Source organism: Amblyomma americanum, chromosome 6, assembly GCF_052857255.1.
Source record: "Amblyomma americanum isolate KBUSLIRL-KWMA chromosome 6, ASM5285725v1, whole genome shotgun sequence".
In the NCBI taxonomy this organism is placed as follows: domain Eukaryota; kingdom Metazoa; phylum Arthropoda; class Arachnida; order Ixodida; family Ixodidae; genus Amblyomma; species Amblyomma americanum.
In genome coordinates, this window is record NC_135502.1 from 134196552 (window position 1) to 134268640 (window position 72089).

Genomic DNA, 72089 nt, shown 5'->3' on the forward strand with positions numbered 1-72089 from the left:
TTCGCCCGGTGTTACGCTCAGGCACATCGTAATAGGAGCAGAGAGCGGACGCTTCGTTGCTCGGGCCGTCGCTTGAGCTCTTGTTTCCACTGCCGACGAGAAGCTGACTGCCCCCGTCTTAGCTGTCGCAGGCCTTTCCTCCTTTGGATGTTCTTCAACGTCGAGCATCCTCCACTCGGGATCGGGGTCTTCGTCACTTCTTGCACCCGTAATGTTTCCCAAGATGAAATCGTAAATGGGTTGGTCTACGCATTTTGCCACTACCTGTCCAGTATAATATGGCGTGTACACTAGAATCCTTGCTTCAGGAAGGTACCTCACTGTGCTATCTACAAGAGTGACGGCCGACGCTTCCCCTGTAAGATCCTCGTCCTTCACCAGGCTTCTACAAACCAAGACAGTGTTGGCTCCGCTGTCTCTAAGCACCAATATTGGACGGTCTCCTATTTACCCAACCAAAACTGGCATTGCTGCTTTCGACTTGGGTGTTCCACTCACTGCCTCATTTTCCAGCGGCGTTTGCTCTCCTTTCAGCTGTGGAACTTCGGGTGGCGTGATAAGTTCTACCCTAGAGTCAACAACGCATGTAGCTTGGTCCTGCGTTCTGTATCGGCACTAATCCAGAGTATGACCCCTCCTCTTGCAACCTTGACACACAACCTGTGTTTTTTTGGGCAGCACTACTAGTCCGGCAGTCAGCTGCACGGTATCCCGCTCTGCCGCAGAGAAAACACCTTACTGGCGCCTTAGATGCACCGCCATATCATCTTGGTTTTGCCGCATCTGTCTCTAAGGTCTTTTGGTTTCCTCCTTTGCCTTGCCTTGCGTTGCCACGTAGGGTGTATTAAATGTGCGTTTGTTTGGGTACACCCGTCGCCTAGTCCATTCTTTCGGTCCGAGTGTTCTCCGGGGAGATCCGTGACAAAGATAAGTGGCGAGCCTGTGCCAGGATACATTTCCTTTTTCTTTTTTGCTTTGCCTCGGATTTTTCCGAGCTCTCAACGGCAGAAAGTATGGACTTGGCAAAAACGTTAGAGCTGGCGATCAAAGTGAAAAATTTTTTCCCGCCGCTCAGATTCAAACTCAGCACCCTCTTATGACGTCATAGGACGCAGTGATGTGAACGTGACGTAAACACAGACTCCGTCATTTCTCGCGGCCAGCGGTGTGGTCTAGCAGCAGCCGAAATGAAAGCTACCGCCAGCCGCACCTTGAAGGCATCTATCGGGGGTCGCTACCTTCGCTTCGTTTAGGTTTGCACCGACGTCTTGTCAGCGTTACGATAAATCCCGTTCCTGAACCCGACAACAAAGTTCTCGCAAAAACTCTGGCCTGCATTTTAGCGGCCTCAGCCCCACAGATTGTGCGATGCTTTTGAGGGCTGAAGTGGTTGGTGCGGGAGAATACCAAGGTCCAAGCGTCGAGGAGCCCGAATTGTCGGCCGCAAGTGCGCGAGCAGTCATTGCCGAGGCACCGTCGCGACTGATCAGTTGAGTGAGACGGGTACGTGCGGAAATGTGTGAATTCTGTGATAATAATCCTCGTAGATTGTATTCCTGCACAGCGTTCTGGTACGTTTACTAACGCCCCGAGAGGTGAGTTTGCTCATATGGAGGCTCGTGCAACATTATCTAGCCATATTCGTTTTTCTCTTCCTTCTCCGAAGCATATGACTACAAGGTGCACGCTAGCAACGTTTAAAGGCTGGCAGCAGCTATGTTGCCTACCGTCATGAGGAGATCCTCTTACTTATTTACCGGCTGAACGCTCAGTTTTTTTTTTTGCACCGTAACTTCGCGGTTGTTTCGTGAGCAGTGTACAGTGCCAAGTTCTGTCGAACTTCGAGAGCTCTAGTGTCTGTGCTGCCGTGAGGCAGACCGCGTGGTAAGCCGGAGAGCTGCGTCTGGAGCACAGGAAATTCACCCTTCTATACCTCAACATCGCCGTGCTCGCCGTTGCTTACTTCGAGCTACGCGCACAGCGGAAATGAGCAACGATACCCACAACTGAAGTTCTGTTCACTTTTTATACTACTTTACGCTGCGCATGCGGTACAACTTAGCATCCAGGGCATTCATTCGAGAATGTATCTTACGGTACAAATCATAGTGCAGTTGTTTTTATGCTTAAACGTTTAATGCTACACACTCTGTGATCTGCACTGAGTATGAAAAAGTCTTGTGTAGCATATTGTAATTTTTTGGCACTATGTTATTTATTCATCCTTGGGTGTCATCTAACATGCATGCACATGTGTATTGTCATCATAGTGCATGATTCAATCAATGGCTTGTGGTTTTTGTCCGAGAAGGTACTGGTACACAGCCTACCGGCAGTTTGGTGCCTCTGGGGTTACCTGGGAACACATCTCACCTTGCCAGCCTGTGTTGTTGCGAAGATAAGGGCGTCATTCCCGGCAGACACACCGACAGGGTTTCGACATTTCGAATATTAGGAGGCAAGTACAGCCGATTTCTTACCTCCTTGTAGTGTGAGCTAGATTCGGTGCTCCTAAGGCAAGGGCAGAGAAACGTGGTTCTCCTTATATATCTAGAGAGCTTCTTAATGAGTGGGTTGGTAGCTGTTCATTGTAACTATTTCAAGGCACCAAAGCAACTACACATCCCTCGATGGAGGACAACGGGACAGAGCACCACTCACTACTACCAGAAAACACGTGCATGCGTATCCTCAGTCGTCAGTTGCTCAAAGAACACATTCATGCATCTGTTCATCATCATCATCAGCCCGACTAAGTCCACTGCTGGACAAAGACCACTGCCTTAATTCTTCAATTAGACCTGAACTTCGGAGGGAAGTGCAGCCGATTTCTTCTTATTGTGAGGGTTGGTAGCTGTTCATTGTAACTATTTCAAGGCACCAAAGCAACTATACACATTCCTCGATGGAGGACAACGGGACAGAGGACAAAATCACAGCTACTTTATTTTTACAGAAAACACGTGCAAGTGTATCCTCAGTCGTCAGTCGCTCAAAGAACACATTCATGCATCAGTTCATCACCATCATCAGCCCGACTAAGTCCACTGCTGGACAAAGGCCTCTGCAATAATTCTTCAAATAAACTTGGCCTTAGGAGGAAAGTACAGCCGACTTCAGAGGCACAGTTCACTGTCCCAAGAGTTTTGAAAGCTCAACTGCATCTTGTGAGTGCAGGGCTTCCTGGGCAGAGATTCTAGGCAAAACAAAGGAATAACGTTTTTACTAATTTTGCATGTGAGGAGACGAATGGCAGACGCTCCCTTTTTTTACAGGTCGCATAACACCAGCACACCCAATTCATACAGACACTCAATGTTCAGATCTAAAAAGCACCCTGAGAAAGTACACATCCAATTCTTTTTCCCACAGCTATTTCCATGCAGCAGCCATTTCATGGCTTTGCAAAGAGCGCTTTGTGGGCTTCCACCAGGTGTTCCTTAGATAGCCTGGACTGCATATCTTTTGTGTACGCTGGTCCAACTCTCAGTTCAGTGTGCACGTTTTATGGCACCCCTGAAGATAGGATACACAACCACAGCTTGGTAACCTTCTTTTGTAGGTCTTCTGCATACCCTGTAATAGACAAATGCATTGGTCTATCAGCCATGTCAGACCGAACAAAGCTGGTAAACGAGTCGTGAATGCTGATATCTTGCTTTGCAACCAGTTTGAAGTTTGAAGTTTATTTTCATTTCAGTAAGATATTATGGACACGAGGCAAAAAGTGAACGTTAATTTACTTGACGGCGCTCGGGCCCCATACATGGCAAAAACACCGAGGTGTAGGTAGTAACATTTGGTGCACTTAGAATTTAGGCAGTACATCCCATTACATTTACAGACATTTTAGCTCTTATTACGCATAGTTCTGTCTTTTTGTTGTTAAAGGTAAAGGCACAATATGAGTGACAAACATGATCAGCGAATAATAGCAATTGTACATAGCAACAAAGCCGCAAAAAATCCAAGACACAGGAGAAACACACCTCACGAAAAGCAGAAAAATTACATTTGCGAGAGAAAGAATGAATGTATTCTTTTCTTATTTACATTTTCAATATTAACTTTATTCTCGCGAACATAGTTTAACCGAGAGGGCAGAGTGTGTGCAAGCATTTGCTGGCCAAACGTCGTTCTTACGAAAGGTACTGCCCAGTTATGAGCAGAACGCGAAGGATATGTTCGTCTAAGTGTTGTTAGAGTGGCGATCGAAAGCACTCTACTCTCAGAGGTAGTTAAGTGCTGTTTGTAGCGAACTGCTAAGTTATACGAGTAGAGATAGTGTAATGACATTACTTTAAAATTCTGAAAAAGCGGCGCAGTATGAGTGTAGTAGACTTTAACAGCTACATGGCGAATAGCCTTTTTTGTAGTGCATATATTCGAGTTAAATTTTTTTGTGTAGTTGTACCTCATACATGGAAACAGTAGTTTAGTTGAGACAAGAATAATGGGTTATAGATATGTAGCTTAATTTTCGGTGGTAGGAAGAAATGGAGTTTTGCTAAAATACCTACTTTTTTGACAGGCGTGAAATTACTTCATTTATGTCCCTATCTCAGGACATATTTCTGTCGAAATAAACACCAACTGTTTTCATATCATCAACTTCAATAGGAGCATGCTCAAAAATTAGACTATTATTTGAGGGCATGATAGGCATGGGAGACTGCCTTGTGGAAAAAAGCACGGCTTTTGTTTTGGTTACATTTTCTTCGCCAAATGCTCACCATTAATTTAATCTGATAAAAACAGTGATGTGCATTTTTTACAAGATGAAGACTGCTAGTAGTTTTATTAAAGGCTTTGACCCAGCGTTGGTTGCTTTCTATGCACTTTTTTACGCAACCACAAACTACACAGGAATATGATATGCAAAATCACAGCCACTTGCCAAATGTTGGCGCTGCCTTCTGTGAGGTGGGTAATGTGGCACCGGGCCTGGCATTTGCTGTTTTTATATGCCAAATGGGTGTGCCATCGCTTTTTACGGCCTGGTCTGTGTTGCTATCCGCATTAAAATGAAGAGCCACCAGGAGTATGCTACAAAGGTCAAGAAATATGACACGAGACTTTAAGACGTTATTACCAGGTTGAAAAATTTTTTTCCTTTTGCTTTGAAACGAGTTGGTTTGCAGGCGACACCAAGTAGAGGCCTGGCTCTTGTTTAAGGATATATCAGCCGGAGGATATTTATCCCGCCCTAGTCTGTAGTGTTGTGGGATCTCTCTGTAACACACTAAGCGGTCCCGCCCCGTGAAGCCATCGGCTAGCCCACCAGCTCGGAAAGTAAGTCCTCGAGCTAATTCGTGGGCCGCCTCGTTCCCAGCGAGGGAGGCGTGCGCAGGTGCCCAGAATATTTCAATTTTCCTGCTATCTCTCCACGTCTGCGGGATTCTGTTCGCCTCGGGAGAAATTCTGCCTCTGGCAAAGTGCATCACCGCAACCTTAGAGTCACTGACTATAATTTTGGCTGAAGTACTTGCAATTACAAGTGCTATGGCAGATTCTTCTCCAATCTGAGAGGAATCCGTTGGAACTGTGCCACTGGCTAGCAATCTAGTTTCAGCGCCAGCCAGTGTAAGCTATGTAAAGCCAGGGCTGATCTTAATCACATTTTGTGGGAATGCCCACAGGCTCCCTCTGAGGGAAGCATAAAGTCTTTGGAACAATGGGAGACCTTATTACTCAGCTCCGATCCGGAGGTTCAACTGAAGACCGTCCGACTGGCCGAAACCGCCGCTAGGGTCCAAGGACTCCTGGCCGTCGTCTAGGTGGGAAGGCTTAAAGCCTTCTCTATATCTGTTGGACAGATAAAGTTTTACAATCCAATCCTTTTCCTTTATGTTCTGCACTGCTCTGACATCACGGATTGTATTCTGCATGTATCTTTATGCAGAATTACTGAGCCCCCATGCCTTCGTATGTAAATGCGGCACATTTGGGGCGTCCCTAAAGCACCTCGATGGCAGAAATAATTTCGATGAGTAGCACTGAAGTGCTTGGAAAGTGCTTTCTCATCAGGACGTGCGTAACGGATGTTTTCAAAAAATAAACGCCACCTTTGCCTGACTGCATTTCTCGCTGTGATTTGGGAATCACACTTCGTATTAACTTCGGATACAACGAATGTATGGGCTTAAATGTACATAGCAGCTAGAGGAAACCTAGCTGATAAGTCATTGGAGTGCTAGTGTTTTGACACTCGTTATTTTACTTTCGGGAGTAGAAATGGAATACTTACAGAACTGCTGCCGCCACGCTCCAGCGAGGGCTGTTGTACACTTTTTGCCAGAAGTGTTGATGGAACCACGCTTTGGCATAGTTTGAGGCGCCTCCATGGAATCCCAAAAGACGCACTCAAGTTTGGATCTATCATGTAGTATTCAGGACGAAAATGCAGCGAACACAGGTGCTCATACAGCGATACTGCTTTCACCTTTCGTAGCGGCATAGAACGTGTGGCGGTCACCCGGGAAGCTGACCGCGGCCACATTTATTGATTTATTGAGGGCTGCCGGAAAGGAGGCAGCAGCGGAGTGGCGACGGCAGCGCCTGGACCTAGCCATGGTCCGGAGCGTTCTCCTTGGCTCGCGGTTCAGGTTCTTCCTCCTCTTCGCGCGTGCCGCTATGGCCGCTACAAGGTGGTGATACAGTGGCCTCCGCCCAGCGCGAACAAGGAGTTTGCGCGAATTGCGATGCACTTGAAGGAAGAATGTGCAAAGGAGCACAGACACTCAATGAAAAAGAACAGGTGTGAAAGGCCGGTCAAGTTCAGATCACTAGCTCCAGGCGGGGCCGTCCGGCAGGCGGTGCAAGTTCAGGAGGGCGAGCCTGACTACTTTGCAGTGGTCGAAGATTGCCACGGAATGTAAGCGCGGACGGAGCGACCCAGTCCGTGCTGCAGCCCAAGCAAAGCCGGTTGACTCGCCTACAGCCTGACATCGCGGATCCGGATTGGGCAGGCGATCGGCTTCATGCAGACACTTAGGTAGAGGAGGCTGTAATCTCGACTGCGGCGTGGTCGGTAGCGGGGCCTGAACGTACCCATTAGCTGGCGGTTGTGCTGGCGACGCAAAAACGTCGCATGTCGCTGAACTTGCCGCTGATCTGCTGCAAGGAGCTCAGATGGAGCCGGGGTAGGCGACTTATGTGTGCCAGCCGCACTGCAGAGAACGAACGCTGAGCGCCGTGAGGAATGGTGCAGACACGACCAGCTGCGGTGAATGAGATGCCGGGTTGTGCCTTGATGTCGCGCGGAAAACAGAAGCTTCAGTGGTTGTCTCGGCTGTTACGGTGGCACAGGTATGGCTTACGGCGTCAGATGTACAGTAAGCGGCGTGGCGCGATTCAAAGTGAAGAGTGGGCGTGAGGCTGGCGGCAGGAGGCAGAGTGGGCCGCGCCGGAGGCAGGGACGGAAGTGCCGACGACGTAAGCGTGGAATGCGATGGGTATCCACAGGTCAAAGAACCAGTCGAAGAGATGGGGCGCTCGGCGGGTGGTACCTCATCCGGTAATAGCGCGAGAGTACTCATGGCAGTGTGCGAGCAAGCCGAGTGCGCGAATCCGTATTACACATTACGACTCACATCACTGTACAAGGTTCACTTCACCATCTGGGAGGTAAAATAATTTATTACACATGAAGGCAAGTAGAAAAACACAAACAGGATGGTGATTCCTGCCAAGAAGTAGCCTATTACAGAATTTATGCTTGATGAAAGGCTCAGTATGCGAGACCTGTGGTTGTGCTTCTCAGCTTTGATCGTCTATCTCTGGTTGTGGTCATACCTACGAAGTTTTGAGTTAAACATCAAGTATTGATATTGTGACAATTCTTTAGGACGGGCGAAGTGCGTTAAAGATGCGTAAGTCGGTTTCCCGCCTTTATATTTACGCTTAATTAGCGGAGAAATCTGGAATGCTATAGATAATATGGATCACGCTTCGCCTACTTTAAAAATAAAAAAAATCTAATGAGTGATGCACCAACAGAATTTAATAGTTTGATACAGGCTTTCAACGTCCAGGTTGCCTTGCCGACTGAAGAAGGAGATGCCTATTTTTGTTCTTTGAGCTGCGTCGTCGGCGGGTCGCACTCTAAATACGTGTAGAAAAAGAAACGCTCTCCTGAAGTAAGAGGAAGCTGCGTAATGCCAACTATGAACAGATTCAGTATCTTGAGATGGAATATCCAAGCACACGTTCAGCAGTTTTGCATACGTAGGGCTTCTCTGGCTTAAGAAGGTCACACACCGCGCTGAAGAGGTCATGTCTGGCCAATACTTCCAGCGTTTCGTTGTGAACGCCACTGAATTCAACCCATGGCACGTATTCGATGGTCGGGCGGTGTCCCTGCGTCCTCTTGCCCATCTCGTAAAGCAGCTGCTTGACCTCGGGTCCCTGGCTGCAGTTTTCCAGCACTGGCCAGTCGGTGCCCACTTTCAGAGCGCAAGACCTTGGCGGGGTCGTCGTACGAAAGCATGCAGGCGATGAAATGAAGCAGCTGCGTTGAAGGGTGGACGTATTTAACTGCGCACGTCTGGACCTCGTTGACAAGGTCCAGACGTGCCGTTGACGGTGCCGTTGACGACTTTCATGCGCGCATTTCTGAAAAGCAAGAGGTCCAGGGTGATGTAATCTTCCGGCTTGTCTTAAGTGGAACGCAGGTGATTCAGGATGAGCCTCTGACAACCCTCGGAGGCCTTCGCAGAAAAAGAGTTATTTTGACACCAGCGCCTCCTCCTTTTGACCCATTGAGAGGCTTGGGCTGCGAGAATGTTCAAGCGATGACCAAGAGACGCAAGGACTGCATTTCTGCTGTGCTGAGAACCCTGCGGAGCAGGAATGCTGACTTGGTGACAGTACGTTCCGACTGCTGACGGATGGTCTGAAATGCTTTGTTCAGCTTGACTGATATGGACGCTGCCTATCTGTGCTGACGCTGAAGGCGGATACGCTGTCAGGCTGTCTTGTTTGGATAACATGGAGCATTATTCCATTTCAAGAAATCAGGCATTGAACCGCTTATCTCCTTTGCGCTACATGTTGGGTATTTTTGTTACTGCCTATTTATTTTTTCAATTCTATTTTGTTTCTTGCACATTATCACATCATCAAATTCTGCAGTACTTAAGCGCCGTTGCACTTGTATGTGGCTCAGGTGGTCTTTGATGCTTGGCCATAAAAGAGCATCTTGTGACAGAACATCATATACATACACAAAGTATTCTACAAACAGCTCTAGGCTCCTATTACTTGGACAGAAAACATTAATTTAATTTGCATAAAAAGAGAGTGTATGCAAGAAATCTTTCCAACAGAGCTGTCGCCCAGCCCTAAAGAGACAATGAAAATTGTATAAGAACCAGCGTATCCTCATCTATCAATAAGCATAAAAATGAAACAACTGTTGCCATCAATAGGCGAGCGCAAAAGAAAATGACAACATATTTATTTTACAGGTGGCATGTAATCATAAAATTTGAAGGCCCAAAGGCATCAGTAGTTGAACTTGAAGGTTATACAAGTAAAGTAGAGAAAATGAAAAATTTTTCGAACATTTCTTAATGAGCAGAACAATATTTTAGACATTCACAAATGAAATGATCTTAAAAATTTGCTGCCCGTTTGAAAAGATATGCTAAAGTATTCATCCTAAAAATGCGAGGTATTCTGTGCCCGACTGTTTTATGTTTTATCAGCTGTTTTGCGCTTTAACAGTTAAAGTTACTGTCTGTGTAGTGCCTTATATAGAAAATTTAATCTCTTTACTGCTCCAATGACAAGGTAACTAATATTTTAACAAATTCTTTTTTGACGCCACCGTTGGTGTATTGTTTGTTTCCCAAATATTTACCACATTTACAAAATGGACGGTTTAATTGTTTCATTGCTTTGGCGGTACAAAACCGAAATAATGATGTACCATACCTAGCACTGATTCTACTTGTGCACTCTACTCCATTTTCCGTTATGAGGTGCTTATTAACGGCTTTAATTATTGGTTTCATGCTTGAAAAAAATACCAGTGAAAACGATATAACAATAATAATATTAATAATAATAATATAATTGCTAAAACATATTATGATATATGCTGACTCGGGCCTGTAAAGCCAAAAGGAGGATTCGAGGACAAAACCTGGCAACATCGGCGAGGGAAAGTGAACAAAATAAAAAATATCATGATAAATGTACACACACTGAAACACAAATTGTTAAGAAAATACACAGAATAAAAGAAAAAGAACACTTTGGAAATCACGTGTTCTCTGCATCATTTGGCCTTAAATGAAAGCAGGTTTTGACATCCGTATGGGGCGATGGCCTTCACGTAGGGTTCTGGCAGCAAATTAAGCAGTCTTGAAGGCAGGATTCGAAAAGAGTCGTATTATAACTGTTTGCTCATATAAGCTTTGAAAGGACGGAAGAGCACGAAACTTAAACAAGGTTACTTGAAAGGGAAATGGATGTTCATAGGCGGTACTTTTCAACATACCTTTTAGAACAGCTACTACATGATCATGTCACCGTTGCGAATGATAATAATAGAATAATAATGTTTTAATTATGAGGAAAGGAAATGGGCAGTCTCTGTCTTACTCTCGGTGCGACTACGGTTCCTTCGTGAGAGAAGGGATGCAGGAGGTAGTGAAGTGCATTTCCGGTTTCGTTTTGCAAGCAGGCCATCGGCTGTTTCGAGATTACTAGACGGCTTTTGATGCTCTAGATTTGGCTTTCATTTTGTTGGCTATCGTCAGTCGGCGTCCCTTCAACCTCAGTGAAGACGGCCCGCACTAAAGGGGTCATGAGTCGGCAGGGCCGCGAGTAGTCGTAGTCGTTGCTTCCACGTCCCAGATGATGACACCTCCGAGGAACATCTTGTCCACAAGGGACACCGTCTTGCGTACGCTGATCTCGTCCTCGTACCCCATCCAGAGGTTATTTCGTCGCGCGTGGGGCTTCTCGCTCTCGCGGTCTAAGTGCACTGCCCAGCCGGCTTAATGCATCAGGTGACACGTTTCTCCGTAAGATATAAAGCGAACCTCCCGCGCGTTGTTCCAGTTGTGGACCTAGTTTTTCCCGGGAAGCTTGGATACGGTGAAGATGTCACCAGACAGAGGGATGGTGACCAGCAGCCGTCTACGGAGTACGCCGCTAGACATCGCGTGCTCGATGGAGTCCTCGACGCTTCTGCCGCATTTGCGGACATGGTGATGGTAGAAAGGCACAAGGGACGCATTGGCGGGACGCATTGGAGAGCAACAAATTTTTCTGTTCCAATAATATTTAAGGTGCTCATAATCCGCCGATGTTAAAAGTGTGTTGTCTTGCGTGCTTAAAAACGCACGTCGCCGAAACCTAGATGCTGTAACATAGGCTGTAGCCAGGATGATTGGCAACACGGGGCCGCTGAGGGAAACCTTTGAGAAATTGTCAGCAATCTCATTTACTGCCACACTGCTGTGACCGGAAATCTATACTAAATGAACAAGGCTCAAATGCGGAGGAAGTAGGGATAAGAAAGTTGTTAAAATGGGACCGTCAACATGTGCAGCGAGGGACGAACACAAAGATAAAGAATCCGTAATTACTTCAACTGCTGTAATAGAGGGGTCTAGCTTGCGTAGAGCAAGTACAACTGCTAGAAACTCTGCTTGAAAAATAGGGGTGAAATCTGGAAGGCGCAGTGAATAGGACCAGTCTAAATGCGAGCAAAATATTTCCACACCTGCTTTTTCATTGCATTGCGATGCGACAATGGCTATTGCTATATCTGTAGGTAGGGACCTCAGATGATCTTGTAGTAGAGCATTTTGAATACTCGGAGGCAAAAGTTTTCCATTTTTGGGGAATATGTCGTCGAAAACAATGTGGATAGCGGGCCCATTGCGAAGCGCAGGGAGGATATCATAAATGTTTACTTCTAAAGGCTGAAGTAATCTTTGCACAAACACTACCTGAGGGGGAATTGAAACGAGACCAGGGGACACCAAAAAAAGAGGTCGGCTGACAACAGAAAATGGTTTGGGAACGGTGGAAATGGGATTCATAGATCCTGAGGTAAGTTTGCACAGTTAAAAATTGAAGTCGTGATAAGGGAGGCGGAATGCGGGCTTCAAGGTACAGCACATTGGTAGCCACAAATTTTGGAAGGCCGAGGCACATGCGAAGTGTTTCTCTCTCTAAAAGGACGAGAGGACGAAGTTTATATGTAGCAGAGCCTGAAAAAAACACTGATCCACATTTTAAAATTGGCCTGACATACTTTATGTAGATCATTAATAGCGCATCTCTGCGCATGCCGTACTGGTGATGACATAATCTCCGTAACATACCAACGGCACGAGCCCCTTTCGCCACGACATGGTCAATGTGAGGTCGCCAGTTGAGTTTGTTGTCATAAATGATTCCTAGTCATTTTAGGGATTGAACCTGCGGTATTATTTTTAACTGGCAAGTGAGAGAGACCACTACAGGAGTGTATAGAGGGAAAACAAGGATGGCGCACTTGCCAACATTTAACTTCAGGTGTAATGCGCTCAACCAGTGCTCAAATGTATTCAAATATGACTGCAACAGACCATACAGGTAATGAATATCCGGCGCAGCAGCAAAAAACGCAATGTCGTCCGCATAGACCTAAGTTCGTACATGACGGTGGAGAGGTATTGAGCTCAACAGAATATTAAAGAGCACAGGAGAAAGAACAGCTCCTTGTGGTACACCTCGCGTTTGTCTGTACCTCTCTGAATGAACACCATTATGGACGCAAAATAATTCCCTGTTTTAAAGAAATGCAGATATCCATGCAACTATATAATCTGGAAATTGAAGAGACTGTAGCCTATGTACCAGGATGGAGTGTTCTACACTGTCGTAAGATTTGGCGACGTCTAACGTAACCAAAGCCGCGACAAAAGCCTGCTTCTGCGCAGCGCAGCTTATAGCCTTCCTTGTCTTCTTCCGCCACACCACCCCCTGCCATAGCCCTTACCTTCTGAGTCGATTGCTGCAGTTTTCTTCTGTATAGTGCTCAATCGCACATATGGCTACGCCGCTTGCTCTTTGAAGCATTATATGCATCATACATTTTTTGTCACATTTCTTCAGAGTGAATATTGCCGAGCCGTTAATCAAAGATCTTTGAAACATTTCTCTCAGTCCCTAAAGCGACGGCAATAGTGCTCCAGTGTCATAAAAAAATTGGCTGAAGGCTTAGCTTGGTTAAGCCTGGAAGATTGCGAAAGCAATACCCTTGGCTGCGCCTTGGTTCGGCTGATGGTGTGGACGTGGTTGCCCTTTGTTAAACTTATGGCTATACATTGTTTTGCTTGGTTTCTCCTATTGATATCCTTGGCCCTGAACTTGTAGATGCACCCGCATCAAGCGATGTTGATCGGCTTGCTCGCCACGCTGCTGCATACGCACGTTGTTTTGCTCGCCGTTCTTCTCGTTCTTCTTCTGTTTCTTCAGCACGGCGCCGTCGCTTGGACGCAGCAGATCGTTCCAGTCTCGTCTTGTACACATCATCCCACATAGCGCAAGGCAGTGCGCCGACCACTGCGAGGACCTGTCTGTAGCTGCCAGGAGGAAAGAAAGGGAAGTGCACAGGCCTGCTCACTGGCTCAAGCCGAGCCACAATCGCTACCACGTGCAGATAGAAGGAGAGTTGAAAGATGGGATAGAAAGACAGGATAGTAAAGACGCGCTAAAGACATGGCCGATCCCGGAGGTAGTGCAATACCGGGCCGACCGGTGGCGGGAGTGAAGCATCCTTCAAACTCTCCGCCACATTTCCAAAAATAAGTCCAACTTGGACCCGTAACAGACACTCTACGGGTCCGGACAATCGGTAGGAGCCGAGCTGTAGCCCCATTTATACTCCCAGCGTGACGTCACACCAGCGAGCGCCCTCTCTCGGTAGCGCCGCCGCAGCGGCGCGCAAGGCTTCACCCTCGCCATCGATGCCGCGAGCTGGGGCCCCGTCTCTCGGGGTCTTCCGGAACGGGCTGTGCACGGTATTTAGTCCAGTCCGTGATTTTGGCTGTTCCCAGGGTGCGACGAATGCTTGAGGAGGTGATAGACGTGCTTACAATGTAGTGGTCGCTACCTAAGCTTTCTCCGAGATTTGTTCACGTAGCGTAATGGATGTTCTTGACGATTGTAAGGTCATGCACGAATCGCGCGTGACGCTGTTTCCTTCGCGAGTTGGGTATAAAGGATCAGTAAGTATTTCCAGGCCCAGGGCATCCCGAGCTCGTACCACGCTCAGACCACGAAGCGAGTTCGTTTTGTAGCCCCATTCCCTGTGGGGGGCGTTAAAGTCACCGAGTGCGATAAGCTGATGCGAAACAGCTAGCTGATCTGCCTCTTGAAGTATGTCAGAGAAATCAGCCTTGGTGGCTCGGGGGGGGGGGGGGGTGATACACGTTCAGAACGAAGGTGCTCTTCGGCCCCTCTTGTTGGGAATAACCTCGATCATGTTGTAGTTGATCTGTTCCCTCAAAGAGTGTTCGACCACCGTGATGTCCTTAGAAACAAGGGTGGCAACTTTTGGCGAGCGCGCGTTGTGGACTGTTTAATATCCTGGGAGAGTCGGCGCCGGGTCGGCTCCTACCTCTTGCAGGCAGATTATATCGGGTCGAATGGGGGTGACATTGATGTATTGTTTCAAGAGGCTTTGGTTTCTCCTGAAACTTCGGCAATTCCATTGCCAGATCTCTAGGCGGTCAGGAGTGCCTGATTTAGAGAGCGGAGCCATCTTGGCGGCTGGTAAAGCTCCTGACAGATTCGTTGTCGCTACTCATAGCGACCGCCGCGGTCGCGGACCGGTAGGTTTTTGCTCGAGGTTTGTCAGAGCTGGTAACACGTTTTCTGCTAGGGGCTTTGGTGTTTATCAGTCCTTGTAGGGTAAAAAATTGGGCGTCATGTGCGTCCAGGCGCGCGCCTATTTTGTGCGATTTGGGCTGAGAGCTGGGAGGTGAATGTTGTGAGAAGGGGGTTTATGTTGTTCATTATGTTATTCAAGAGACGTCCCTCTATTTCTTCATATGTGTTGGGGAGGGGGTGGCTGTCGGTTGGCGAGGTGTGGGAGTCGGTGTCGCCAATGGTGGTAGCAGTGGTTTGGGGGAAGTCTCAACGTCCCGGGGCGCAGGCGGTGGGGTTGGTTGAACGTGGGGGGTGGTGAGAGGAGTGCACTTGCGGGCTAGCTCCGCTATCTGGGATCGTAGCTTGTCGATAGTGTGTGCCATTTTTGCGCAGTCTGAGCATTTGGGTGGAGTGGGTGTGTTTAAAGGAACAGATGAAGAGTTCTTAACGAGCTCTGCCCAGCTCACCTTTTTGTCCGTGGCCTTGGCTTGCCCCTGGTGTGGCCGGCTAATTTCCTTTTTTTGCTTGGGTGCAGGGGGAGGAGGGGTTGACCGGTTGGTGGAGACGGATCTCGATCTGCTCCTACTGCTGCAGCTTTGGCTGGATGACTCGTCGTCCGTGCTGAACCAGCGCAGCGTCCGAGTTCGGGCCTGGTTGTCTTTCCTGAACCGGTGTTGTTCCTTGATGGGTGGGGTGGAGGATCGGATGGATGGTGGCTTTTGCTTGAGTGGTTTGAACCGATTGGGGCACTCCTTGCTGCCGTTTTCGTGTGTTCCTCCGCACAGAGCACACTTCGGCAGGCACTGATGTCCGTCAGGAGGATTTTGGGTCCCGCATTTTCTGCAGGCCGCCAGGTCTGGTGTGGGGCACATATCGGAGCGATGACCCGGCTGCATGCACACATAGCAGAATTGTCGTGCTGGGCGGTAGAGATGGCAACGAAACTCCGCGCTCTTGAAGTACACAACTTTGAGGGTGGTCGGGCCGTTGAAAGTGATCAGCATCGACGATGTTTTGCCCATGTGTCGTACGTCGAGTACGGTGGTCCCACGTGAGCGGATGTATAGGCCCGTCTGAAGAGCTTCCGGTGTCACGTGGTCAGACATTCCGTGGATTACGCCCCGTCTGTCGTGCTCTGTGAAAGTTATGTAGGCGTTCACGTCATGAGAGGTCTCCAAGGGACAGTGTCTTGATTTGTCGAAGTTCGTTGGCAACTTCTGCGTGCGGAGTGCTCGCTACGAGGATGTTTTATCCGTAGCGGGGGCGGAGGAGGTACCTTCCTTCCACCTGCTGCGGTTCTAGACAGGCGTTGCTTACTGCTTGGGCAAGATTGAGATTTGAGAAGTTCTTCAAAAGCGAGTCCTCGGCGAGGTCAAATCACGATTTTGATGTCCGTTTGCGGTAGAAGCGGGAGGCGGACGCGAAGGCCGCGTTTCTTTCGGAAAGCACACAAGGAGGCCACCACCGAAGTACAATGCACACCCGATAATCCGGCGGTCGATCGTCAGGTTCTGAAGTTGTGGCAGACCCGACGGACTCTGGTTCGCAGATGGAAACGCCAACGCCTCAATAGTCACTTGCTACTCCGCATATCACAGATCACGGCAGAAGCACAAGAGTATGCACAACACCTCTCTCAACAGAATTGGCAGGAATTTTGCGAGTCACTACGCGGCACGCTGGGGACCTCCCGCACCTGGGCGATCCTCCGCAGCCTCGTCGATCCGCAAACATCGCGGTCTGCCACTAACCGTACACTCAAGAAAATCGCCCATCTGTACCCCGGAGACGACGCGGCCCTCCTCACCGCCCTCAAAACCAAATACATCGGCGCCCCCATCCTCCCAGCACAATCTCGTACACGGGAGGCCCAAATGAGAGGCTGGACGCCCCCATCACTACTGCCGAGGTTTACGCCGCGGCTCGATCTGCCACACGCAACACGGCAGCTGGCGCGGACAAGATCACAAATGGGATGATTCGAAACCTGGGCACGTCGCAGGTCGAGGTCCTCACTACCTACATAAATGACACCCTATGGGAGGCGGGAGAACTCCCTGCAGAGTGGAAACACTCCGAAATCGTGACTATCCCAAAATCAGGCAAACCACCAAGCCTGGAAGCATTACGACCCATCTCCCTCACCTCTTGCCTGGGCAAACTATACGAGCGCGTTATCCAGACCCGCCTCCAAAACTACATAGAGGACAACAACCTCTTTCCACCCACTATGATCGGCTTCAGAAAAGGTCTTTCTACTCAAGACGCTTTCCTCCTTCTCAAGGAAGAAGTACTCAGTAGCATCCCGAGAGGCGGCGAGCACCTAATTATGGCACTTGATGTGAAAGGCGCTTTTGACAACGTTTCTCACGACGCCGTCTTGAAAGAGCTCAACGCCCTCGATTGCGGACCCAAAACCTTCAACTACATCAAAAACGTTCTCAGCAACCGCACGGCAACGATTGGCATGGGAGATGTCCGCTCCGGCACAGAGCAGACACCCAACAAAGGCACCCCTCAAGGCTCTATCATCTCTCCTCTCCTCTTCAATATAGCTATGATCGGCATGGCAAAAGCACTCGAGGCTATTGAAGGCATCGGCTATACTATCTACGCTGATGATATTACCATCTGGTCCACCTGGGGTTCCCTTGCCGACAAAGAAAACACCCTACAAGAGGCAGTCAATTGCGTAGAAAGACAAGCAGCAAATAGCGGCCTCCGCTGCGCACCCGACAAGTCCGAAATTATCCGCATTCAGGGCTATGCCTACAAATCTCCCGGCGACATCGAGGTTTACCTCGAAGGCACGAGAATAAAGGAAGTCCATCTTATCCGCATCCTCGGCCTTTGGCTTCAGAGCGACCGGAAAGCCAACCACACGTTACAGCGTCTCCGGACAACTGCCCTCCAGATCTCCCGCATGATTCGGCGCATCACTCGCAACCGAAAAGGCATGAGAGAGGAGGATACAATTAGACTGATACAGGCTCTAGTTATCAGCCGCCTGTCATATGGTCTCCCATTCCTACCACTTCTGGGGAATGAGCGAGACAAAGCAGATGCCATCATCCGTACCGCCTACAAACATGCGTTAGGCCTCCCGATGTACACGGCCAACTGCCACCTCGAGGGCCTGGGACTAACCAACAAAATAGAAGAAATTCGTGAAACGGTCCTAGCATCGCAAAAGAAACGCCTCCTCACCACTAAAGCTGGACGCGCAATCTTGGAAAGAGTGGGTTCCCCGGCTGACATACGCGCCGTCCAGGACAACCGAGACCTACCCTCAACTCTGCAAACTCGCGTGTATGTAGCTCCACTCCCGAAGAACATTCACTCGGACTCAGAAAAGGGACGACGAAAGGCGCGAGTGGACTATCTGCGCCGCACACATCGACAGGCACAAAAGGCTGTATACGTGGACGCAGCCACGTACCCCGATTCAACAAACGTGGTGGCGGTCGTCTTGGACACCAATTTCAAGGAAATCGCCAGCGCCTCCCTACGAAACTGCTCTCCCACAGTAGCAGAAACTGCTGCAATTGCCCTCGCAATCCAGCACGGCTATGCTACGGAAAATGAGTTAAAAATTATTACTGACTCCCAGTTCGCGTGTTGCCTCTTCCTCTCTGGCAGACTTCCACACTCCGTCGCTCCCATTCTGACTACCCCACAAGTTGAAAATTCCACATGCAAGCACCAAATCACTTGCAATCCTGGGCACGAGGGGCTCGAGGGAAACGAGGCCGCGGACAGTCTAGCTCGAGGATATACTAACCGAGCGACTAACCTCCCCGACCTCACCCCTCTCCCCTCTACGTACGGCGAGCGCCTCCTCCTTCTCCGAACACAAAGACAAATCTATTCCCCACCACACCGTAAGCTAACGGCGGCAGAGGCGAGGGAATGGCGACAACTACAGACGAACACCTTTCCTAACCTACACAAGTACCACATCATCTTCCCCGACAGATATGACAGCAACTGCCCCTGATGTGGCGGAATTCCAACAACATATCATGTAACATGGGGCTGCTCCGGTCCCAAGCCCCCCGAACTAGACAAACATCACTCCGAGGAACAGTGGGAGTGTGCCCTGCTCAGCTCTGACTTGGCGACGCAGCGAAAGCTGATATCCCAAGCAAGAGCAACTGCGGTAGACATTGGGGTCCTGAAATAAGGACTCCACCCAAAATCTGTATTTTCGCCTCTCTATCCTACCTTTTGAGAATAAATGTTTTCTACTACTACTACCCGTCTCTCGGTCTGGCGTGACGTCACACCAGCGAGCGCCCTCTCTCGGTAGCGAAGCAGCAGCGGCGCGCAAGGCTTCGCCTCCACCATCGATGCCGCGAGCTGGGGCCCCGTCCTCGGTCTGGCGTGACGTCACACGGTCACGTGACGCGCAGCTGTGTAAGGAGGAGCCAAGACCACCGATGGGCCGAAAGTGCGAGCAGTATTGCTTTCGCAATAAAAATTGTTTGGCTCTAGCGAGCCTCACATCTTAAGCAAATTTTTGGCAAGCCGTGCACACGTTGATGTGCAAACCAAGCGTACGCGTTCTCCAGAAAGAATTCTCAATGGTTAGAGCACTTGGCTACTGATCCTAAGTTCGCGGGTTCGAACCCGACCGTGGTGGCTGACTTTCGATGGAGGCGAAACGCTCAGGCGCCCGTGTGCTGTGCGATGTCAGATCCTGAGTACCCGGGATCGAAACCCACCGCGGCGGCCGCGTTTCCATGGAGGCGAAACGCAAAGGTGCCCGCGTGCTGTGCGATGTCAGTGCGCGTTAAAGATCCCCAGGTGGTCGAAATTATTCCGGAGCCCTCCACTACGGAACCCCTTTTACCTTCCTTCTCTCAGTCCCTCCTTATCCCTTCACTGACGGCGCGTTCAGGTATTCGCCGAGATGTGAGACAAATGCTGCGCCATTTCCTTTCCTCAAAAACCAATTTTCTTTCTCTCTCTCTCTAATTTTGTTTCTGACTACCAAGGTTTGATTAACAAAACTTCGCTAGAGGCATTCCTGATAAGCTGTTTCTATTCTCATTAGCTACCATTACTGGACTATCGTTGCGTTGGCTGTGACGAGTGGCGTGGCGTCAAGGTACCTTCCAATCATGTGGCCCTCATACCTAAGGGATTCTTCTGTAACATGAGTCCAGAATATGACGACAGTCTTTCAAGTGTGACATCCTTGACGATGCCGTTTGCATCGTTCCTCGCCCTTGAGTTGCTGCCACTCCAGTTCTTTAGGTGGTGCCTTGTAGTGATTTATGCAGGTTAAATGGTACAGCTATCGGTGTATATTAGTGCAACGATGGCTGCACCAGGTAGGCTTTACTTACTTTATTGTGCCTTGGTCTTTGCCGTAGCACTGGGAGTAGCCCATCTGTCAAAAGAAAATCTGAATGACATCATCGCACCAATGTCATGTTAAATCATTCTTCTGTATGAAAATGGACTATTCTCGTGTTCGTAAATAGGCGAAGAGGACTTTTTGAAGGAGGACTGATGTGGCGGGTACAATGCTCGCTCAGTTTTTTTCTTCTCAGGGCAAACTCTAGTGACTCTATGTGGGAAGTGTTTCGTAATGTTGTGCATGTCACTTTGGCTACGAATATTAAAGAATACGGTAGCAGCGACGAAGGTTTACGCACACGACCGCTCACTACGTGCTATTAAGATAGCTATATATTACGTTTACTATGGAGGAAACTGCTCGCTGGAGCTAGAAATATTCGTTAAAAATATTTCCCTGAAAGCACGACGGTAGAAGGTAACCCATTGACACAGGACTAAATGCTAATACGCAACAACTGTTCCTCTGAGCTTAATTTTACCGTTTGCGCTGATCAGTGCATAGCTGCATATAACAACATAAAAATCATGCCCCGCATTGGTGGAAGGCTACGCAGTCGGAACCCTAACAGCTGTGTCGTACTGAAAACTATGGCGTCTACGAAATAGCTAGTGAGGGCAGCAAGGTGCACCCCAGGAATGGGATTTAGGTCGCTGGCAGCCTATTCCTACACCCAGTTGCAACGTATATACGTGCGCCTTACTTGTTCGGCCTAAGGCGCCATATCACAAAGCAGACAATATAGAATTCTTGACAGCAAAATTTAACCAAGGTGCGGAAGGAAACTCTGATGACCGAATGGTCAAAACAAAAAAAAATGAAAAATGAAAGTTGGTTGCTCAGTTTAGTTCAGAAGAACTTTATTTCCAGCAGATGGTGGTCTCCCTACCCCCTCTCAGGCACGGGCGAAGCCTAAGCCCGATCAGGAGGAGAGGCCGTCGGCTGAGGACGGTGTAGCTGATCCTTTACGGCCTCAGCTGCCATGCGGGTTGCTTTGCGCTGCGCGTTGGGTCCTCGCTCCGCAGCAGCGCCTCCCGGGCTTCAAAACTAGTTATGTCTTGTTTAGCCCCTGGTGAGCTAAGACATTCCCAACTAATGTGGTTCAGCGTAACCCTTGCCGCACAGTCGATGCATTTTTCGTCATCTGGGTTCTTAGAAATTTTGGCTGGCGATATGTATACCCCTGCCTGGATCCTCCTTCAGATGTAAGCCTCTTCGTGACTAAGGGATACGTCCTGAGGAGGGTATACTCTTCTTTCTAATTTGTAATTATCCATAATTTCCTTGTATGTGATTGCAGCATCCTTAAGATTATTGCAGATGGGTTGCTCCGCTGCTGTCTGGATGTAGGTTACTCGGGTTAGCAGGTGAGCGGCCTCATTACCAGCTATTTCCTCACGTGCTGGTATCTAGAATAGTGCACCGAACCTGTGTTTTGGCATGCTGTCCAGAATGCGTTTGGCTTCCCAAGAGACCAAGCGCTTACTAAAATTTCTGACAGCGGACTTACTGTCGCAAAGAATGTATCTTGCATTAGATCCTGCTAGGGCGGGCGCCACCGCCACTTCTTCAGCAGTTTCTGTGTTCTGGTTTCCGACTGAGGCTCTGATCACGGGTTTTCTCTGACCGTCTACAAAGGCCGAAACCGCAGCCGCCTCTGGTCCCCCAGAGGCGTCTACGTATGCTACCTCCTCGGCAGGCAGCTCTCTGAACTTTTTACCCATAGCTTTGGCCCAATGTTGTCTTCTATCTTTGTTGAACTGAGTGTGCATATTTTTCGGTATGGGGGAATTTTGATTTTGGACCTGACGTCGAGAGGTATCTCTACCTTGCCTTCTATTTTGCTATCAGGCTCTACCCCCACCCATGCCATAATTTGCCTACCTGTCCGGGTTTTGCTAAGTCGCTCAAGCTGTGAAATTCTAACTGCTTCCTTAAGCTGCGCCCATGTGTTATGAACCCCCATTTTTTCAAGTTCTTCAGTGGAGGTATTTACGGGTAGACTGAGGGCTCTATTTACACTTTTCCTTATAATTACATTCAGTCTGTCTACCGCCCCTTTGTTAAGTTCCATGTAGGGGGTGGCGTAGCAGATCCTGCTTGTGATGAAGGCCTGCGTGAGCCTGAGCAAGTTACGCTCTTTCAACCCTCTTCTTTGGTGGCTATACTTCTGAATAACCCTGCTATCTTATCTGTATACTGCTCTAGTTTCTTTATTGTGCTAGCGTTATTGCCTTTGGAATTGATGAAGAAACCAAGGATTCTGATTTCCTCAACTCTGGGACCCTTGCGCCTCTCAACTATGATGTTTATGTCTGGCTTAAGTCCGTATATGCCTTAGGTGTACACTAGAGCCTCTGATTTCTAAGGAGAGCAGGCTATCCCTCTCTCTTTGGAATATTCAACAATGATGTCCGCGGCTTGCTGTAGCTTATATCTGGCCTCGAATGTACCAGGTTCGCTGCTCCAAAGATTTATATCATCTGCGTACAAGCTTAATTTGAGGTTGCTAATTTTGTTGAGGAGGGGTGGGAGCCCTCTCATTGCTATATTGAAAAGAAATGGGGATAGTACTGCCGCTTGTGGCGTGCCAGACCCACCTATTTTGATTGGTGCTGACGTTGCATCCTGAAACTTCAGTATCGCTTCCCTGTCTGTGAGGAAGTCTTTTATGTAGATGTATGTTCGTAGGCCTAGGTTTGCTTCCTGTATGCCTCGAAGTATAGCTTCATGCCTAACATTATCAAATGCCTTAGTTAGGTCTAGGCCTAAGATAACTTTCAACTCATGTGAACGGTTCTTGAGGATATCCTGCTCTATTCTGAGCATTATATCCAGAGTGCTTAACGCTGGCCTGACGCCAACCATCTCATATAGCCATTTGTTATTGTCCTCCATATGCCTGGAAAGTCTGTTTAGCACTACATGCTCCATTACCTTACCCACGCAGGATGTAATAGAGATTGGTCGCAAACTTCTGAGTTCCTCGGGTTTCCCTGATTTTGGTATAAATTCTACATCTGCCTGTTTCCAGGCTTTGGGAATCTTTCCAGTTCCCCACGCTTTCCCAATGTAGGCCGTGAGGTTCGTGACGGATGCATCATCAAGGTTTTTAAGTACCTGGTTACGAATCCCATCTGAGTCGGGTGCCGACTTCGTTTTTAGATTGCATAAAGCAGCACGCACCTCCGCTTCCGTAATTGATGCATCCAGCTCCGGGTTGTCCTCGCCACCCAATTCGGGCAGAGGTCCAGCCGGTTCCTGGTAGATATATATTTCTGCGAGACGCTCGCACAGCTGTTCATCTGTGCCATTGAAACTGTGTCTGACTTTCGTTTGTCTAACTCTTCCTTCTGATTTGGTTTCGTCTGGGTCTAACAAATGTCTAATTATAATCCACGTCTTTGCGAGACTCATTCCCTTTTCCATCTGGTCACAAGCGCTTAGCCAGTTTTGCTCGCATACCAGAAAGGCATGCTTTTCTATTTTCCTATTAAGTCTGCTTAGGTCCCTGGGTATCCTCCTGTCTTTCTTATTTTTCCGTTTCCTCTCCTCGAGGGTCGCTTTCCGCTTAAAAAGATTGAGGAGCCTGCTGTCCACGTTTTGTGGGGCGTCCTTGTCCTCTATTTCAACTGTAGTTTTCTCTACGTGTTTCTTCAGCAGGGTGGTCCACTCGCATATACCGGTTATGCTACCCATGTTCTCTGCTTCCCTTAGGGCTCTAAAATTATCCCACTATGTGATGGTTGGATTCTTATATTTCCTCACCGTTATGCCCTTTCCTAATGAGAAGGATATGATGCTGTGGTCGCTACCTAGGGTTTGCCCTGTGGTGGCCCAGGTTGCATTAGTAATGTTTCTGCTGAGGGTGAGCTAGGTCCGGAGAAGTATCCACCTGGCCACCTGTTCCTTCTCTCGTTGGCGCGCAGGGATCGTTATGCAGTGTGATTTCCAGGTCTTGGATACATTCTAGCAATTTCCTACCCTTGGGATTTGCCTGCTTGTAGCCCCACTCCGGATGTGCCCCGTTAAAATCCCCGATAATGACTAAGGGATAGCTTCCTGCGAATTTGATTGTCTCCTTAAAGGTAGCTTCTAAGTTGAATTTTTGCTTTGGGTTGCTGTAAACATTAGGAAGAAAAATGCTTTTGAAATCCCGCCTTCCGGTGATTATTTCTACCAGGACGTAGTCTGTTCCTTCGGACTCTATGTCGTGTCTTATGACAGCCAGATTCTTTTTAACCAAAGTGGCCACCCTCTTCCCGTTTCCGTAGAATTGAAATCCCTCTATCCTCGCTTCAGTTTTCGATGTTTCCTGTATGGCCATGGCTATGGGTTCAACACCGCTCATCTTTACGTACTGCTGCAGTAGCGCTCGTTTCCTGGCAAAGCCTCTGCAGTTCCACTGCCACAGAGCTTTAAGCTCCGGGCTTCCCTTGAGATTGCCGTGATTGAGTTTCGCTGCCATTGTGTTCGTTTAAGAATTCCTCTATCCGGGCAATTTTGGCCCCTAGGCTTGTCCCGGTGCTTTGGAGCGCAGACGAGAATGCTTGCATTTTTTCCGTCATGTCTCTCATCTGTTCCTGAAAGATCTTAAAATATTCCTCGTGTTCCTCAATTTTCTTTGCCTGATCTCTTACTGCGTCCAAGTCTCCCCCTTTCCTCTTTACCAAAATTGGTTGTTGAGCAAAGGAAATGACGCAGTAACTCTCTAGCATATCTCGGTTATATACGAACCGCGCTATAATGAAAGATATAAAGGAGGGAATGAAACAAGAAAGGAAGACAGAGGTGCCGTGTTGGAGTTCTCCGGAGAGAGAGAGAAAATATAATTTTCAGCCGTTAAAAATGGCGGAGGAGAGGGCTATAGCCTAAACCCCCATTTATTCCCCTAACCGTCGGCAGGAATTCTTTAGGACTCGGTGGCGTTCAGGGCGAGACCGAAGACTTTGTGCTGTTGTTCTGCTTCGTGGTTGGGCAATAAGATCTCCCAGGTTTGTAGGTTTCTATTCGGTTGTTATAGAAGGGGCAGGCCCTGACCATGTGGACTAGGTCTGCAATGCCATTGCAGTGCGTACATCTAGGATTCAAGACTACTGGATGCCATTTACGGCACAGTATAGGGATTGTAAACGCAGCAGTTTTCAATTTCCTCCACATGATTTCCTCTTTTCTACTGACCAGATTATCTACTGCTCAGATAGGTCTTACGACCGATCTTATAATGAGAAATTATTTCATGGAATGTTGGCAGTTCGTCACCCGATGGGAGGTGTTCCTCGCGTGGAGGCGGCGCGTCAGTGGCAATCGACCGGAAAGTGAGCCCTCTGGTGGTCGCGTGCGCCTTCTCGTTCCCCCACAGGCCCTGATGAGCCGGGGACCAGATCAGTGAGATTAGCTCTGATGGTACTTGCCCTTCTCTCAGATGTTTGGCGACTGCAGCAGAGATTCTGCCCATATAATTCTTAATGTCTGCCTTAGAGTCACTCACTATCGCCCTTGTGCCATTTTGTATTATTGCTAGAGCAGTGGCAACTTTTTCTGCCTATGTTGTGTTTTTAAAGGTGCAGCACGAGACGCGTCTCCACTCTCACGAATTACTCACGCTGTGTGTGCTGCCTTGCGATCGTATTCGATAGCGTCCGTGTAGAACACATCGGATCTACCTAGAAATTTTCCCTGTGGGGCCACAGCCCTATCTTCACGTCTACTTTCGTGAAATGCCGGATGCATGTTCCTTGGCAGCGGTGGAATTTTGAATCTATCCCTGGTTCTCTAAATACGTTATCTGTCCGCTTTGAGCACTCCAAGGGTTGGAACCCCAGGCGCTCAATTATTTTCCATCCAGTTTTGTTTTTAAAAGCCCTTAGGATAGGATAACTCTATTGAGCTCTAGCGCAAGTGCTTTTATGCGGTTCAGATGAGTCCATCTCTGCAACGGCCGGTTTCCCCTATTACAAGGCTCTGCTGGATACTGCGGTCCGCTGAGCTCGCCATGTGAGACCGATCTGGTCATGGCGGCAGTCGCTGGAGAGCATAGCCTCCCATTGCTCCGCACTCGGGTTTGGTATAATTGGAACGACGCCGGCTCTTTGTGACATGCCCATGTTATGTGATATAGTGTAGGTTTTTCATGGCACCATGAACACTTATTTTTGTAAAGCGTGGGCCGGATTTTAATTAGTGTGTTTAGGTTTGGGTATGCCCCGTTTGTAGCTCTCTTCATGTGACAGCCTCTTCTTTGTTAAAGAATTTGTGCGGTGGCGGGTACCGCCTCCTGCAGCCTTTGTACTTGTTTAGTATGGCCGAGTATTCGTGAGGTACTGGCAGGGACTCCTCAAGGTCGTTCACGTTGGATGCTCGGTAGTTAGTATATCCTCGAGCTATCCTGCCCGCCTCTTGGTTTCCTGCCACCCCCGTGTGTCCCGGTACCCAGATGAGCTTATGTTTGATCGGTTCTGCATCAGTCTGTTGTGTCTTGCAGTCTACAGAGCGCAGTATGCGGAGCGTTCTGTGACCGACTCTGCCGCAAAGATAGTTGCGGCAGGTTGCTTGTGAGTCAGTAAGAATTGCCAGTGACAACCCAATCCGATAGCCCTCCGCTGCCGCTTGAGCGATTGCCGCCTCTTCAGCCTCGGCTATCGTGCAGTCTTGCAATGAGGCGCTGGTAATCTCGTGTTTTTCTGAGTTGACTATAGTTGCCACTGCGTTGTTGGTGTCTTGTCCCCTGGTCATGGCGTATGTGGCAGCGTCCACGTACACTGTTGTATCCTGGGATGCGTGTATGTTCTTTAAGCGGTCGGCCCTCGCTTCTGTGCGGTCTTTGCGGAGGTTGGGGTCCGTATTTCTTGGTATAGGTGCCACCCTGAGCGTGCTGCTGTACTCATCGGGGATCGTTTCGGTTCTCAATATTTCCTGAATTTTCTCCCTGTAGCCCAGTTTATTTAAGAGAATTCTGCCGGTGGGGGTCTGCTGCAGTCTGCGCATTATTAGGGCGACGTGCTGCTCTTCCCGTAGTTCTTCGAACGTGTTGTGCAGTGCCAAGAGCATTTCAGTTGAGGTGTTATAGGGTAGTATAAGCGCGATTTTATACACTTTGTGTCAAATCTCGTCCGCCTGTTGTATTTCACCCTTGATATGGTTGTAGTACGGGAGACTGTACGTCGCCCGGCTAACCACCAGGCTCCTGACCAGTTTGAGTCTGTCTTCTACGCGCATGCCATGACATATATGTGAGATGCGCGTAATCATGTGGTCCACTTGGAGTGTATATACCTTTAATAGCACAAGAGTATGAGTAGAGCGTTGATTTGACTTTATCCACATCCCTAGCACTCGTATCAGTTTGTTCTCTGGTATTGGGTCTCCTTCGATGTCGACTTTTAGCCGAAGCTCATTACTGGTAGGGACTGTTCGGCTTACTTTTACTCTCCACACCCGTAGCTGCTCAGAGTTTCCGGTCGAGCATTCTAATTCCCTTGCTTTGACGTATTTTTCTATGCAGGTGGCCGCTTCTTGCAGCCTATCCTCTCTCTCGCCGTGTGAGCCAGTATTAGTCCATATGGCTATGTCGTCGGCATAAATGGTACGGTGTATGCCGTCGATTTCATTTACTTCCTTCGCCAGTGCGATCATGGCCACGTTAAATAGCTTGGGCGAGGTGACCGACCCTTGGGGTGTTTCATTGTTGGGCATTCGAAACTTCTCTGGCCGAAGTTCTGCAATATCGATGGTTGCAGATCTGTTTGATAGGAAGGCTTTGACGTAGCTGTGAATCCTTCGCCCGCACTTCAGGTCGTCCAGGACCGTAAGGATTGCTTCGTGGCTCACACTTTTAAAAACCCCATTGATGTCTAGGACCATTATTACATTGTCTCCGTCCCTAGGAACGTTCCGAAATACTTCTTCATATAATTGAAAGAGAACATCTTGAGGAGATAGTTTTGCTCAAAACCCGAACATGCTGTGAGGAAATAGTTCGTTGTCTTCCATGTAGTGTGGAATTCTCTGCGTTACGACTCGCTCGTATACTTTTCCCAGGCATGACGTAAGCGAGATCGGTCAGATGTTTTCTATCTGTAGTTTTTTGCCTGGCTTGGGTATCATGACCACATCGGCATGTTTCCACTCCTCGGGGACTGTTTCAATTTCCCAATGCTTGTTGAGGAAGTCGGTCAGTTCGGCGACCAACTCATGGCAGAGGTTGCGGATGAGTTCGTTGTTCATCTTATCCGCACCCGCGTCCGGTTTTCTGTTGGCGTTTCGTATGGCCGCGGAAACCCCTTCTCTTGTGATGGGTCTGTTTTGCAAACTGTGTGGCGTATTCCTCTGCTTTCGCTGCAATTTCGGCGATCTGAAGCTTGAGTATCCTGTTATTTCATGTTATATTTTTTTGTTTTTTTCCATCTCCTGGTGAGAATGCGCCTAGCATCCCAGAGTTTGAGCAGCCGAGCGTCCATCTCCGGTGTTTGCGCCGTTCGCTTTATGCTTTTGGTGCACTTGCCTTCCGTATTCCTTAGCATGATTCCCCTCTCCTCTATCGACTGCATACCATTCTCGGTAATGTTGTCGCATGCTTCTCGGAACGCATTCTAGTTCGTTATTTTTGCCGTGCCTTACTGGCGTCTCAGCCTGTCTGAGGTAACTTGCGTCTTGAGTAGCAGTGGTCGCTGCCTAAATTTTCCATTAGGTTCTCCCATGGTGTTTGTCCGATTCCTTTGACGAGGGGGGCGCTGCGAGCGCGCGACGTGAGCAGACGTGTGTCTCTTCGGCTCCGCTGATTTTCGGCTGGGGCCACGTCCCAAATCATTCTACCCCGGCAAACCTGGCGTCAAACGAGCCGGAAAACGAAGCGGAACACCTGGACTCCAAATTCGTCCAGGTAGGCCGATTTTCTCTAAATTTACGCCCGTTTTTCGACCGACCACGTCGGCGCCGTCGTTAAGCCTAACGGCGTCGCCAACGCCTGGCCTGGTGGATTTGGCCCTCCGAGGACAAGATGGCGACTTCCGCGCAAGAAGTGCGCGGCTACGACCCTGAGGCGATGTTGTGGACCTCAGTGCCCACCACCGGAGATTCAAATTCGACGGTTACTCCCAAAATTCGGAGTCAAGCTTTGCTTCAAGCGGCTGCACGCCGCTCCCAAGATAAAGCCCAGATGGCGGCGTTCGGCGCCGCCCCTGCCGCCGGTTCGTCGGTCGGAAACGTGAACGCTCCCGCGACGCGCGCCACGGGAAGCAAGGACAACTCGTTCTCGAAGTGGAAGCCGCGTCCAATGCCCAAACCGACACCTGAAGACTACGTCATAGTTATAAAGCCCAGAGAAAGCGTTTCTCTTCACGAGGCGTTCACAGAAACCGGCTACGGCACTGCCATTTCAGCGTACCTCGGGTTGAAACGGGCCCGCGCCATCTCCGTTCTACCCTCACGAGAGCAAAACCTCATCATTGTGCATACCCCGGACATCGAGGCGGCCGACCAGCTTATTGGGGACTTCGCAGTAAATTCCGACAATGGGTCGATCCCGCTTCGGGGTTACCTAAGACAAGACGGCGGCAACATGTGCCACGGCGTGATTGTGGTCCGTAACTCGGACACCACGGAAACTCTTAAAGACCGAGTGTGCTGGCGCGCCGGCACCATCCTGGAAATCCGGAAGTTCGGGACATCCAACAAAGCACGCATCACTTTCGCGGGTAAGGAGAAGCCCCGTTACGTACATTATGACAACATGGTCGTCTCTGTGAGAAACTACTGCAAAACTACCCCGGCGTGCGGCCAGTGTGGGGTCGTCGGGCATCGCGCTGATGCGTGTCCAAACCAGCGATCGAACACCTGTGGACTCTGCGGATTCCAAGCTCCGCTAGTGGAGGGGGTGCGGGCTCCTCACAACTGTGTTCCCCGGTGTTCTCTGTGCGGTGGCTCCCATGCCACCAACTCTCGTGACTGTGCAGCAAAATTCCGCACCCCCAAGACGAAAAAGAAAAAAACGGCGTCCAAGCAGAAAAGCCGCTATCTTGGGCCTCCCGGCGATCAGCATGGCCAGGAAATCTCCAACACCGAGACCCCACCTACCGGAGGTGCTGCAAAACAACCATTCAAGGTGTCGCCACCACACGGCGGACTGGCGAAACAGTCGACAGAAACGCGCGGTGATACCAGGGCCTGGGTCAACGCAGTCAAAAATGGCCACCAGGTGAGCGGTTCGGGTGGGGCTGCTTCTCTCTCCCCCTTTCCATTCCCTTTCCAAGGGCGCATAGCGCCGAGCAAGATCAAATAGCAGCACTCAGGGCCCAAAATGAGATGCTGCTAAAGAAAATTAACGAATTGGAATCTAAAATCAACCATTCTTCTTCTCCCCCCTCGCCTCCCGGGGCTGAGGTAATGGAGAGTGAGCTCGTGGTACCGAAGGCGCTAACAAGTTTGGAAGCCGCATTCGAGGCCCGCCTCGGGGCCACAGAGGCCCGATTCGCCGCTATAGAAAATCAAATTTCAGTGATGGTAAACGCCATCTCCAAATTGCAAGAGACAATCCCCGCGATGATTGCCCAACAAATTGCGAATTCCTTGCGATCCTCGCGCAGGCCCGGCGATCCCTTACCTGGCCGCCCTCACAAAACTTCTAGACGCACCCCCGAGGTAGCCGACGACGACAACTGCTCACTCTCTGGTATGGAGGATACCCCCCTTCCTGCGAGTGTTGGCTCCGTAGCAGTGTCAGTACAGCCCCTCCTCAATATAAATGACCATGGCGAGCAGCCCTAAGATCAGGCGCTCCCCAAGAACCAATTCGGCCACCCCCGTCCAAATTGTCCAGTGGAACTGTCGGGGCTTCCGTTCTCGCGCAAAGAGGGCGGATCTCCGACTTTACCTTTCAACTTTCGATTCTCTTCCCGCGGTGGTTGCCCTCCAGGAGCCAGGGAGTGGCGTCACCCTCACAAATTACATCCCCTTTCAGCAGGACCCCTATCAATACCACCATAAGGACTAAACCATTGGCAAGACCCCACGCACAAGCTCGGCTTCCAGACTGGAAAAAGGTCCGGCAAAACTACATCAATTCGGCGTCTATACACGAACAAGGCTACCACGCGTGGGCACAAGGATTGGTTACACACCTTCGTTCGGTGGAAACACAAATTCAGCTCTCGGAGGCGACTCCGGAGGTGGACAACCACCTTCTGCACCTCTGCGAGGCGCGGCACAGCCTCGTCCGCAGATGGCGCCGCCAAAAACGTAACAGAAAGCTCAAAATTCGTATCGCCGAGCTCACCCAGCGAGCGGCAGAGTACGCGGCCCAACTCGCCGACTCGAACTGGGTGGACCGCTGCAACACGGCGGCCAGACAAATGTCGAGCCGGAGCACGTGGCGCCTTTTCCGCGCCCTAATTGACCCGACTCAAACCCGCACCGAGACACAAAAACATCTCCAACGAGCTATTCATAGCTTCGATGGAAATACATCAAAATAAGCATGCAAACTGCGCGACCAGTATCTTTGCACTAAGCAGGACCCCGGAGGACCCGCGTTCTCGTATGCAGGTTCAGAGAACGCGAATCTGGATCAACTGTTCCAGTTGCATGACCTCAAGGCGGCCCTAGCTAAAATGAAACGAGGAACGGCACCGGGCAGGGACAAGATAACTATGAAAATGCTTGCTAATCTTCCCGGTCCCGCCTACGAAACCCTCCTCGCTTTCATCAACTCGATCTGGCTTGGTGAGGCACCTCTACCAATTGACTGGAAGACCGCCCTGGTAACTTTCATTCCGACAGCCGGGAAAGCCATAAACACAGACAACCTCCGCCCCATATCCCTCACGTCTTGCGCGGGAAAGCTGATGGAGACCATGGTGCGGGATGGGCTGTCTGGGTTTCTGGAAAATGAACATACATTCGCAGACACCATGTTCGGTTTCCGCTCGCAGAGGTCCGCTCAAGATGTTCTGCTTCAACTCGACCGAGAAACTCTCAACCCTGTCGAATATCCCTTCAACGATAAGGCAGTACTCGCCCTTGACTTGAAGGCGGCTTTCGACAATGTCACACACGAAATCATCCTGCAACATCTCTCCCAAACGAACTGTGGACATAACACGTTTCAAAACATCAAGCAATTTCTCTCGGATCGACAAAGTTTCATCCGAATACAAGACGAAGAACACAGCCCATATAAACTGGGAACGAGAGGAACCCCACAGGGTGCGGTCCTCTCGCCATTACTTTTCAATCTGGCCATGATGAAACTCCCGGCTCAGCAGGCGAAGGTCGAAGGCATCCAGCACGCGCTGTACGCCGACGACATAACCATCTGGGCCAAACACGAATCGGTTAGAGACATTGAGGCCAACCTGCAGCACGCGGCGGAGATCGTGGACGCTTACGCCTGCTGCTGCGGCCTTCAGTGCTCACTGTCCAAATCCGAATTTGTGCACATTCGCCCGTCGCTTCAGTGCGCCACCAAAATGGAACTATCTCTGGCCAGCGGCCCGATACCCGAACACGATGAGATTAGAGTACTTGGTCTCCTTATCCACAAACATCGACGGGCTGATACCACACTAGCAAAACTACGCAAGGTAGGGGACCAGGTGGGCCGGATGGTCCGTCGGGTTTCCAACAAACGCGGGGGGTTACGGTGCAGAGACGCTTTGCGGCTGGCGCATGCATTCGTGACCAGTCGAGTCCTCTACTCGACTCCTTACCTCCACCTGCGCAAGTTTGATGAGAACGCCCTCGAAGTGATTCTCAGAAAGATGTACAAGCGTACCCTCGATCTCCCGATCACTACATCCAACCAGCGTCTCATGGGCCTGGGGATGGTTAACACATTCGCGGAGCTCCGGGAGGCGCACTTGACAAATCAATACACAAGGCTTTCAAAAATGCCGTCGGGTCGCCGCCTATTAGCCCGACTACACATCTACCACCCAACACTTACGGAAGAGCGCGTACGCATTCCTGAAATCTGGAGATACGCCCTGCACGTACGCCCTCTTCCGGCCAACATGACACGTGACGACCACAGTGGCAGGCGCCTTGCGCGGGCGGAGGCACTGGCCCGTCACTATGGGAGCAAACATGGCATCTTCTACGTGGACGCCGCAGGCCCTCACCATGGGGGGTGGTACACGGCCGCAGTCGTCCACCAAAAAATCGTGGTGAATGGCCTAACGTTCCGAGCTCAAGACAACACAAGCGGAAGTTGCCATCGCGTTAGCCGCCGCAGACCAGGAGTCGCGAGTGATCGTCACCGACTCTAGAGGGGCCTGCAGAAATATTAAACAGGGGTACATACATTCCTTTCTTTGCGCATCGCATCCTTCAAAACAGTAACTACCTCGGGGCCCCCGCGTCTCGAACGATTGTATGGGCTCCAGCTCATATGGGCCTCGAAGGCAATGAAACGGCAGACGCCGCCGCCCGCGCGCTCACTCTCCGGGCAACGCCTTCAGACCCTTTGGATACGGATCCCGAACCCAATCCGGCCCTCACTTTTCGAGAAATTACTGAATTATTCTAAATCGGCCATGCAATTTATCACAAGCCTTGTAAGGGCCTCACAAAGGTGGAGGAACGCACACTCCTCCGCCTTTACACCAAAACGCTGCTGTGCCCGGCAGTTTTAAAACACTTTGATCCTGCCTGTACAGGAGAATGCCCACACTGTGCGGAGACGTCTTCGGACATCTTTCACATGGTGTGGGCATGCCGGTCAACCCCGAACCTCGCCCCCAAACTCAACCCCACCCGGGAGGACTGGGAGGCAGCCCTGCTCGGCTGCTCGGACCTAGCAAGCCAGAAGGCCCTGGTCCACCGAGCCCGAGTCGCGGCGGTCGCCAATGGGCTCCTGTAATGAGGAGCCCACCTAGAGATTGCGAGGTTGCTCCGGCTACCTCAAGCTTCCTCCCTGAAATAAAGGTTTTCACTCACTCACTCCTTTGACGAATGTGAGGTTGACGCAGGTGTCCATTCTGACGCTCTTTCCAACCCTGGTAGAGGTTGCTGGGTCGGTGAGTAGACTGCAGTTGGAGTTACCCGCAACCTCGGCTACTGTTTTGCCTTTAATGTTGGCTTTTTGGTACGCCGAGCTCTTGTCGATGGCGTTGAAGACTCCCAAGATGATTAGCGTAATGTTTTTAGCTTGTTTGTGGGCACCATAAAAAGTTCAATAATTTAGCTTTTCTTTGCTTCGACGGGACATACACGTGGACGATGAATACACTTCCCCTTTCCTTTTTTTCAATATAATCTCTACTACCACATGCTCTATGTCAGTGTCGGCTATGCTGTCGTGATTGATGGCTATGACTGCCATGCTCACTAAGATCGCTGTCTTTCCCGTCATGTGGTTTTCGTAGCATGTGTATCCCGTATGAGTGGCTGTCGCGCCCGTTTCTTGAAGTTCTATAACTTCGGGCTGTGTCAGTTGCGAGTGAATGAATTGTTTGATGAGGCCTTGTTTCTTGCCACAGCCCCTGAAGTTTCATTGCCATATGTCTAAGATGTCTTGTTTGCTTTGGTTTGTGTTAGCCATAATTTTAAAAAAAACGTTAAAATCCTTTGATGCTGCGACACCGTGGCGTCTTCTATGAGCTCATGCAGAGTGTTGGAGACACCTAGCCTTAGAAGTTTTACCGTGGATGTGTTCAAAGGAAGACCTAGTGCTGTTTTGATCCCTTTTCTGATTATTATTTCTATTTTATGCTTTTAGGGTCTGGCCAGTTTGATTAATTTCGACCACTTGGGGATCTTAACCGTGCACTTTCATCGCACAGCACACGGGAGCCTTTTGAGTGTCGCGTCCATCGAAACGTGACCGCCGCGGTCGGTTTCGAACCCGGTTACTAATGGTTCATTTTTAAGCAGAAATTTTCTGCCGTTCGTCACACTGTGCGTAGCAGAGAGCGTGCGCAGTCTAAATGTACAGGCACCCAGGCCTGTAAGCAATATCTGATCTCAGAGATGTAGCTAGTTCACACTATGCCACCACTTAGTTAACGTCTGGAACGAGCTGAAAGAACATCCACAGAGACCATTTTACAAGTTTCTTGATACGAGAGGATTGAGAATATCTTAGCGTTGTGTAATTAAATTACTTGTTAGGTAGCTGATCGAAACTTTCACCTAGTCACAACGTGCGAAGTCAGTGCTCAATAATTTGAAAATGCGTTCCAAGCCTTAGCGTTTTTCCTCCATAAAAACGCAGCCGCGGCGGCTGCGTTTTTATGGAGGAAAAACGCTAAGGCGCCCGTGTGCTGTGCGATGTCAGTGCACGTTAAAGATCCCCAGGTGGTCGAAATTATTCCGGTGCCCTCCACTACGGCACCTATTCTTCCTTTCTTCTTTCACTCCCCCCTTTATCCCTTCCCTTACGGCGCGGTTGAGGTGTGCAAAGATATATGAGACAGATACTGCGCCATTTCCTTTCCCCAAAAAACCAATTATAATTATTATTATTCGCTACAAATCGAGTGTTTTGGCCACAATTCTTTAATATATTTTTATTTAAAAATACTGAACGCCCTTTAGAGGCCCATGCAGGGGGTTTATAAAGCATTCTTGGAGTACAGAGAGCATGATATATGCATAAAAAACAGTACACGTGCGAAAGCATACGTTTACAATGGTTGGCGCGTGGTTTTGCTTTGCTGGGTCGTGGGCACGTATAGCGTAGATGTTAGACTAAGGTTGAGCTCACATCGAGGTTAAGCTGATCTCATAAATTCGCACCGCGGATCGAAGTTGATGAAGTCGACTATGTGCATAGCAGTTTAACCCCGACCAATCCCCCTCCGTGAGTATTTTTTTTTATTCGAAAAGTGTACGCCGCCGGGCGCATGTGCTACTAAGTCTGAGGTTAGGATCAACATAATGAAGTGAGATCGGCTGTGGCGATAACATAATGCTCCCGTGCAGTGTCCAGCAAAGCTGATCTGTTCACGCCACCACGGACCCCAAACCAAGTCGCGGCAAAACATATTGCTGCACCGTGAAGGCCACAAACGCCACATGATACTTAGGGGGGTTTGGACGCCGCGAAACTACGTACTTTCGGCGTAAGACATTTCATAATCGCATTAGCAACCCAAAATTCGGCGTAAAATTAATGATCATCGGCTATGAATTTTTTAAGGCCATTGGTGAAGCCGCAACATGAAAGCTGGTATTGATATTAAAGGCAAAGCGCTATGCTGCTGCAGGCGGTGGATATTCCATGAAACACGCTTCGGAGCACTGCTTTTGTATCCGATTGTTTCAAAAACACCGGCAAAAAAATCTTGCCTTGCTAAAACGGCGAGCAGTAAATTTACTTACGCAGCAACCTGCAAAGGAGGATTAAGCAAAGTCTCACATTCAGTGAACATCCGCGCAAGGGCATATGAAGCAGGGTTAATGTCTGACACCATGGTTCCGGACACACATTCATCTTGCAGTCACGTGGAAATATGATTTATGAGAAAAGCCTGTCTCTCTTCTCAGTGGACCCGTCAACCGCAGCGCGAAGCAGGTTAGGAATTGTAAATTGGTTTTTTTGGGGGGCGGGAAAGGAAATGGCGCAGTATCTGTCTCATATATCGTTGGACACCTGAACCGCGCCGTAAGGGAAGGGATAAAGGAGGGAGTGAAAGAAGAAAGGAAGAGAGAGGTGCTGTAGTGGAGGGCTCCGGAATAATTTCGACCACCTGGGGATCTTTAACGTGCACTGACATCGCACAGCACACGGGCGCCTCAGCGTTTTTCCTCAATAAAAACGCAGCCGCCGCGGTCGGGTTCGAACCCGGGAACTCCGGATCAGTTGTCGAGCGCCCTGACCACTGAGCCATCACGGCGGGTGAATTGTAAATTCTAAATTTGTTTTGGGGGAAAGCATATGATGCCGTATCTCTCTCGCATCACGGCGACACCTGAACGGCACCGTAAATGAATGGATAAAAGAGGGACTGAAAGAAGAAAGGAAGAGGTGCTGTAGTGGATGGCTCGGGAAAAAAATCCGAACACTTGGGTATTTTTAACGTGCACTAACATCGCACAGCACACGGGTGCCTTTGCGTTTCGCTTGCATGCAGGTTAGGAAGTAAAAAACAGGTTAGGAAGGATGAAGTGAAAAATTGGAGGATGCTTAAGCTTCGCCTTGTGAGGCTAACAACAACGTTAACCTTCCCCTTTAAGAGTGGCACGGGACATCGTCTTGCAGCGTGGCCAGGGAGTCCGCGGAACGCCAACGCCCGTTCGGCGCGACACCTTGGCCGTTGGACAGATCACTCGGCGAGGTTTGTCGTTTAGCCTATGGTATTCTAAAGCTGGTAGTAAGCAATCGCACCCTTTACCCAAACGCATAGTTTGGACTCGAGGGAAGAGATAAAGGAGGGAGTGAAAGAAGAAAGGAAGAAAGAGGTGCCGTAGTGGAGGGCTCCGGAATAATTCGGACCACCTGGGGACCTTTAACGTGCACTGACAACGCGCAGCACACGAGTGCCTTAGCGTTTTACCTCCATAAAAACAGCCGCCGAAGTCGGGTTCGAAACCAGGAACTCCGGATCTGTAGCCGAGCGCCCTGACCACTGAGACACCGCGGCGGTTTTATTATTATTATCAGGGCCTTAGAGGTAAGGAGGCTGCGGACGCGGCCGCCCGAGCGCGTGCCCATTGGGCACTTCATCCAGGCTACTCCGAATCAGAGAATAGCAGCCGCTTCTGCGGTTCAGGAAAATTCTGGAATTCTATTGCGAACGGCATCGGCTTTTCCTAGTTACTGCTAAGCGCCTGAGTAAAGCCGATGAGCAGTCTCTCAGGCGCCTGCAGACCAACATTTTTTTTGTGCCCGGCAATAGCAAAACATTTTGACCCCTATATTGATGGGCGCTGCCCTCAATGTGGGGTAGTGTCTTGTAAATTACACATCGTTTGGGCCTCTCAGATTCATCCTTCCCTTCCCTGAAACGCTTCCCGAGAGGCATGGGAGGCAGCCCTGCTCAAATGCTCGCTGCTGGAGACTCAAATGGTTCTAGTCGAATGCGTGCGAGTGGCCGCCCCGTCCTGCAGGATACCGGACTAAGGACTCCACCTATGTAAAGGGCCATTTTTGGCCTGCAAACGACCTTCATTGAATAAAAAATTGCTGGTGGTTTAGCTGCGGTTAACCCTGGCCGAAAGCGGAAAGCTGCATCTCCCTTGCTACATTTTTGGTCGCGCGAGTGGCGGTTTCCATAGACAGCCATACTGACACCCACGCAGTAGTAGGCAATGTTGTATTTGTTAAACAGCTTGCTTTAGAAACAACAGCGCTCCAGGTGTCTGGCAGTCAGCTGTTGTTTTTGCGATTGAAAGAAGAATGAAATGGAAAGTTCCCGTGTCTGCCCACTGGCTCAATCTGCGCCACAATCCCTGACACGTGGAGACAATAGGACCGTTGAGATTTGTGAGAGCATTGAAAGGACGCGCGTTGCAACAACAGCGCCATCTGAACAGATGACGACGGTTTAGCCACACTTGCAGCACTGGTGTCAGCTCGAAAGGCTGGCGTAATGAAACTCTTCGCTTCAAAAGTTTTCAACTTCACCACCATCCGAAGGAAACATGAGTGGGTTGCAGTGACACTGCTATATTATTTGGCCCTTGTGTGCCTACGTTTTAATTGTGATTTTAGAGGAAAGGAAAGGCGCAGTAGCTCTCTCAAATGCTAGTGGACACCTCAACGAAGCCTTGAGAGAAGCAAGAAAGTTTGGCGTGAAAGCAAAAAGAGGGAAAAAATGTGCGCTAGCCCAGCTAATCAAGGATATACAAATAATAATAATAATAATTGGTTTTTGGGAAAGGAAATGGCGCAGTATCTGTCTCATATATCGTTGGACACCTGAACCGCGCCGTAAAGGAAGGGATGAAGGAGGGAGTGAAAGAAGAAAGGAAGAAGAGGTGCCGTAGTGGAGGGCTCCGGAATAATTTCGACCACCTGGGGCAGGATATACAAATCGAAAGCGAGATTGAGGTCTCCACTGACCCACGGAGCTGTTGTGCGCCTTTCCTTTCGTAAAAATGAATGGTCTTTGCAAAGTTGTCAATGCCGATGAACTCTATGAACGCCGTCGGCTCACTTGTTTTGTTTGTTTTTGAGGAAAGGCAATGGCACAGTAACCGTCTCACATATCTGGGTGGAATCCCGAACCGCGCCGTAAAGGAAGAGACAAAGGAGGGAGGGAAAGAGCGAAGAGAAAACTGAAAATTGAAATTTGGATGTTGAGGAAAGGCGCAGGGCTGCGCAACGGCGGAGCACCTTTTGCTCGGTGCAACTAGTGGCGCATGCGCAGTAGTAGCCAGGGAGCGAGAGAGAAACAGGCGACGGGGTCGGCGGCGGCCGCGGTGGTTCAGTGTATAGGGCTCTCGGCTTATGAGCTGGGTCCGAACCCGACCGCGGCGGCTGCGTTTTTATGGAGGAAAAACGCTAAGGTGCCCGTGTGCTGTGCGATGTCAGTGCACGTTAAAGGTCCCCAGGTGACCGAAATTATTCCGGAGCCCTCCACTACGGCTCCTCTTTCTTCCTTTCTTCTTTCAGTCCCTCATTTTTCCCTTCCCTTACGGCGTGGTTCAGGTGTCCAATGATATATGAGGCAGATACTGCGCCATTTCATTACCCCCAAAACCAATTATTATTATTATTAGCGCCGTAAAGGAAGGGATAAAGGATTGAGGAAAAGGTGGTCGTGGTAGTGGTTTTATTACAAATAATAGTAAAAAGGAAGGAAAAGATTTTTGCTAGCCCCGGCATCTGCCATCGATACTGAAGCACCTGAGCTGGGGCAGCGGAAATAAAGGACAGCAGGCAGAATGGATAAATGAAATGAAAGAGGTGAGGGGACAGGAATAGAGGACAGGGGGAGAAGTAATATGTACAAACTATTTACACAATAAGTAATGTGTCCAGGTTGTGCGCGTGATTAGTTCATTTAAGAGGAATTAAATCACACACGCGCACAGCACTGTGTAGGTTACAACTGGAGTGGGGCGTCCAGTTATTAATCGTTCAAGGTAGAACTCGCGGAGCGTTCGGTCACTGCGTGTAACTACCTGACGGAGAACAGACGGGACGTCAAGCCCGTGTGTTCGAGGAATGCACAGAGGCTCACCAAAGTTCGCTTACGAGTGCGCGCACTGCCCTGCGGCCACAATAGCGTCTTGATGGAGTCTGGTAGTATGCCCTGCGCCCTATAGGCCGCGAGCATATCGCGACGAGCATCGGCGAACGCGGAGCAGCGAAGGAGCAGATGTTCTAGTGTTTCCACTGCACCGCATCCGTCACACACATCACTCGTCGCGATTCCGTGACGCACCCGTCGATCCCCGGGCCACACGCAGCCAATGCGCGCGCGGAGGATCATTGCACGTTGCGACCGTGTAAGTGCGCGACAGCCGGTGACACTGTCGATGCGCTCACCTCCCGCGATGCGTGGGTCGGGGTGCTGCTTTCGGAGATGGTCGTGAATGGCCGCACGCACGTCCTCCAGCGCAAGGGGCAGATCGCTGCCAGGTAGTTGGTGTGCAGCGGTCGCGAGGTCGTCAGCTTCTTCGTTGCCGGCGATGCCGCAGTGACCGGGCACCCACTGTGCACGCACGGCACAACCTCTCTGCGCGAGGCGCTCGATGCGCGAGCGAATTTCCCGCACTAGTGGGGTACCGCGGCCGTTAGCTTGCAGGCGGCTGAGGACGGGGCGGGAGTCGCACAGCAGAGCACTCCTGGGCGGCGGAGGGCCGAGGGTGAGCAGCAGGTCCAGCCCGAGCCGGATCCCCATCAACTCCGCCGTGGTGGAGGAGCCCAGGAAGGTTGCGTGTTGCTGGCTGTGCAGTCGCAGGGCGGGGATGGTGGCCGCCGCAGCAAGGGAGCAGCTGTCGCGGGCCACTGAGCCGTCGGTGTACACGAGGAGATGGTCCTGGAGCTCCTCGTGTATGACGGCTCTGGCCAGCTGCTGCACAGCGCAGAGGGGTGTGCTCCGCTTTCCCGCGATGCCGACGATCTCTTGCTGTACCTCCGAGGCAGCAGGCCAGGGCGCGCAGGAGCCGTAGGGGGGTGGGCCTTGGGTCAATTGCTCATACTCGAGCAGCGCCGCGCCCATTCGTGAGCGCGGGTGCGAGCGCATACGCTGCAGCAGCGATTTGAGGAAAAGAGGAAAGAGAAAACTGAAAATTTAAATTTGGATTTTGAGGAAAGGTGCTGGGCTGCGCAACTACGGAACACCTGTGCCTCGGTGCAACTAGTGGCTCATGCGCAGTAGTGGATAGGGAGCGAAAGAGAAACAGGCGACGGAGTCGGCGGAGGCCATCTGCGCCGTGCGTGACGTCACTCGTGTTCCGACATACGCCGGCTCGCGCGAAGCGCGGTGTTGACTAGCGTAGTGAAGCTTTTCGCTTCAAAAGTGAAAGCGAGATTGACGTCTCCACTGTCAAACGGAGCCGGTTGTGCGCCTTTCTTTTCGTGAAAATGAACAGTCTTTGTAAAGTTCTCAACGCCAATGAACTCTATGAACGCCGTCAGCTCACTTGTTTGGTTTGGTTTTCGAGGAGAGGAAATAGCACAGTAACCGTCTCACATATTTCGGTGGACACGCGAAACGCGCCGTAAAGGAAGGGATGAAAGAGTACTGAAAAGAGGAAAGAGAAAACTTAAAATTGAAAGTTGAATTTTGAGGAAAGGCGCTGCGCTGCGCAGCGGCGAAACACTTGTGGCTCAGTGCTACTACTGGCGCATGCGCCGTAGTCACTAGGGAGCGAGAGAGAGATAAAATTGGCAGTGGCTCAGCTCGGCTATGAAAGGATATACGTAGCAAAAGCTAAGGCATAGCATGCTAGCCTTCGTTAATCTTGATTGCAAGTCCAGGTTAGTCTGGTTGTCTAGCTATGTTGCTGTCTCATTAAAGACGACACAACTGTGGTTGCGGCACACGCGAGCTATTTTTTTCATTCCTCGGACATGTTATCAGGCATGCGACGCAGCTGGCGAAGCGAGCGGCGGCGAGCGCAATGGCGAGGAACGCGCTGTGACGTCATACCAAACGGCGGCGAGGCGAAGCGGTGTGATTTTATGCCAGACGACGCGGCGAGCGCGCAAGGCACAGTAACCATCTCATATATCTCGGTGGACAACGTACCGCGCCGTAAAGAAGGAAAAAAGAAGGGAGGGAAGAAGACAGAGAAAACTGAAAATTGAAAGTTGCATTTTCAATTGCCCCGCCGCGGTGGCTCAGTGATCAGGGCGCTCGGCAGCTGATCCGGACTTCCCGGGTTCGAACCCGACCGCGGTGCCTGCGATTTTATGGAGGAAAATTAATGCGGATCAGCTCAGCTGATCCACGATATACACAGCGAGAGATATGGGCGTTCACAGTGTTTATTGACGTTGGCATTGGCAATGTTCTAGACGGCGTTGGCTTTGAGCAAAGGAAGGGCACATAACTGGCTCCCTGGATATGCAGACGCCTCATTCGTGCTTTTATACACGTGGCGGTGGTGCGAGAGATGGGACCTGAATGCATTAGTGCTGACAGCTTTGTAGCTGACATGCGGCGCTGCAACAATGGCTAGGCCGCAGCGTTCATTTTTTGATCAATCTCTCGCGATCAACCATTAACTGCATGCCACCTCCTGGGGTGGCAGAGATGGCGCACTGTCTATCCAGTGTGCGGAAGGCAATCAAAGCAGGCTTGTGCAGTCGGACACCAACGCCAGGTACAAGAAAGCGAGATTGAAGTCTCCACTGACCCACGGAGCTCGTTGAGCGCCTTTCCTTTCGCCAAAATGAACGGCCTTGGCAAACGTTTTCAACGCTAATGAATATGAACGTCGTCGGCTCACTTGTTTTGTTTTTTTAACGAAAGAAAATGGCACAGTAACCGTATCACATATCTCGGCGGACACCCGAGCCGCGCAGTAAAGGTAGGAATAGAGGCAAGGAAAAACGAAAGAGAAAACTGAAAATTGAAGGTTGGATTTTGAGGAAAGGCGCGGCGCTGCGCAGCGGCGCAACGCCTGTGGCTCAGTGCTACTAGTGGCGCATGCGCAGTAGTGACTAGAGAGAGAGAACGAAAAATATCAGCGGCGAAGCAGGCGGTCTGACTTCAAGTGGCTTCTCGAAGCACCGCCACAGCGAAATCGCAAATTTGCGGCCAGTAAAGCTTTCGATTTAAAAAACGGTAAGGCGCCCGTGTGCAGTGCGATGTCAGTGCACGTTAAATATCCCCAGGTGGTCGAAATTATTCCGGAGCCCTTCATAATGGCACCTGTTTCTTCCATTCTTCTTTCACTCCATCCTTTATCTCTCCCCTTACGGCGGGGTTCAGGTGTCAGCCTATATGTGAGACAGATACTGTGCCATTTCCGTTCCCTAAAAATATTCATTTTTTCTCCGTTTCAATTTCAACCGAACGCGGTCATAATACCACCTATCATACCTCAAAGCAAGCTATATGCATTTACCTTTTTCTCTACAACGTAGATGGCGCTGCGCTCCACAGATCATATCTGGTCCCGTCTCAAAATTTCATACAATTACCCATGTACGCACCAGCAGACAAAGACGCTTCACAATGTCAAAGAACACAACGCATTCAATAGGTCCAATTTTTATTAATTTCGAAACAAAGAGCTTTGGTTGCGTTCTCAGCGCATGCTCGCCTCGCGGCCGGAAAGACCTTTGGCTCTGTTTCCCGTATCTCCACAATATTGTTTTATTTGGAGGCTCTGGTGTTTCGCGTTCGAACGCCAACGGCACACAACACCCACTCAGGCTTTAACTACGACACGAGCTCCTCAACGCAGGCGAGAGAACAGGAAGTGGATCTTTAAGAACCCCAATGGTGAGACTAAAATGAAATCGACCTCATACTATGCGCTCAACCTGGCATCGTTCAGATGTGGAAGTCATCATAAAGGTGCGTTGTAGCGACCACAGGATGGTAAGGTCTCGAATTAGCTTAGACTTGAAGGGGGAACAGAAGAAGCTAGTGAAAAGGAAGTCCGCTAACGAGTTAGCGGTAAGAGGGAAAATAGAGGAATTCAGGATATCGCTGCAGAACATATATTCGGCATTAACTGAAGACGACACCTTAATGTTCATACAATGAAGGATAATTTGACAGCTATCGTTACAGGGTGCGCAGTAGAAGTAGGCGGTAGGACGGTTGGACAGGATGCCGGCAAGATATCTCAGGAGGTGAAAGATCTGATTAAGAAACTGAGAAGCACGAGGGTGTCTAACCCTACAGGCAAGATAGAACTATCAGAGCTATAGCAGTTAATAAGCGAAAGGTAGCCGACATAAAGAAGTACAATATGGAGAGAATAGAGTATACTACAAGGAACGGAGGAAGCCAAAAAGCGGGGAAGAGGAAATAGTCGTAGGTAAAAGCGAGATGTATGCATTAAGAGACAAGGAGGGAATGTGATTAGCAACGTGGAACAGACGGTTAAAGTAACAGAATAATTCTACACAAATCTATACAGTAGCCAATGTAATCAGAACGTTGATGAGAGAGACAGCACAAGTACAATTGAATTCAATACTATCTGAAAGAACGACAAATTTTAATCAACACTCCAGATGGCCCTACACTCATACACGTATTGGAGAGGGGCGTACCTCAGGAAGAGGAGCTGAGCCCTCTCCTGTTCGATATTACCCTTATACACTTAACGAGAACCCTTCCACGAGGAATGCGCATAACGATATATGCAGACCACGTCTGCATCTGCAGCGACGTCTACAGAGAGCTTTACCGCACATCTCGATGTGTCTGGACCCCCGAGTTCTTCGTCTCTCGCCAGAAAAGAACTGTTGCCGTGGCTTATGCCAGAAAAAACGATGGCTCGATATCTGCTACTCCTAGGTGCACGGTCACTACCTCATGTACGATCACAGCGATTCCTAGGCGTTGTCATAGACAGTAATCTGTCATGGTCACCTCAGATAAAAAAACTTCGTGATATTATCATTGCAGGATCGCAAGTTTTCATATTCATGGCAGCAACACGGTGGGGCAGCAACTGCCCGTCATTGGTTCTGCTTGAAGAAGCCTACGTTGAAGGAACCTTGCGCTACTGTCTACCCGTGCTTCAAAGATTATCTCCAACAAGCAAGAGCCTCGAAGTCATGCTGGCCTCCCAAAGGGTTCCTGTGCAGCAGGAACAGTGGCGCAAGCAGGGTACCTCCCGCTAGATGTGATTGCCGCCGAGGAACGTGTACGCACGCTCCCCCGCCATGTCATCCAAGGGAAGAAACACTGCCTACACAGTGTTCACCTAACTCACTGCAACTCTCGCTTTGGCCAAGCTGTGCAGCTCCGGTCCCCACTATTAATCAGCTACAGAAACTACAACCTCTGTCTTTTCCTCCCTGCACACTTTCGCCTCTAAAGATGAACAAGTTTATTACAGGTGTAGATGCAAAGAGCCGCATGTCACAGGCAGCGCTACTGCAAGCTGCTCTAGCCTACTTAGCCGAGGATTATACGCATCTACTCACGTCTTTGCCGACGATTCATCTCCTCGAGAAACCTCTTCCTGTGGCCTTTATGTGCCCCCAACGGGTTATTTTGTTTTTTACCGGCTACAACGGGAAAACATTCTCTACGACAGCTGAACTTCACGGCATTAAAGAAGCGGTTTCCTATATCCTGCGCCGATCCCCCAGGCGATGGGTGACTTTCACGGACTCAAAAGCATCCCTGCAGATACTGTCCAACCTGCTGAAGAACACCAATCATCAACCCATTTCCCTTGACATCTGGTACCTACATTATTTGGCTATTGTCGCAGGTCACTGCATAACATTTCAGTTGATACCAGCACACTGTGGCATTTTGGCCAATGAAAAATGCAGATGAAGCGGCCTATAAAGGCCACCAACATCGGCCAATCATTTGGACCTCTTTCACAAAATCTGATACATTTCAAGAGGCTAAAAGATTGGCTTCAGAAAGAATGCATCGGCTCTAGAGCTTGTCGACCCATCACTACGAGTTTCTTTTCTCAGTCGACCCACATCTGAGACCAAAACTCCCGCTTAGAATTCCTACCCACCTGGAAACACTTCATCACCGATTTCCCCTGAACGCATCGTTTACAAACGCCTTGCGATACCGTTTCAGTCAAACGAACAGTCCACTTTGTGACAACTGCGTACTATGAGCAGTGCATGGGAAAGCTCTCCCCACTGCCTCTAACAATAGCAAGCGTTTTTGGTTCTTTAGCCTGCCCTGGGTAGTAGAGACATGCAATAAACTTTTTTACATATTTAAAGGAAATTGTACTCCTCGGCAAGCCAAATTTTCATCCAGCATTTCTCTCATGCATTTTTCTAGATTAAATTTTTAGGCCATTTATTATAATTTCCACCTCATCATCACATATGTCACATCATTTCAAGCCGATGCCCCTTAGCAGGAATTTAACGCCCGCATTTTATGTTCTCCCGCATTTTTTCTCTAATTTAACCTTTCTCGCGCTTCTCTGCTTCCGTCTTTGCCTCTCAAATTCCCTTCTCCATGCAGAGTAGCATGCATGATTTTTAAACGTGGGCTAAACTCTGCTTTTTCATTAAAATGATTTTCTCTCCCTCTCATCACGCCAGCAACGAAAGAGGACAGACAGACAAAAAACTTCATTGCTGTGAGTTTTAGACTCTGCTGGGTACTTGGGCCTCTGCGCGGTCCCGCACTGCATCATGTTGTTCATGTCGGGTCATGACGTCAGCAGCCCGGATCACCGCAGAAAGATGCGATGTCGGGTCTGCAGACGTGAGCAGGACCTCCAGCAGGACCTCCCGGTCCTCCCAGCTCGAGATGGCGTGCTGTCCCTGCGGGGGAGGGTCAGCAGGGAAGCCAAAAAGGATGTGTTAGAGTGTGACGTGCGGGTCACCGCATAGGGAGCATGCAGGGGACGTGCCACAATAGTGGGATACCAGCTGAGGGGATGACAGAGAGCGGTTCTGTAGGCGTCTGAAGAGGATCGGTTGGGAGTGCATAAGAGAGGGGTGGAAATAAAGAAAGCCTGTCAACTCCGCAACTTCCCCATATCCCCAACCCTACCCACGAGGAATGGCAGGGTGCCCTGCTCGTCTCCGCTGACCTGGCGAGCCAAAAGGCCCTGGTCGGGCGATCCCGAGCTGCAGCTAAAGTCAATGGGCTGATTTAATGAGCACCCAACCTAGCGATTTGTAAGGAACGGCCCCTTAAGGAACGCTGCACTCATTTCCTTCACATATTGTGAACATAAGGTTTTTTAGTCAGTCAATTATGAATAACACAAAAGGGAAAGCGGCTGGTGAGGATCAGGTAAAAGCAGAACTGTTGAAGGACGAAGGGCGATATTGTGGTAGAAAAACTAGGCCCCCTGTATACGCAATGACTTATTACCTTGACCGTACCAGAAGCCTGGAAGAACACAAATATTATCTTAATAAGAAAGAAGACGCCAAGGACTTGAAAAATTACAGAGCGATCGGGTTACTCTCCATTGCCTACAATGTAAAACCTTTGTTCGGAAAGTTTAGAGACTGATTTATTTTCTTCTATAGAAATTATTTGCGAAAAAAACGCTGCTGCATATGTGTAGCGCGATCTTTTCGGGCTATCCTGAGCAATTTAGGTTAATTGCTGTGGCAGCTGCTTGAGGGCACTACATGTAGAAAAGTACGTTGTCACTAGTCGTCTGCGCATTCTACTGTGAGTGAATATGGAGAAATGGACGTCCACCTAGAACAGCGTGTAATCATAAAATTCTGTGTGAAGCTTTGCAAGACAGCCACGCAGACGCATAAGCTCGTTCGTGACGCTTACGGCAACGAGACATTATTGCGGGCGCGAGTTTTTGAATGCCACAAGATGTTCGTTTCGGGGAGAACATTGCTGGAAGACGACACAAAGCAGGGGAGGCTTCAACCTCTCGGAATGAAAACAACTTTTCTCCGATCAGAGAAATCGTACAAAACGACCACATCATTACAGTCCGCGTGCTATCAGATAGATGCTCTCGACATTAGTAAGACACCATGCCACCAAATTTTGCGTTAGAAATTGGGGAAACAAAAGCTGAACGCCTGACTTGTGCCACACTTCCTCACACAGGACCAGATGGAATGGCGGGCATCAGTGAGCACTGATTTGCTCTCCTAGGCAGAGAGAGATGCTACATTCGTCAACAGCATCATTGCTGAAGACGAAACACGGTGGTTTCAATAGGATCCTAAAACAAAGAGGCCGAGCGCCGATTGGCGGCCCACAACCTTTCCGGCGTCGAGAAAGGTGCGGCGACAGAAGATCAAAACAAAGACAATGCTGACAGCTTTTTTTCATGCCAGAGGTGTCATACCCAACGAGTTCGTCCCACAAGGGCAAACGGTGAACCAGGAGTTTCATATCCGCGTGCTCGAGGACATGCGTGATGCACTGCGACGCCGTCGCCCTGACTTATGGGCATCTGGACATTGGAGCTTTCTCCACGATAACGCAAGGCCGCACATTGCTCTCAGCGTGAGAAAATATCTCGCCAAGCACAGCATCACTGTACTTCCCTATGCGCCATACTCGCCTGACCTTTCCCCATGCAATTTCTTCCTGTTTCCCCGTGTGAAAAGAGCTCTAAAAGGCAGCTGGATGGGTAGCGTTGTGGCCATTCAAAACGCCACGACAACGGAGCTAACATCTGCCAAAAGAAGTGTTCCAACTGTTTCCGAGACCTCAAGAAGCGTTGGAACATTTGTATAGACTGCAAGGAAGACTATTTCGATGAGGTTCTTCACAAATGATTTCAATGTTAAGCGACTTTTTTTAATGGACTCCGTCTCGGAGCTCTACGGAAATAATCAATAATAGTGTCCGCTTAACCTTAGACTTGAATCAACCCTATAATCCGGCAGGCTTCTGTAAAGGATATACCGCATTAGATCATATTCACACTATCAATCAGGTTATAGAGAAATGCGCAGAATATAACGAGCCCCCATATATAGCCTTCAATGATTACGAGAAAGTATTCGACTCTGCGGAAGCCTTAGAAATCATACACGCATTGCGGCGTCAGGGGGTAGAAGAGCCTTATGTCAAAATACTGGAAGATATATACAGCAACTGCACAGCGACCGTAGTCCTCCATAAAGTCAGCAGTGAAATCCTGATAATGAAGTGCGTCAAGCAATGAGATCCGATCTCGCCAATGCTATTCACCGCCTGTTTACAGGAGGTATTGGGGATAAGAGTTAATTGGATAAGAGTTAATTGAGTATACCTAAATAATCTGCGATTCGCTAATGACATTGCCTTGCTGAGTCACTCAGGAGAAGAATTGCAAAGCATGATCAATGATTTATAAAGGCAGAGCAGAACGGTCGGTATAAAAATTAACATGCAGGAAACCAAAGTAATGTTCAACAGTCTAGCAAGAGAACTGCAGTTCACAATTGGTAGCAAGGTGCTAGAAGTGCTAAGGGGATACGTCTACTTAGGGCAGTTAGTGACTGCTGATCCGTTATCATGAGAGGGAAATAACTCGAAGGATAAAATAGGATGGAGCACATATAGCAGGTTCTCTCAGATAATGAATAGCAGTTTACCAATATCCCTCAAGAGAAAACTGTACAAGCGTTGTATCTTACCGGCACTTACCTACACGGTAGAAACGAGGAGGCTACCGAAAAGGGTTCAGCTTAAGTTAAGGACAATGCAGCGAGCCATGGAAAGAAACATGATGGGTGTAACGTTAAGAGACAAGAAGCGGGTAGAGTGGGGCAGGGAATAAACGTGGGTCAATGACATCCTAGTCGAATTCAAGAGGATGAAATGGGCTTGGGCAGGGCATGTGTTGCCAATGCAAGATATCCGGTGGTCGTTGAGGGAATGCAGTGCATCCCAAGAGCAGGCGAGCGTTGCAGGGGGCGGCAGCACTGAAGGTTAAGTAGGCGGATGAGATTAAGAGATTTGCTTGCATAGGACGGGCGCAGCTGACAAATGACATAGTTAATTGGAGAAACATGTGAGAGGCCTTTGCCCTGCAGTGGGTGGAGTCAGGCTAATGATGATGATGCTAACTTTAAGTTTGTGGTTGTCAGGATATGGGTGGAGTGTTATTCAAAATAATTTTGTAGACCGACTTGCGTACGGGAATTATTTTGGCACAGCCCCAATCACCAGGTATTACTAGTGCTTGTAAGGAGATTGCGTAAATTATATGCAAATATTTAGACACCCAATCAGCGTATCGTAATGAAAACGCGTTTCAGATGGAATCATTCCCCAGTGAGTTCTTGGTGTCCAGATTTTGCAACAGGGAAAGGATTCCAGCTTCACTGATGGTTATTTTCATCATGTGGTGTTTCACGGTGCATGCCGGTAGGGAAGCATAGCAGGCTGTTGTGAAAACGAATTGGAAAACTTAATAACTTCATTTGCAATGTCGTCAGGCTGACTGATAGTTTTGCTTGAACTTATAATAGAGGAAACAGTTGACTGGTCTTCTGATAAGTGGCGCCAAAACCCATGAGAGCTGTGGTCCATGGAAGAAGGCGGCCTCACATCAGAGAGGCGGGATTTTGCTTTTCGAACCTTGCTTTGTCAACTGGTGACAAGACTCTCAATGTAACTCTTGTCTCCCTTTTTTCGCGGGTGTTTTACTTGTCTTTTAAGTTGAATTATCTCGCGCGTTATCCATAGGCGCTTCCTCTTTATCCGTTTTTTTCGGAGGCGAACGAAGTTCGCAGCGCAAACATATACAATTATTTTGAAACGCGAGAATAATTTGACAAATCCTGCAATGCGGTGAATTCGGCGAAGCTGCACACAAGTGCACGTAAAATTGCAAGGTCATTTGCCCGCTCATAGTCCCTGGCAAAGATCGGCGATATTTTATTTCTTTTTACATGTGACTGATATGGTGTGCGACAGTACTGGCAATTTCTGGTCAGATATGCCGTCTTCAATGCGGACTGAACAAAGTGGAAGTGTATTGCTAACAAAGATTAAGTGAAGCAGAAATGAAGGCGAAGGAACTCTGATGTTTTCGGTTACCAGCTGATCTAAAGAAAAACTCAGTGCGGTTGCTAAAAGTGATTCCGCGCGTTGGAAACCTTTTCTTTCATGCGAAAAGTCCGTCCAATTTATCTGTGATAGATTATACTCTCTCGACACAATAACCTTAGACCTTGAATTAATGTGCCGTTATAGATAATCAGGCATTTTTTCAAGATACACTGAGAAAGCGTTTAGAGGTCTATGCACGCTTCCTAGCAGTATACATTTAAATACCAGAATAAGTTTTTACCCCGCACACTTTCGTGCTCATCAATGCTCTTCAAGACAGAAAATTTAATGCCGTTTTTAATAGATATAGCTACACCATTCCATCTAGAGCATCGGTCCTTACGCAGCAGTTTATATGATGTGGGGACAACTTCAGCGTCACGTACCCTCGCATGAAACCAAGTTTCTGCTATAATTACAACGTGAGAACTGTGCACAAGAATTAGATGCTGAATAACACCAATGTTATTTACTGCGTTTCTTGCATTAAACTTTAAAAGACAATATTCTTATGCTTTGTTTTTCTTTGGTCATTTATTGTAGCTGTTATTATTATTTTTATGATTAAATTTATTATTATTGCGCCGGTAGGAGAATAATGTGTAGAAGAAATGACGCCAACCCATTTTTTTCTCATCATCTGGGCGCTGAAGCTAATACAGGCTGCGGTGAAAACAGGTGTGCGGCAACGATTTCGCCGCGAGCAGCAAGTTTGGGTGGCCTTGTATTAGGCAACCGTTGTGGACACCCAACAGTGCTACGCTGGCCAGAACACGATATCAGCAGAATATACGCCAGCTACGTCTTCGTTCTGTAACAGGATAAAAAACCCACTTTACATGAGAAAATTGGAACCAGTATCATCTGCCGATAGAACTGTATAACGATATGCTGGGGTACCGTCAATTCCTTTGTAATGCTGTTCAACTGTGGCGAGTGCTTCACCTTGTAATGTTCTGCACTTTTGTGAAATTAGAATTTTTCTTTGAGAAGAGCATTTTTTCGGAATATCAGGTTGGGTTACGAGTACTCAATACTGAACTTTTAACTATTACAATTAGTGTCATTATTTATACATAGGCGTGTTTCCCACCGTAAGTAATATCCATACAGTATTTAGAATTTCGCATTTATTTAAAGCAGTTCCCCTAGGCGCTTTGTGCCAACAAATATGCCTCCATCGCGCCTAAATATTGCGCGTTCGAGAATCTTGCATTCAAAGCAACCCATCCAGTGCACTGAAGTTGTAGAGATAGCCGAAGTGTGCTCGTTTACTACTGCAGAAAAAATAAGGGGACACTTAACCTGCGGCTTTAAGAATGTGAAGCGACGGCGTATAAGGCTCCCTTAAGCGCTTTTTCTTCGCACATAGCCACTCCTCTTCGTTCAACTTCACAGATTTGTCGCGGTTATTACAAAGCAGTTTCCGCATTTCTGTCTTTGAACTCTTCCACCCTGCAGTTTTTGCACATAATGTTGTTTCTGATACAGACACATTGATTAGTACTCACTGCACTGCGCACACAATCACTGGCTGCAAAGGAGCTTCCACACAGACGCAGGTTAAGCACTGAGAAGACTTTATACTGCTCGCGCGCCATCTGTTGGTCAGTGGCGTTCATCAGATCGCGGGGGTATTCCGGTGGCCTTCGCTTGCCGGCGCCACTGCGCCATGTTAAACCAAAGAGGATAAGGCGAGGGTTTCTCGACGCAACTCCGGCGCGACGTTCGTTTTCGGCGCAACGCCCACAGTGCCTTTTCCGCTGAACGGGAGCCTTAAAGCTATCCCTTTAGAAGTAGCGGGGTCATCTGTGCTACGCCTAGGCCACCTCACTGCAGGAATACAGGCGTGCTGGTCCGTGTTTCCGCATCTGAAGCGTTCTTGCTCTCGCTTCTCTGCGTGCCGTGTTGCCGGTTCTCTTCCATCGTAAACGTCTCGCCTGTCGATTCCGAAGGCGATCGCTTCATCGTCGACTGGCAGCAGTACTTGTACAAGGTTCCGCCCGTTCCACTCCTTTTTGTTAGATCATAGGAACACAGTTACTGTGTAAAATTTCTACTGGCGAGTCAGAATGGTCGTTTCATCTGAATCGTCGGGCGATTCCCTGTGTTGATTGGACCTAACGCAGCTGGCGTGCGCCTACCTCGCCGACAGGTAGGGGCATTCGTGACGATTCTTGTGTAAAGGTGTACGTGCCACGCGCCACTTTTGTTCACGCGCTGCAAGCGTCTGCGGCCTGGCTCTGTCCTATGTTACAATAATTTTCTCTGGCATTCTGTCTTCTCATCGTCTTCATTATAGGTCACAATTTAAAAGATTGGCTGTGGATTAGCTCTGGTTAAACCTGGTAGGTAGCGCGAGCTACAGGCCATGACTACACTTGTACTTCGCTGGGGTTAAGCGTTGTAATGCTACGGACGATCTATATCGCTAATCTCTGTCTATGCTTGTTTAGTTCCAGCGCTGAAGTCTGGCTTCCTTCAGAGACGCCAAACTCGGCACGTAGTCTTGTAGCGTCACGGTTGGAGGCTAAGCGAGCTCGTCTCGCCGCGTTCTCAATACGACACTTATCGAGACTGTTGACACGCTCTCCTTCGGTCTCTTCGACACGCTGTCTCGTACTTGTTTCGTTAAAACGCTGAAGTCTGGCTATTTTCAGATACGCCAAACTCGGCACGCGGTCTTCTACCGTCGCGGATTCTCTGTTGGAGGCTAAGCGAGCTCGTCTCGCCACGTCGTCAATACGACGGTTATCGGAACGTTTGACACACTCTTCTTCGGTCCCTTCGGCACGCTGTCGGGTACTTGTTTCGTTCCAACGCTGAAGTCTGGCTCCTTTCAGAGACGCCAAACACCTCACGTCGTCTTCTACCGTCCGGATTCACTGTTTGAGGCTAAGCGAGCTTGTCACGCCGCGTTATCAATACGACACTTATCGGTACTTGTTTCGTTCCAACGCTGAAGTCTGGCTCCTTTCCGAGACGCCAAACTCCTCACGTCGTCTTCTACCGCCGCGGATTCACTGTTTGAGGCTAAGCGAGCTCGTCACGCCGCGTTATCAATACGACACTTATCGAGGCGTTTGACACGCTCTTCTTCGCTCTCTTCGGCACGCTGTCTCGTACTTGTTTCGTTCTGACGCCGAAGTCTGTCTTCTATAAGCCTGACTCATCGTTCTTCATAACGGCCGAAGCACAAGGCAGCGTTTCCTCGGCGCCGCGTCAGCGTGTGGCCTACTGGCGTCGCCGGAGGTGAAAATTCGGCGCTTAGAGCGAGGCGACGCAGGGAGACGCAGATACATGGCGAGAACAGATCCCAGCGTCGGCGCCGCAAATACCTCGTAGGTGGGGATTGGTGGGGCCAAAAGCCGCGGCCCATTTCGGCGAATGCAGCAGCGCTCCTTCTGTACCCATGCTATTGTCCCCCTTAGCCCCCGCATAAGGTTCCCGTCGCCGCTGAATTCCGGGACGATTAGCTTCGGACAGGGGACAATTGAGTGGCTAACCCAGGATGTCTCCACAACGCTGTCTGGAGATGCCAGTTCGAATGCCCGCATGCGTTTTGTCGCTGTCTCCTGCGGGCTCCTGGCGATGACGACGGTAGACGAGACACTGGCGCGACGCCGAACCGCTGCGGCTCGCCTCCCGCTACGTCGAAACATATGTATATACGCACTGCGACAGACCCTCTCTCTGTCTAGTACGCATGCGCACCACTGGCGAGGCGAGCGGCATCTGCTCCACGACGAGCGCAACGGTGGAGTGATGTTATGCCAGATGGCGCGTCGAGCGGTGCGACCACGGCCGAGTTTTAACCACGGCGAAAGTGCGACCATGCTGAAGAGGCGAAGTGGCTGCCGTAATATAGCCCCTTTCCCCAACTACGCATGCGCACAACTGGCGAGGCAAGCGGCGTCTGCTCCACGATGCGTGCAACGGCGGAGTGATGTTATGCCAGATGGCGCGTCGAGAGGTTCGACCACGGCCTAGGTTTAACCACGGCGAAAGTGCGACCATGCTGAACAGGCGAAGTGGCTGCCGTAATGTAGCCCCTTTCCCCCAACTACGCATGCGCACAACTGGCGAGGCGAGTGGCGTCGGCTCCACGACGAACGCAACGGCGGAGTGACGTCATGCCAGATGGCGCGCCGAACGGTGCTACCACGGCCGAGGTTTAAGCACGGCGAAAGTGCAACCATGCTGAAGAGGCGAACTGGCTGCCGTAATGTAGCCCCTTTTCCCCAACTACGCATGCGTACAACTGGCGAGGCGAGCGGCGTCTGCTCCACGATGAGCGCAACGGCGGAGTGATGTTATGCCAGATGGCGCGTCGAGCGGTGCGACCACGGCCGAGGTTTAACCACGGCGAAAGTGCGACCATGCTGAAAAGGCGAAGTGGCTGCCGTAATGTAGCCCCTTTCCCCCAACTACGCATGCGCACAACTGGTGAGGCGAGTGGCGTCTGCTCCACCACGAGCGCAACGGCGGAGCGATGTTATGCCAGATGGCGCGTCGAGCGGTGCGACTACGGCCGAGGTTTAACCACGGCGAAAGTGCAACCATGCTGAAGAGGCGAACTGGCTGCCGTAATGTAGCCCCTTTCCCCCAACTACGCATGCGTACAACTGGCGAGGCGAGCGGCGTCTGCTCCACGATGAGCGCAACGGCGGAGTGATGTTATGCCAGATGCCGCGTCGAGAGGTTCGACCACGGCCTAGGTTTAACCACGGCGAAAGTGCGACCATGCTGAAGAGGCGAAGTGGCTGCCGTAATGTAGCCCCTTTCCCCCAACTACGCATGCGCACAACTGGCGAGGCGAGTGGCGCCTGCTCCACGACGAGCGCAACGGCGGAGCGATGTTATGCCAGATGGCGCGTCGAGCGGTGCGACCACGGCCAAGGTTTAACCACGGCGAAAGTGCGACCATGCTGAACAGGCGAAGTGGCTGCCGTAATGTAGCCCCTTTCCCCCAACTACGCATGCGCACAACTGGTGAGGCGAGTGGCGTCTGCTCCACCACGAGCGCAACGGCGGAGCGATGTTATGCCAGATGGCGCGTCGAGCGGTGCGACTACGGCCGAGGTTTAACCACGGCGAAAGTGCAACCATGCTGAAGAGGCGAACTGGCTGCCGTAATGTAGCCCCTTTCCCCCAACTACGCATGCGTACAACTGGCGAGGCGAGCGGCGTCTGCTCCACGATGAGCGCAACGGCGGAGTGATGTTATGCCAGATGCCGCGTCGAGAGGTTCGACCACGGCCGAGGTTTAAGCACGGCGAAAGTGCAACCATGCTGAAGAGGCGAGCTGGCTGCCGTAATGTAGCCCCTTTCCCCCAACTACGCATGCGTACAACTGGCGAGGCGAGCGGCGTCTGCTCCACGATGAGCGCAACGGCGGAGTGATGTTATGCCAGATGGCGCGTCGAGCGGTGCGACCACGGCCGAGGTTTAACCACGGCGAAAGTGCGACCATGCTGAAAAGGCGAAGTGGCTGCCGTAATGTAGCCCCTTTCCCCCAACTACGCATGCGCACAACTGGCGAGGCGAGTGGCGTCTGCTCCACGACGAGCGCAACGGCGGAGTGATGCTATGCCAGATGGCGCGTCGAGCGGTGCGACCACGGCCGAGGTTTAACCACGGCGAAAGTGCGACCATGCTGAACAGGCGAAGCGGCTGCCGTAATGTAGCCCCTTTCCCCAACTACACATGCGCACAACTGTCGAGGCAAGCGGCGTCTGCTCCACGATGAGTGCAACGGCGGAGTGATGTTATGCCAGATGCCGCGTCGAGCGGTGCGACCACGGCCGAGGTGCAACCACGGCGAATGTGCGACCATGCTGAATAGGCGAAGTGGTTGCCGTAATGTAGCCCCTTTCCCCCAACTACGCATGCGAACAACTGGCGAGGCGAGCGGCCTCTGCTCCACGACGAGCGCAACGGCGGAGTGATGCTATGCCAGATGGCGCGTCGAGCGGTGCGACCACGGCCGAGGTACAACCACGGCGAAAGTGCGACCATGCTGAACAGGCGAAGCGGCTACTGTAATGTAGCTCTCGGTACAAAACCAAGATCGATGATATCGTGAGTGAGCACTGAAATAAAATCGGAAACGAGAATTTGAACGTCGTTTAAGTGGCACGTTGTACTCTTCAGCAGACACTGGAAGTGCAGCATTGCTCAGACGGAAACTGGACAGAAAAAACATGAGGACAAAGAGCGGATAAAACGTAGCCGTTCAATGCAATAATGCATTAATACCAAGGAGGAATACTTGACTACGAGACGAGCGCGTCCTCCACAACACGTCGATGGATGGAAAAAACATAGGATCGTCCCTTTTGAAACAGGTTCGTGGTAGTTGCCAGCATGCTCTGCTTTTCTTTCTTTTTCTTTAATGGTGCTGTCAATTAGTCTGACATTTCGCCAGTTTCCCTAAATACGTATTCAGTCCTACACTTCTAACCTTACCTCACCTGTGTCAGGTCTATGCTTTGGAGCCACCAATCTTCCAATCTCTCTTTGTGAACTTGCGCTATCTGCCGAGCGGTGCCGAAAATCGACGTCCTTTGATTCGGCACACGCTTCACAGATGATAGCACTCCTTCGGCTATAGGTACCCGTAGTCCCCACACGACCCACACGTTGGTTTGGTTGCATTGTGCAACAAATCACAGTGTCTGGAGTGGGTCTGGCCGCGAATTACAATCCTTGTTACAGAGTGAACTTGTACATAATTCTATGTGCAATTACAGGGGTTTAACGTTCGAAATCTTCTCAGGCTATGAGGGACGACGTTGTGAAGGGCTCCGGAAATTTCAACCACCTGGGGTTCTTTAACGTGAGCTGACATCGCACAGTACACGAGCCTCTAGAATTTCATCCCCATGGAAATTCGACCGCCGCGGCCTGGAACGAACCCGCGCCTTTCAGGTCAGCTGCCGAGCGCCATAACCAGTGAGCCACCATGGCAGCTTACCAGACGATGAGCCATGAGAAGTGCTAGCATTTATAAGTTATTCTAGAGCTTTCATGTTTCTCCGGATGCGAGACTTCTGTTCAACGACCTGTCTCATTAATGCCACCTATTGTTCCTGGCAGAAAGGCTTAAATATTTTATAAAAAAATTGTAAAAGAATTTTAACAGCAGTAAGGTGTCAACTTGGGACCAATTTTCGCGGTTCAGAGGATGACATTGATACGGCAGTCAAAAATTAGTTGGGCAGAAGCATTTCTTCGATCAATTCAGTCGAGTTCTTTAGGTAATTTTCTTACGTTCATGAAGTTTGACTGCCGTGAAACAAACAAATAAGTTCCAAGTAAAATGTTGAAGTGACCACTGGGTAACACGTCACCGTTAAAGCATGCGAAATTTTGCATAAGTCCATAAGACAAGAAAGTTGCTCTATTAAGCGGAATATTCGCACCACACGTACTGTTTCGCAAAACGTCGTGAAATATTGCGCTAACTGTCACCAGACTGCATTCCTGCATCAGTAGGCCTCAACAGACCAACAATCAGATGTCTTTTTCAGTTTCGTGTTCAAATTCTTTATTGAGATATTAATGACCGTGGTGATTTTGCTGTCGTCGGCAGAAATGGTGAGTTGTCGTCTTGGATGACGCTTCGGTTATTGCGGTAAAGAGGATCAAGAACAGTAAAACGTTTCTTCTAGCCGACGAATACAAGAAAAGTCCTTAGATTTCTTTCATGGAAAATCCTCGGTGCATCCATGTGCGATACGTTGGCGCTCTCTGTTGAATGGCATAGCGCCTCACAGACGGCTCGCAGGCTTTAAAACCTGCCATTTTTGAAAGCGTCTTTTTGGATATGGAAATTTGCACAAGACTTGAATCGACACTAAAGTAAACCTAGGTTGATGTCTTAAAGTCTCAAGATAGCATATGCCCACTTTCAACGGCAACCTAGCGCTCTGACAATAAAGAAAATTACGTCACAGTGAGGGAGATGCAGTGACGGCAAATTGGAATTTCGACAGTGTCTGCAAGTCACACGCGTTTCTTGAATGCTTTTGCAATAGCAATGCAATATCTGGTCGAAGTACCGTCGGAATAACAGGAATGCCGGGCCGAGAGTGCCGACGAGATAGGAGACAGTGAAGCGTTGCCCTTTTCACGAGCAGAAATTTCATCAGCAGATGTAATGGCCTATTTGCGTATGGTAAACTAATAGGCGGCCATTGTGTAGTCGGATACAGCTTAAGAACGCAGCGGCTTTTCCCCGTCAAAGGACTCCCTCCAAGACAATGGTGTCGGCCGATTCTAATGACCCCGCTAGCATGAGAAGGCAGGAAGCGACGCCAGAATGGAGAGAGGGCGTATCTCCGACCATAGAGGGAAAGAATTATCGCCTCTCATGTACCACTCCCTGCTTTGTCAAAGCAGCAGGGTCACTAGAATCGGCCGTCGCCATTGGCTGGAAAGGGTCCTTTGAAGGGGCAACGCTGCTCTGATCTTAAGTTGTATTCCACGATAGTAACACATGCATGTGACGGAAAACAAACATTAGAATATTCGATTTTCTGACGCTATAGAAAGAAGGTTTTTTGGGGGTGTAAAGATGAAAGAGCTAGTAGTCTCCATTTGGAGCACACGTGCTCTAACGTCCTTGGGGAATTTATGAACCCGCGGCGTACAAAATTCTACACTTGTCGTACATAAATAGGCAGCCTTCACTCAGCTTTTATAGCGGATGTGAATAACACAGCCATAAGTAAAAGAGGCGAGTTGTTGATTGGCGAAGCACAAAAACAATTATTACCACTATAGATATTTCTCGTAGTTCACTAAACCTGAGCATCTTCGCCTCTGACATTCTGGTGCTTGAAGAGTGCATTAACTGATGATGTCAGCGAAGTAGTTCTGTTCTTGTTTTAAAATAAGCGCATTGTTTCAAAAACTCATATCATGCAAGCAGGGGACCTATACAGCAAACGCACGAATGTATTAGACCGACAGCAGCTGGTATTAGAGTTTTCTCTAAGGTTCCCTGCCTGCCAATCGTCCGGCTTCACTCGAAACACCCGAAGTGCGAGGGAAGTTCCCAACACGAACGCTCAGGGACACTTGAGCTCTTTAGAGCTCGTCAGCTCGCCGCTGTAAAGAGGTAGCATTTTTCCTCGGCAGAACGAATCAGCCCTTTCGTCAATCTGTGTGAACATTAGAACTTTAAAATGCACCAGTTTCGACCTCGATGCTCACATCCACATTACACGTATACCCCTGGGTGTCTCTAAGGTGCCACTGCAGGTCCACTCCAATTGATTGTTTTTCAAATCAAATAAAGCAATTTATTTTCAGGGAATGTCCTGCGGATGTAGAGACTAAAGGATTATAAGACCTGACGTGGTCACTGCCCTGTTTTGTCCGTGCAGCGTAGCAAAAAGGGGCACTTGACATAGAAATTTCGGTTTCAATTTTATATCAAACAAAAATAACTTACACAATACTTCGAAAAGACCACAAGCAATGCTCATTCCCAGCAATTCTGGACAAAAGCATGTTTGAGCACAACACGGCTTTTGAACGCAGTTTTGTCGTATAATATAAGGTTTCACTATAACAATCGATACATATCCGCAGATCACCCGACGAAATTTTTGCATTTTTTTCTATTAACGTTTTTGATATCGTAAAAAGCGTTCCTCATTAATCTTCTATGGCATGTTCGATGCGAAGAGTGTCTTACAATTTTGCAATTTTCGAAATTTTTCCCCCCGTAAGCTGGACTTGTACACATATACACAGTGGACAAAAAGTCATGTCCCCAGACAAACGTCGTAAGAATTAAAGCGCCTTACAGGTATTCAGTGATCAATGAAGCAGCTGTACACACTGCGCTTAAAAACAGTAAATCAGAAAGATTCGATTTGAATTAGTAGGTTTAACGTCCCAAAGCGACTCATGCTATGATGGACGGCGTAGTGAAGGGCTCCGAATATTTCGACCACCTGGGTTTCTTTAGCGTGCACTGATATCGAACTGTACACGGGCCTCTGGAATTTCGCCTCCATCGAAATTCGACCACCGCGGCCAGGATCGATCCCACGTCATTCGGGTCAGTAGCCGAGCACCAAAAACTTTGAGCCACCACGGTGGGTGTGGAAATCAGAAATAAAATATTCATATTATAATAAAACAACGTGAAGCAATTTACATAACGCATCCGCGGCTATCTGTTCAATTTATTATGCCCTCACGTTCTGACTACGAATTCCCGGCTCCGCCTTGTGGGGTGCCTGAGCCCTCGCTGACCTCATTTTCCTGACAACTTTTCCAGTTTGTCAGGAGCCGAAAAAGCGACACTCACGCCATAACTGTTGGCCACTTTTTTCAAGTTATGCAAGGTCTTGTGTACATAAGGCACAACTAGCGGCTTCTGTGTCATTAAACGATCTTCTCCGATATTTCTTTGGGTTCCGCGCTTAGGTTTTTGAAGGAGTGTCTCGCAAACGGCAACCAAAACAGAGCAGGGGAGCCCAGCGATCCAAATTCGGCTCATCTGACGGTGAAAGCTATCTTATATCTGGTGCGGGCATGCTTTATTGAGAGAAGACTCCAGGTAATGCGACGCTATTGCTCTTTTTACAGACTTGGAATGCTTCGGCTGTCTCGGAAGACGTCGGCTGGCTCGCTGAGCTGCTGCCTCGTCCTCGAAGCGCTGAGGGCTGGCTTCACAACTTGAAGGGGGCGTCCGGAACATGGAAGGCACCCCGCACCTCCACCAGATGTCACGTAGTGGTGACGGCAGTCGAAGCAGCGATGAAGACAGACAAAAGGGTCTTCTAAAAGAAAACTGTTTATGGGGCTGACATGCACCCATAATGGACTGAATGACTCGGCGGCGGCGGAGCAACAGGCGTGGTCGGCGGTCGTCGAACAGAATGCCGGCCGCGGTCGGCCGTGCTCAATTTAAAGCTGATAGCGAACTTTCGAGATAAAGCGTGCAAAGTTACTAGAACATTCCGGAACAACGTAGAATCAGCTCTGTCTGGCTGCGATCAATCGAGATAAATCTAGTCGCGTCTTGCGTCGCAAACAAAGTGATAAAGTGCTGTTGTTGCAGATTTGAAAAACGAACAAATACTGCAAATATTCACGGCAATATCTTGCCGTGCTAAAATGTCGAGCAGTAACTTTTCTTATGCAGCAAACTGCAATGATTCATCCCTTACGGAAATGCCATATCTGGACATATAAAAAAAACAGATCTGGCATATCAGGAATTGGGCAGATATGGCATATCTGGACACATCTGGGCCAGATAAAACATATCTGCCCAATTCCTGATTTAAAGTACCAGATAAGGCACATCTGGTCAGGTATGCCATATCTGCCAAATTCCTGATTTGGAGTGCCAGATATGGCATGTTTGGTCAGATATCTGCCCAATTAGCGATTGAAAGTACGAGATCTTGCCAGATATGGCATATCTGGCCCAAAACCTACATGCGTAAATGTGGATGCTGTCCGATTTGCTGTGCCTAATATGATCTCCATGACCTCTCTGTGTTGCACATATATCTTGGCACCATTTCTGCCCAGTGTTGACTTTCCTGCAGATGCAATATGCATATGAATACAAACAAGCAACGGTACCACTTTTATTGACTGACTATATAGGCGCCCAGGCATGCGGTACAGTGGATACAGGGTAAGCTACGCACGATAGTCACAAGACGAAAGTGGCTGTAGTTCAAGAAGGCTAAGTGGATACGGGGTAAGCCACGCACGATAGTCGCGATAAGATGAAAGGCAGCTGTGTCAAGCTGCTTTTTCGCTACGCACGAAAGGCTTGGTTTTGGAGTTTACAAAAGGGTTTATGCTGCCCTCAGGGAACCATGGTGGCAGTAATGAATCGATCAAGCGGCGAGCATTCTGCACGCAGCTGAACACTAACGGTGAGCGCTCTTACTCCCCCCTCCGTAGTGCCACAAAAGATTATCCAGCAAGCTAGCTTATTGAAGTTCTTATAAGCGCAGCAATTGCCTATGCACTTAAGATAATATAGAGAGTAAATTCGGACGAAAAATTGTTTTTTTCGACGAACAAGCACAACCCAGCACACGTGTCTTCTCCTGCTGGTCGCGTTAGTCGGCCTTAAAATATGCTTCTCAGCACATTTATGAGGGTATGGTTGTACCACGTAATACAGGACTGGCCCAGCTATTTTTGGCGTGATAAATGCTCAAGAAGAAGGCGTACAGTCTCATCTTGATGACGCGCACAGATACCGGAGTCGTCAAACCACCCCCGCCTTCCTGACGGGGACAGGTGCGCCGCCGTGATTGGCGCGCACGTCGTGTTCAACTGAAGATCTCAGCAAAATGTGCAGTGAATAGCTCAAGCAGTTGTTTCCTGCATAGATAGCTGCTTTGCCTTTTCACTGCGCATTTCGCTCAGCTTCGTTCCCAAAGACTGCAAAATTATCTTCGAGAATTCCCACCCCTTCTTCGCGGCCATGGTCTAGGTGTGGGCTGAAATAGATAAAAACCACAGTTAACTAACACATGACAGATTATAAGTGTTTGTCATTTTCAGTATATCTTCCTTTATATCTACTTCAGCCAAATTATTCCTTGCACACATGTATCAATTTAACTGATTCTGTACAACTAAATGACTTGAACGTGCGCTTTGAAAGTAACTGCTGCAAAATAAATTAGTGTATATTTCAGCTCTGTTTGTGAGCACTTATTGTTCTTCAAATGAGCAAAGAGCAACAGAACACAGTAATTAATATCAGATATAGAGGCAGAGTGCTTTGATTTAAAAACATGCACATCTTCCATGGAAGTGAAGTCTGTATGTGTGGGCTCAACAAAAAATTGCTTAATGATTGGAAGTGCTTCTTTATTCTCCTGAAGTGCCAACGAGCAACACAAGTAGTGACGTGACAGCCACAGTTTCAGTTTTCAAACGTATGGTAACACATGCGCATGAGGTTTATCGTCCCAAAGCAACTTTGGGAGATTTTGCACCACCAATCCAAAGATCTTCACTACAGCACCTCTGATATGCAATTTCGACCACAGTGGATTTTTTAAAGTGCACTACCATCGCGCAGTACTTTCCCAAAACTTTAAGCCCTAATATAACCTTATTATACTTCTGAAAAGTTCCTAATATGACAAGTTTCCAATTAACACATTCTAGTGCTGGATGCAGGCCACTTACCACCACAAACTTCATAATATCATCTGCCTGTCTAACTTCCTGATACCCAAGCTGTGCTTGGCTTCATTCCCTTCAAATTCATTCCATTACCTTAAATGACGATACATTGATTATTTTGACTTGGCATTATACACCCTGCTCATTCTGTCAAATTTGAAAAAAATATTGATGGTGCAAACCCGTGCCAATCAATACAGATTTGCGTGTACGCAGGGCAGGATTTGGGGAAACAGCCAGCTGGTTTGTCACAAAATGATAAACAATGCATCAGAAGAACAATTAAAGCATATCATATATCTTAGCACTCATAATCCACCTTGATCATACAGCCAGTGCAATTAGTTAATTTGTCTGATCAGTAAACAGCAATTAATGACAAAAAACTGTGTAGTGCACCTCCAACAATGAGCAAGGGCACCCAAAGACAAGGCAGAAACAAGAGAGCAGCTAATTCAGCAGAAACGAAGCAGTCACAGATTCAAAAATGCAGGAACTCGCACAAAATGGCTCTGACCGCAGCTGGCTCCAACGGTGACCGCTGCTCATTAGGCCTGTGCGTCCCCTTGGCACGATTGCCTTTCACTGAGCAAGTCAGCAGAGCTTGCTCCATAAATACAGCTGTCAGCAGGCCACTTGCAGTCGCTGTCGCAGTCTTCGAGAGTTGTTCAATGTTCTTGACGGACAATGTCGCCACAAAAACACCACATCCAGGCTCCAACTTCATTACCTGCAAAAACAAAGCACACACCAAATAAAGTTAAGTTTCATGTTCAAATGTAACCTAACAGTGCCATTAAAATTCCTTAAGTGGACATTGAGGAAAAGTTATCTTGTATCAACAGGCTACTGCATTCTAATAAAAAGGAGACCACTTCTACAGCAAACTCAGTTATAATAAGTTAAAAAGAACAAAAGCTACTGGGGGCCCTTAAGTTTACATTCTGAGAATGCGTAACCATTAAGTGCTACTGCTTCATTTTCTGTTGCTTTTTTTAACCAAGTTTTGCATGGTTTTTGCATAGTTCAGCATTTTCTTTTGGATTCTACTCATCGAGAGTTTTTCAATGTTATATGATATGACGCTGTAGCCTACAGTTCAATTGTTAATCACAATTAACTAATGGTTAACCAAGATCTGTAATTAGGCATGTCCAATTAAATTCGACATATGCTATCCAATCATATATGATTTGAAGATGTAGCTTAACGTTAAATTTTTAATCACAGTATAACTAATTAATGTTAATTAGGGCTTAAGTTAGTTCAGTGCAGTTACGCTTGACAGAAGCTATCCAATAATATAACACTTATGCTTCACATAAGCTACACAGCCACTATTCTGTACATATACGCTGTGCACACATGAGCCATGTTTTCATTAAAATATAGGTGTTGCCATGAGTGCCAATTTCTCATAAAAACGAGTGTCGACATAAATTTTCAAGCCTGGATCTAAGCACCTAGGCTGTCAAAACTAGTTGTTTTTGGTGCAGATGCATGTCTGAATGAAGTGACAGGAATATTTTGAATTGAATTTCCTCAGGAATAATAATAATTGATTTTTGGAAAGGAAATGGCGCAGTATCTGTCTCGTATATCTTTGGACACCTGAACCGCACCATAAGGGAAGGGATAAGGGAGGGAGTGAAAGAAGAAAGGAAGAAAGAGGTGCCGTAGTGCGGAATAATTTCGACCACCTGGGGATCTTTAACGTGCACTGACATCGCATAGCACATGGGTGCCTTAGCGTTTTTCCTCCATAAAAACGCAGCCGCCACGGTCGGGTTCAAAACCGGGAACTCCGGATCAGTAGCCGAGCGCCCTAACCACTGAGCCACCGCGGCGGGGCTATTTCCTCATGCATAAATGTGTTTTATTGTGGCTAGACAAAAGTCATTACAGAAACAATTTTTACTCAGCGCAATCACTGGATAGAGTCCCCTTGATTGGTGATGGAGCAAAAGCTCTTTCACCATGGCTGCATATGACCCAGAAGTTGGGTGCACCATTCCAAACTACTATTCTGAGCCTCCTATTGTGTATACATATGAAAATCGGCTTCCTTTCACACTTCTTGTGCGAAATTGGAAGCTTGGCAATTTCCTACTATTCTGGCAGTGAAACGTGAAAGGAGGGAAGTGGCTTTATTACGACCACATGTGTCCGCAGTGCTGCACCTTTTCTGCCTCAAAAAGGGTAGGGCAGCCAAGGTTAAGTGCCTTTGCTTTGCAGAGAAGTTGACTTGTGCAAAGGGTCTATATATTTCTTGTGAATCAAAATCATACTGCGCGCATACAGCACATGATACTGATAAAGTTGGCGTAATATGTTTTCAATTTAGGTGTATATGAGTGAGCGCGTTTCTGCCCCTTGGTTTAATAATACTTTAAAACACCTAAATAATAAGAAGAAAAGGCTTTTTGGGTTGCCAGAAGAAATAATAACCTTAGCACGTGGAGAAAATATTACGAAGCCGAAAGGGTTTATAACGCCCAAGTTTTTAAATCTAAGCAAACATTTTTTAACACCACACTCCCCGGAATGTCGCGCACAAACCCTCGTAAGTTTTGGAAATGCATTAATCCTAACCGTAGCAACATAATACTTCGCGACGATGATAACACTGCAGTTGCCGAACAGGATGTTGCCGAAGTGCTTAACCAAACCTTTAGTTCTGTATTTACTCGTAAACCAGGCGGTGATCTACCTGATTTTCCGTCCTTTGGTTTCCCTGTTATGCCCGATATATCTTTCGAACCCCATAGTATTGTTAAAATAATTGACTCTTTGAAACTAACCTCATCAGCAGATATTGATGACATTAATGTTAAGGCACTAAAAACACAAAACATGTCACAAGTTAACTGCTCTGTCATATCTTTCGGCAATCTCTTTCATCAGGCATTGTACCGTACGACTGGAAAGTGGGTAAAGTCATTCCAGTACCAAAAAAGGGCCTTCATCTTCTCGTCACAATTACCATCTGATATCCAATACTAGCGTTCCATCAAAGCTAATGGAACGCGTAATCTTCTGTCACATCATGAAATTTCTAGTTTCTCTTAATTTCTTTCACGCAATCCAGCACGGATTCATAAAGAACTTTGCTTGTGATACACAATTAGCTCTATTTAATAATGACATAAGCGCTAAACTTGATCTCAACATTACAGTGGACACCCTCTTTTTAGACTTCGAAAAAGCCTTTGACAAAGTTCTACACAAGCGGCTTTTTTTGAAACTCTCACATCTTAATCTCAATTCCCTTGTTCTTGCCTGGATTCGTAACTTTCTAACTAACCGGCAACAGTTTGTTTTTGCTAATAAATGTTCATCCTCCCGCTCTTCTGTTATTTCTGGGGTACGCCAAGGCACAATTCTCAGGCCCCTTCTTTTTCTAATTTATATAAACGATCTACCAACTGACATACACTCTAACATACGCTTGTGCGCTGATCATTGCGTTGTTTACCGTCCTATACTCACTAACAATGATAACCAGCTCCTTGAATCTGACATAGTTTGCATATTACCTTGGTGTGATAAATGGCTAATGGCGCTTAACGTGAAAAAAACTTCTCTCCTTTCCTTCCACAGGCGTCCCTCTGACCCATCTTTAAGGTACTTTATTGCTAACTCAGAAATCACCGCTGTAACAACCTAAAAATACTTAAGTCTACATTTAACGCATTATCTTAGGTGGTCATACCATGTCACACAAATTTCAAAGGAAGCTGATCGCGTCCTCGGGTATTTTCGGCAAACGTTACGTCTAGCACCACCATCGTTGAAATCCCTAGCCTATCTAACATTTGTATGGCCTAAACTTGAGTACGCATGCGCTATCTGGGACCCTAATCAAAATAACCTTTCTAATACGCTAGAAGCAATTAAAACGGCGCCTCCAGGTTCATCGTCTCTGCTTATTCTTATTACGAAAGTGTCACCAAAACTAAAACGCAATGCTCATCTCTCAAGTTTAACTAGCCGACGTCGCATCGCAAGATTATGTCTGTATCACAAGTTCTGTTGTCATGTTCCGCACGAGTCTGTTATCATCCCAGCCTACCGCACCTCAAGCCGCACGAACCATGAAAACACAACCTATCCTCCGCCTGCCCGCACATCTGCTCATCTGTCCTCATTTTTTGTACGCACCGCAAAAGACTGGAATGACTTACCCGGCCACGTCGTGCTTCATACGAATCCATCACTATTGAAACCATCGATTGAAGCAATATTATGCTCTGTTACCCACTCCCTCATGTAATACCCCTTCAATGGGGCCTTTGAGGTAGTAATAAATAAATAAATAACATCATATACAAGTAAGCCTTTTCTTGCTGCCAACGAAGGGAGCATGAATATGATCGTTTGTCCAGTGGTGGTTGGTTTGCTTAAGCAAACATAGCTGTGTGCACCATTATTTTCTGTAAGAAAGCTGGAACTTGTGATGTGCGGAATTTGTGCACTTTATATCTCCTGGCATGAAAAGAGTACAGGAAAGTTTTGTGTCTGGCCGCATTGATCTCACAGGCCATGAAAAAGCCAAAACAAACAAAGGCTAGTTGCTCTATGGTTAAACAAAAACAGCTGCTGCACATCCCCAGTCATTTTCGTTTGTTTTGTAGCAGTGTGGCACAAACTGTATCTTACAGGTGCACATCACGCCACAAGTGAGGGAAAATCAGCGACTAAAAAAGAAATATCCTTTCTTTTGCATGAGCATAAACGAGAAATGGATCTCTACTTGAAGAATGTGTAGGAGAGTTCACCAATGTTTCATGACAATATTCAGTAACTCTCTAGTCAAGCATGTAAACCTAAATGTATATGAGAATAATTTTTTTCATGGACAAAGATGTAACTTGTATAAATTGTACCCTCACAATATTAATTATGCGATGCCTGAAAGAAATTACGGTGTGGCAAAGGATGTTTAATGATGTGCAAGGTTGCTACAGTCTTGTGAGTTGCGTCGTCCTGTAGCAAAAAAACAATGGTAACGGCTGAAATTAATTGGTGCAAATTTACCAGAATCTTGAGTAGCCACATATCCTAAGGAACCAGGCTTCTTGTCCGGAGTGTTCTTTATAATTTTACAAGATGCAATACCAACTAGCTCAAATGTCGTTTCTGCTTCACTGCCACATGATTATGACACCTTATAAACAGTGTAAATAATGCACAAGATGAATGGTTCCACACACTAGACAGGGCATGAACCCTTCTTCCGACAGGCGGAATCTCTAACTATCCTATACATTATGGCTCACACTCATGGCTTTTGGGGAGCTGGAAAAATGTCTCATTTCCTTCCTATGTTTCTCAGTTGATAGAATACAGCTTAAAAATGCAAGAAACAAATGTAATTGACTATTTTAGGATGAGCTCTTCCACACCACATCTTGCCCAAAGAACTACTTTTGTTGCATTCTGGTCACTTCTTACAAAGGGTTGCCTGAGTGTATCTCTACAGACCAAGGGAGGGCATGTGAAGAAAATTGTTCATACAGAATTATGCAGTGGGAAGAAAATGTGATGCAAAACAGTTGAGACCTATAGACTGGCTACCCCACAGGTTCAAATATGGCTATCTGACGGGTCGAATGCGGCAAACAGACACTGCTGGTAATGTCACACTTTCATGGAGCTCCTGCCCTGTCTGCATTTAACTGTTTAAAAATTAATCACTGGTTTCACTATAAATACTTCTCCATTATACAAGGAACCTTTTCTTCAAATATTGCAATATGAAAGGAGGTTGTCTCTTTTCTTATAGGACAGTGCTGCATTTTTTTTTTGCCTGATGTCAGCCCAATGAAACAAGCGGACTTAACAGTAGTGTTTCTCTCAACTGCAACATTTTCAAAGCGCAAGAAAGGTGAAAGATCTTAATTTGCTACCTACTGGCAAGCTGTATGAAAATACTGCATTGCATATTTTTTCAGTAGAGCTGTATTCCACACTTGTTTAAGCCAAGACATTTTTTGCCTTGGTGTTCGTTACAGCCACAAGATACATATATGAAGCCTGACAGATGTGAACAAAAAGGCATCAAAAATGCCTTGAAAATTCAAGAATACCAGAGAAATAACCTCCAGAGAAGAGCAGAGAGTGCAAAGCCTCATGGTATAGCTATGTGCAGTACAAGACACTGCAGTGCACCTTCAGGCAGAAACATTGCGCACAGAGTACTTACTCCAGGGTCGCTCCATGTGTGCAGCAGCTGTGATGGCATGGTCACGTTAGAAGGTGCCGCAGCTGCGCTGACTCAAGGAGCCTGCTGTTCATTGTGTACTGGTCCCATAGCACCTTCTCCAGGATTTTTAGCGGCCTGTGCGTCACTGTTATCATCAGGTGGTAGTGTTGAAACATCTGTTGAATTCTTCTCCAGATGGCCCAGCTTTGTCCATGATGGGTAGTTGACGAGGGCATTTTTTTTTGCTCCAGTTCCTTGATGAGCTTTTCAGCTCTTTTGAGGTAGCCGTCGAGCCCTAGTGCCAAAGCGATACCGCGCACTTCAGCAAACACTGATAGCAAGCAGTAGAAAGGAAAAAAATTTGGCAGAGGGTTCTCTTATAAATTATTTACCACAGTTAATGCAGGAAATAACACAAGTGCAAATGCTTTCATACGATTTTCTCAGAACAGTCTACTGCCAGAAAAAAGTGCAAAAATATTCATCTATTCGTGTAAAACTTTCTATGCGATAACAGTAAGCATCGAAACCATGGTTTGGGCAGGAATTTATACCTTACATTGGCAAAGAATGCGACACCATAGCCAACTACAGCTATGTGCCGCGCTAAAACTTAACATGCGGCCCAAGCAGTCAGGTTGCTTTGTTGTTGTTGTTGTGTGTTGGTTTTAAAGGCGCATAAGCAACTGAGGCTATCATGCACCAAACACAAGGTTAAAAGTCTGATGGGTGTATTATTGACTGCAATTGTTCTTTCCGAAAATCACTGATCTAACAGAAGAAACTTACTTTGGTATTTCCTCACTTGCCCCTGCAAATGTTCATTTTCGTTAATTATATCTTCAATTTCCTTGTGCAGATCCACTTCGTTGGCTTCCTTGATAGAAGCTAGAAGGTTGTCATCTTGTTTCTTTCGGCAGTGTTATTTCTAATGATATTAAAGAAGAAAACAATCTGAACACATCTTTGCAAACATTGCATAAAAATAGAGCTGCAAAACTTATAAAACAGCTTCTGGTCATGAACTCTGAAAGCCTTGCAGCCCCAAGAGATTGAAGAACAGACAATAAGGCATATAGGACAGCTTTCTTTATAGAGCGATTTTCATCTGTGTTTTTGCGAAACTACACTTGGGTGCATAGAAGAAAACAAAGAAAAATGCTTCACTGGCAGTAACAGCGCAGTCTGCCTCCAGCACCCTGTGGCACAGGCAGATATTTTTTTTTATGTGTAAGCAATAATAGGCTCATGCCACAAAAAAGTGTCTGCTTAAAATGTGCCTGCCTGCAATCCCAAACCTGGCCTACCTAGACCCCTAGAACTGGACTTTGTCAGAATTTGACAAAGATTGGTGTCCACTAGATTTAAGTATAGTAAACTCAGTGATGACTTCAAA

General features: G+C 48.4%; 1 protein-coding gene and 1 pseudogene across 1 annotated transcript; one reads left to right on the forward strand and one right to left on the reverse strand.

The window, feature by feature from the left end:
- Positions 1 to 8079: 8079 nt before the first annotated feature.
- Positions 8080 to 28468, reverse strand: LOC144095514 (gamma-interferon-inducible lysosomal thiol reductase-like; annotated as a pseudogene).
- A 772-nt stretch (positions 28469 to 29240) lies between these two features.
- LOC144095517 (uncharacterized) lies at positions 29241 to 31232 on the forward strand. The gene is made up of 2 exons (XM_077629226.1): positions 29241 to 30437; positions 31200 to 31232. Exons 1-2 carry the CDS (start codon positions 29241 to 29243, stop codon positions 31230 to 31232), a joined length of 1230 nt encoding a protein of 409 aa, XP_077485352.1.
- The last annotated feature ends 40857 nt before the right edge of the window (positions 31233 to 72089 follow it).

Coding starts and splice junctions, on each gene's coding strand:
- LOC144095517 (XM_077629226.1), top strand. CDS start 29,241: ATGGCGACTTCCGCGCAAGAAGTGCGCGGCTACGACCCTGAGGCGATG. Junction 30,438..31,199: donor CAGTCAAAAATGGCCACCAG/GTGAGCGGTTCG, acceptor ATCCCCTTTCAG/CAGGACCCCTATCAATACCA.